A 59296-nucleotide genomic window follows, 5' to 3' on the forward strand; every position below is an offset into this window, starting at 1 on the left:
GTGAGGAAGGATTCTCAGAAAAATATGAATGTGACATATAACACACTCATTTACTCAGAAAAAACACCACTTTTTTTCTAAACAGGAGTGGATAAAAGTATCTAGGTTTATAATCTCACACTGGAAGGCATTGTACACGTCAGACAAAATTCTGGAACTTGAAACCATGGCCCTCACCTAGTTCCCAGAACACAGAGGTATTACAGCATCTGTAAGACCCATTGTTTGTACACTGGAGAAATGGGTACCTAGGCTACACTAAAGTGCATGGATTCTACCTGGTTGAACATGCTGGGCCACACAATGGCATCCTCACGAATGGTGAACAGGTTCTCTGTGTGGATGTCTGGGTCTATCCTTCCAACTTTGACTCTGACAAAGGACTGATTTGGGAATGTCACCCAGTTCAGAATATCAAACCCACTGATTAATTCCCTATTTTGGTCAAACGAAACTCGTTCCCCGGCACTGTTGTTAAAGGAGACAGCTCTCAGAAATCGATGAACCTACATTCCAAATAAAATAAAATAAAATAAATTTAGAACATTATTCCAAAGAGACCAATATGCATTTTGGGGGGTTTTGAATGCAAAATATTTGGTATCTGATTGTACTAAAAGACCCATGAAAAACTGTATGTTAGCTTGGAAAATGCCCTTTTATATTGAAAGCAAGAGGCAGAGCCATGCGATTTCAGAGAACTTGCCCAGTGAGCTATAATGAAACTCCAGGTTTGAAGGAAGAAAGTTTTCCAACTAGTCTACAGCAAATTGTTGCACCACAATTATGGTGAGCTCTTCTGAGACTACATCACCTCCCAAAACTGTTGATTCAGAAGCTGCCTTCTTCCTCCGTCAGCCACTGTTCTGGGTCTGAAGTGGAACGTGTGTAAGCCATGCAAGGCACGCGCCACAGAATAGACAGCATTGTAGATGCTATAGCTATGGCCAGTCATCCTTGTTTCAAAGACAGCTGCAGGAAGAGTCTCCAGCTTCTCCTCTCCAGTGCACATTTGCACATCTTTGCTTACTGCTGTGAAGCTGGGGAATGTACAGAGAAATGCATTTTGCCAGAAGGCCTTAATGAAACCATCTTCTTTCTGCAAGGTCGGATTTCTCATCTGAAGAAATCTGAAAAACCCAGACACCTCCTCCGAGTGAACTGCAAAGGATAAGGCTCCATGAATGATGATGTCCATGTCCCAATCTCTTTGGAAGGAAAGTGATGTGAACTCCATCTGGGCAGTCATAATCCAGACTTTGCCTTTTGTTTTAATTGGTGCAGTGTCATATTTTGCAACCTGGTACATTGTCCTCAAGTACATCATTGTCTGAATTTCACCATGAACGACCAATGAGGTGGCAGTGCTTCTCATAGCCATCTTGTATATCTCTAGCCTGTCTGCCACAAATTCAGTGATGCCATCCGAAAAACCTATATCTGGAAAAGCCTGTATGAAATCAAAGCAGACACCCCTTTGGGAGAAAGAGGGGATGATACTCTGTATGAATTGTTCTGTACTTTCAGTGTCCAGATAAAACAACCCTATCCACACCCATCTGAAGTACAGTAGTAAGCGGAGAATCCCGTTGTGTTGATGGGCCACATTTGGGAGCATCCAGTAGGAGAAAGGAGATTGGTTGTTCTCAGTCACCACTGAAGCAGATCCATAGGTCAGCTAAAGAGAAAAGAAAACATGTTCACTTTGTTAATGTATCGATATATATATTATTCTGACTGGATTGGGAATATATCAGGACATCTAAAGAACATCAGTGAAAATGAGGCTATTTACTACCAAACAAAACATTTAGTACCAAAGAAAACATTTAAAAGCAAAAAGAAGTGAAGATATCCTGTTTGCTTCCCACACTCCAGGAATACATCTCACCTGTGGGATCTTGTAGATGTTCAACACATTCACCATGTGGACATCAACATCAGAAGCTCCTATGACAGCTAGCAGATTTCTCTTTGCATCACACTTGTAGTTAGGCATTAATCTCTTCCTTGTAGATAGAAGATCCATTGATGCTTGATAAGTCCTGCTTGGGCTGAAATAGCTATTGTAGATGTGGAAACCCAGGGTGACATTGGGCAAGATCTGTGGATTGTCATTGATCTCCCTCACCGCAAATGCCAAGGCCAGGATGTGCTGGTAAATATGTGACATTAATCTGCAATGAAAATATGTACTTTAAGTGTCACAATAACACTCCTGCTTCCAAACATAGTGTTAACTACATTTCATTTTTACTTATTTTTCTTAAATATATTGCACTATAGTGGAAGGCCACAGAACAGTCAACCAACTTTGGCATGCAAATATGTACTTTTGACTTCTCTCAACATAAGCTCTGAACTGTGGGTATTATCAGATATCACACACACTCATGGCTATTTAAGTCAGGTTAAAATGTAATCTCTATCTTGCTTAGTATCATGGATTTGAAACTTTTCCTTCTTATGTATTTGAAAGATGAATAAGAATATTATTATATGGAAAGAGCTTCATTTCATCCATTCATGGCAATGTCAACACTGATAGGTTGTTTCTCTATGCTTTAGAAAAGTGAAGTTGGCTACTTACGTAACCAGCTTGGTGTAGTGGTTAAGAGTGCTGGTTTGGAGCAGTGGACTCTGATCTGGAGAACCGGGTTTGATTCCCCACTCCTCCACATGAGTGGTGGAGGCTAATCTGGAGAAAATAATTTGTTTCCCCACTCCTACGCATGAAGCCAGCTGGGTGACCTTGGGCTAGGCAGAGCTCTCTCAACCCCACCTTCTTCACAGGGTGTCTGTTGTGGGGAGGGGAAAGGAAGGTGATTTTAAGCCGGTTTGAATCTTCCCTAAGTGGTAGAGAAAGTCGGCATATAAAAAGCAACTCCTCCTCCTCCTCCTCCTCCTCCTCCTCCTCCTCCTCTTCTTCTTCTTCTTCTTCTTCTTCTTCTTCTTCTTCTTCTTCTTCTTCTTCTTCTTCTTCTTCTTCTTCTTCTTGTACAGGCATTCAGATGTTATTTCCTTCATGCAAGGACACCAGACACAATTAAATATGCTATGGCTGGATTATTGGGAGCCATCTGCCCTTTCACATATTCAAACCAGGCTTATGCTGGAAGCAGAAAGAGATATTTTTGAATATATTATCTAGAAAGCTCGATGAGGAGGCTCAAACCCAAAGTTCTTACATGATATCATCAAGGAGTTCCTGAGAAGGATGTTTTCCAAATGTTATGCAGTTAGAAAGGATATAAATATGAGAAATAATGCCAGCAATGATGAGGTCTCCTGACTGAAAGGACTTGTGAAAAATAGGGACAGGGTCACCTATGGAACACTTAAGAGCAGGATCCTTGCATTCCAGTTGAGATAGTGACACCAAAAGTATCACAATATGTGGAACCGTCATTCTTTAAAATCCTTTTCTGTGCTAATTCAACTCTTCCACGATTTAACATTTAAATAGCAGAGCATTAATGATGTGGCCAGTCATTGAAATCAAGACAGCACAACAGAAAACAGCACTAATCTCATGTATGATGTCTTTTCTACCTCTAGCACCATCTGTTAAGAACACAGGGGGAATTAATATTATCTGTCAGTTTCACTCTGTAATTTTGCTGGTGTCCACTGGCGATCCCAATGGACTTCCGAAGAAAACAGAAGTAATCTTGGTTAATTAAATAATTACAAGGGAGATAATCATCACTCAGAGTAATACCTCCTATACAAAATTATCAAATAAACTTTCTTTATCATAACCCTACAGAAGTTTGTATCCTGCACAGTGAGACAGTGATTTTTTTACTGACCCAAAGTTGGAAAAGGCCACCCAAAATATCAAATCTTTAAATAGAGGTCTACATTGTTTCACTATATTTTTTCCCTTGACTATTAAGAACAAATAACTTTACTTGAAGGTAGCAGACAGAGATTAAACTATTTGCTAGCTCATAGTTTCATTGAACTAACACACATTGAACTGCCAACTTTTTCACTCCATCTCACCCAGTTCCCTTCCTTACTGGAGCCCTTTCCCACATAACCTTTGCCATTGCAGGTCCTATGGTAATCAGCAGAGCCTTTGTGGTCAAGAGGACTCCTTCCTCCTCCCTTGTTCCCAGTGGAAAAGCTGATTGAATACACACATGAAGCTGCCTCATACTGAATTTGATCATTGGTCAACCAATGTCAGCACTGTCTACTCAGTATTTCAATGGCTGTCTCAGGAGGAGGTCTTTTGCATCACTTACCACCTGATCCTTTTAAGTGGAGATGCCAGGGACTGAAACTTGGACCTTCTGCACGCCAAACAAATGCTTTGCCACTGAGCTACTGCTCTTTGGATCAAACCTACAAACACTACAGAAAACATTGCATTGGGTAGAGCATTGTAGATTATAAATATAAACATGGTAGTGAAGAGAACTCCAAACATGTAGTTCAACACACACAGACACTCCTCTGTGTAAAGATCATGCTCATCTGGAGAGAAGTTGCATTGTGACTTAGCAAATCTAGGCAATACTTCAATAGTGATTGGACATGTGGCGCCTTAAAGAAGACCAAAGGTTTTTATTTAACTTCTTTAGGAAAAATTCAGGTCAGGACCAGTGGTCTATTAAGTCCAGCATTCTGTCTCACACAGTGGTCAACCAGTTCCTCTGGAGATCCCATAGCAGGGTATAAAGGCCCCTCACCATTGATGCCATCTCCCCATCTTTTTTATCCAGCTCCTCAAATTTATTGAGAGTCAGTTGCCAGCAGGCTAATGGCAAAGCTAGGCTGGAAGGAAAGCCATGCCACTGGAGCATCCCTTCCTCTTGGGCAGTGCAGGTTGAGGAGGAGATGCATGTCTGTAAATCCCCCTACTTGCTCTGGTCATGGTTCTTCGAGAAGTAGGTGAGCACCATAGGGGTACTAGCAGAGCTGGAGTTCACATTGGACCCTGCAGGGGAAGGGACAGGTCTGACAGGTAGCCATAAGTGTAAGCCATACCAATTTACTCTTCCTTCACCATGACCTTCCTTGAATTGTGGCACCCCAAGCGACTGTTAAATTGTGGATATGGTAAATAGGGCTGTCGAGTCGGTTAGTCCCGAACTGAAAAACAGCCGAATTTCCCCCGATTTGGCGGGTTTTAGTTCGGATGGAACCGAATTTAAAAAAAGGCAGGAAAATGACAAGCCAAATTCGGCGAGTTCAGGGCAATTGCCGATTAATTCAGCAAATTCAGGGGCTCTGAATCAGCAGTAAAACCGTCAGTTAGTAAGCAGCATTGTCCCGCGGCCAATCGGTGGCCAAGCTGGGTCTTCTTCTGGCAAATCAGTTGCAGTTGAGTGCATGAGCCCAACTGCTGCATGGCCCAGGAAGAGAAAGAGAGAGTGTCTGTTTGTGTGTGAGAGAGATCCCCTTGGGGGTGGGTGCATGTGCACATTCGTGGCTCCGGGAGGGCATTTTTGGAGGTAGAGGTCCAAAACTTTCCGTGTAGCTTAAGGGGACCCTTCTTGCAAGAACCCCCAAGTTTTGTAAAGATTGGGTCAGGTGGTCTCATAATATGGGACCCAGAAGGGATCCCCCCTCCAAATTGCCCAATGGAATAAAGCGAATAAGAACACATTCACAGCTTTCCACGGCTCCGGGGGGGGGGCATTTTTGGAGGTAGATGTCCCAGAATTTCAGTGTAGCTTCAGGGGACCCTTCTTGCAAGAACCCCCAAGTTTGGTGACAATTGAGGCAGGGGGTCCCGAGTTATGCGGTCCCCCTCCCCATCCACCCACTGGAATGATTGGGAGCAGGCGATCCTGTGCATCTAAAGAGCGGCAAATCCAAGGCAAAACCTCCTGTGCACAAATGGGATCGTATTGGATTACTCCTGAGTCCTGACTCCTAGTCCCTGCTCCTGATGGAAGAGAAGAGTCAGACATCCACAGTAACACCCATTTTGGGGCTTTTCTCTATAATTTTTTTCCTCTGTGTGTGTGTGGGGGGGAGCAGTTTCTGGGGGGGGGGGAAGCCAAAGGGGGTTTTCTCCCATTCTGTAGAGGGGTGTATGCCTAAAGATTTACTTCTCCTCCATGCTCCTGCTGGAAGACAGCCACACAGTTTGATTTTTGGGGGTTTTCTCTATACCTTTTCTCCTGTGTGTGTGTGTGTGGGGGGAAGCAGAGTCTGTGTGTGGGGGGAGCAATTTCTGTGGGTAGGGGGAAGCCAAAGGGGGCTTTCACCTGTTCTGCCGAGGGGGGGTGCCCGCTCGCCTCTGCAGGAGTGTGTGTTCTGCTTTTAAAGTTTTAAAGTATAAAGTTGAGTCTGTGCGGTGGCTAGCGAGTCTCTCTCTACTCAGCACCCGGGCTGCCTCTCCTCCTCCTTGGTTTTTTTCCTGTTTGGGGTTGAGCCGAGCCATACTGGTTTGAGGGGGGGCTTTGCCTGTTCTGCCGAGGGGTGTGTGTGACCGCTCTGTGAAAGTGTGTGCTGTGCTCTGCTTTTGTTTTTTGCCCCTAGCCCGGGTTTGAGTGCGACGGTGCAGCTTGCGTGAGTTTCTCCCCGGCACCGCTCAGCAACTGCACTTCCTTCTCCTTGGTTTTTTTCCCGTTTGGGGCTGAGACGTACTGGTTTGAGAGGGGGGGATTTTCGCCCATTCTTCCTGGGTGTGTGTGTGCCTGCTCGTGTCTCTCTCTCCCTGTTTTGAGGGGGGGGGGGCTTCAGTTGTGTGTCCTCAGGTTTTCCCTCATTCATAAGATCAGTTAGGTCTATTTTGATGCTCGCTCAAAACTGGTTTTCAATTTGTGACTTAAACAATGCATTTGCCCAGTCCCAAGACTCCCAACTCCCGAGTCCAATGCAAAAGGGGAAATTCCACCCCCACCTGCTCCTTATGCATAGCTAGCACGCCTCTGTCCCTTTCCATGGTTTACAAATTCCCAAGGTTGCGTCACGTGTTGCTTTGCATGGTTTTGCAAACTCTGAGTCTAAACAGTCTATTTATTTCTATTCTATTCCAATGGGCGGATGGGGGACCCCTTCCGGGTCTCATAACTCGGGACCCCCTGCCCCAATCATCACCAAACTTGGGGGTTCTTGCAAAAAGGGTCCCCTGAAGCTACGCTGAATGTTTGGGGCCTCTACCTCCAAAAAGGCCCCCCCGGAGCCACGGAAAGCCACAAATGGGTTCTTAATGGCTTTATTGCAATGGGCTGATCATGGGGGGACCCCTTCCGGGCCCCCTAACTCGGGACCCCCTGACCCAATCTTTACAAAACATGGGGGTTCTTGCGAGAAGGATCCCCTCAAGCTACACTGAAAGTTTGGGACCTCTTCCTCCAAACATGCCCCCCCAGAGTCACGGAAAGGCGCAAATGTGTTTTTAAAGGCTTTAAACAGCTGAATTTTTCCCCGAACTCCGAATCTCGTGCCGAATTGCACGGATACGAATCGGGGGAGTTCGAACTTTGGCATTTCCCAAATAAAAACAGGCCGAATTTTGCTGAATCTGAATTTTACTCAGATTGCACGTGGATTCACTGTAACTTGTGAATAGGACTAATGGATCGTTAGGTTAGGCCTTTAAACCCATTGAGGAATTTAACATATAATTTAGGTTAATATTTTCTACAATAACTGCAATGTCATTTCATCAGCCGTTCATATAAATAAATAGTTCTCCTTTTTTCACGTATTTTTATATGGTTCAGGATTTAGTGTGCTTCATTTCACTCAGTTGATTGAATGGACTATACAGTACAAAATGTCATTATGCAGAAGTACATAGCCCTGTATGCGCCTGTCAGCAAGTCAGAATGACACAAGAAATATTCATAGGATTATTCAGTCTTGGTTTGTTGCTTTGCTAGAAGTCACCGAAACACTCTAGGGACTTGCAGAAAAGGGCCAGCATACTCAAGGTTAATTTGGTAATTACAGGGGAGATAACCATCTGTGTGTATATGGTTCTCTGTGATATTTCAGACTCAAAAAAAGGATCTTTATGAGACAATAAGGAACAGAAAAAATTACACAAAATCACCACCAAAAATAAATAATGTAGCCATTGATAGGAGCAGCGTACAAATTTGGATATGTCAGTTGGGCCAGTTGTTCACAACAGGAATGCTTCAGAATCTAAATGGAAACTGCAGCTGTCATGGCATGATCAATGGCCTTTCTTGTACCACTTTGCACAAAATGCAGAGAATTCCTGCATTCCTGTCTGTTCCTGAAGCCCCTTCTGGCCTCTGGAAAGATCATTTCCCAGGGTCACAGGAGCTGTGTAGAGCAATATCTGTGTGTGTCAGTTGGGCTAGAGCAGTGGTTCCCAACGTGGGACACACGCCCCACAGGGGGGCAATTTGGTTTTTAAGGGGGGCAATTCGAGAATGAGTTATTAACAGTGAATCTTTTGCATTTCTTATGGTTCTAGGGGCCTCATAAACAATATATACATATATATTGTGACATACACATTTTTTAAATTAAAACCAGAATGTATACGGTGGTCAGCTGGTGACAATGTCACAGTGGGGGGGGGGAACATCAGGATTTTAGAGATGCTTAGGTGGGGCATGGCCAAAAAAAGGTTGGGAACCACTGGGCTAGAGTGAGGAAGGTCAAGTGGGGAAGGGCTGCTGGGGGGTAGACTATATGCTCTCCCCAGGCTCCACCCCTCAAATCTCCATGAATTTCCTAATCCAGAGCTGGTATAGGAAGCACCTAGGGTTGCCAGTTCCAGTTTGGGAAATACCTGAAGACTTTGGGGTGGGAGCCCCAAGGAGGGTGGGATTTAGGGAGGGGAGGGACTTCAGTGGGGTATAATGCCCTAGTGTCCACCTAGCAGCCATTTTCTCCAGGTGAACTGATTTCTGTCACTTGGAGATCAATTGTAATCCCAGGAGATCTCCAGCCACTGCCTGGAGGTTGGCAACCCTAGCTGTGGCTCAGTGGAAGGGCCTCTGCTTGGCATGCAGGAGGTCCCAGGTTCAATCCCTGGCATCTCCAGGCAAAAGAGGTTAGGTAATAGGTTATATGGAAGACCTCTGCTCGAGCCCCTGGCGAGCTGCTGCCAGTCTGAGTAGATGATAGTGACATTGATGGACCAATGGTCTGATTCAGAATAAGGCAGCTTCATTTGTGATCATGTGTGTGTGTTCCTCCTCCACAAGTTGGGCTCCATTGTGGGGAGAGGGCAATTTCAACCCCTTGTCCCTCCTCACCCGACCCCACAAACCTTCATGACTTTTGCTCTGCATGGATGACACAACCCCAGGAATCATCTTCCTGGGTTCACAAAGTGCTGCTGAAATAGAGAAGACTGTAGGAAGACATCTGTGTGCTGGTCATTGATCATCTGCTTAGAAACCCTACATGTTGAGAACATTTCCTCCCCAGTCCAACAATTCTGTCCCTAAGAGTTGAAGAAACGGAGATCATGGCAGGCACCCAAAGACAAGTTCAGCCAACCCAGGAGATTTACTATCTTTGCCAAGAAAAATCTCATTCACAATAAAACATACCCACTCTTCCTGACACTCCCTCTTGCCCAGAGAAGAAAGGGGTTCATTTACAAAGGAGGTGGCTGCAGCTTTGGTTAGAAAGGCCTCACCTTGAAACTCTGATACGTACATTGTAAGTGTTGATTTAACAAAGTAACCAGCAGTGTGATCCTCAGAACACTTTCCTGGGTGTAAGCCCCACTGAGTAGGACTGTGTGTAGACCTATTTTGAGTTGCTATCTAAAGGAGGAAGGTGCCATGCGAACGGGAGGATCAGAAAATATTCCTCCCTTCATTTCCCCCTCCCCCATTCATGGTTATCTGATTTTGATCCACTCTCTACTTGGATATTAATTTATTATCTAGCATCTTTCCCAACGAATCAATTGTTTCTCTACTTCTTTCCTGAAGTATTGATTTATTCTCTATACACTCTTTCCCAAAGCATAGAGTATGCAGTCTTTGGCATGACAACAGTCTGTGTAGTATAGTGCTTAGAATGACATACTAGGAATTAGGAGACCTGGGTGCAAATTTCCATTCAGCTATGTCATCTCACTAGATAATTTGAGGTGAGCCATTCTCTCTCATCTTAACTGACCTCAGAGAGGCACTGGGGAGGATAAAATGGAAGAGGGTCATATTGAAAATGAGTTTTCCCCTAAAGCACAATGTCACTTGAACACACATGAAGCTGCCATGTACTGAATCAGGTCTATCAAAGTCAGTATTGTCTACTAAGACTGGCAGCAGCTTTCCAGGGTCTCAGGCAGAGGTTTTTCACATTACCTGGTCCCTTTTAATTGGATATGTCGGGATTGAACCTGGGACCTTCTGCATGCCAAGCAGATGCTCAACCATTCAGCTAGAGGCCCTTCCCGCTTGCATGTACTTGCTGAGCTTAGCCTATTTGGTGAAGTCTGACATGCTTTTTCTTAATTAGGCATTTTTTTATCTGTGCTGGATTACACCTGTCACTGAACCAGACCAGATAATGCAACATATTTTTTTTATTATCAGCACACCTTTGTTGTTTACAACACACTTTATGGTTCTTTCAGATAATTCATATAACATCGTAAGCCAGATTATTGTTATAAATCCTATCAGCTACATCTAGAAATGACTGATTTTGGTTGGCCATATAAAAGGAAACGTTTACTGACTACTTGGATTGGTATCAACTTATTTCTCCATCAGCTGACAGAGATCTGATGTGGGTGTAATGTTGCCTATTTCTGTGGCAGTTATATGGCCCAGTATATCTTTTCACCAGACTCAAAGGTCCTGACTGTTTTATACCCAGCCCTTTGGTTCAGGTCCTACATTGGTGGTGAAAAGGGCCATAAAGTCACAGCCGACATGGCAACCCTGTAGGGTTTTCTAAGCAAGGGACTTTCAGAGATGGTTTACCACCTGTCCCTGCGTAGGCAATGTTAAACCATGTGTGGTGTAGTGGTTAAGAGTGGTGTTTTGGAGTGGTGGAGTCTGATCTCCACTCCTCCACATGAGCGGTGGAGGCTAATCTGGTGAACTGGATTTGTTTCCCCACTCCTACACACAAAGCCAGCTGGGTGACCTTGAGCTAGTCACACTCTCTCAGCCTCACCCACCTCACAGGGAGGGAAAGGGAAGGTGATTGTAAGCCGGTTTGAGTCTCCCTTAAGTGGTAGAGAAAGTCAGCATATAAAACCCAACTCTTCTTCTTCTTCCAACTAATGATACTAGGCAGTGCTGACCCAGCTTAGCTTTCAAAATGTCATGAGATCAGGTTAGCCCGGGCCATCCAGAGCAGGGCAGGTCCTATATAACATCTATCTAAAATGTAACTTATTTACTTCCCAGGTCCTACATTTTCTACATATCATTTAATAGACACTGGTTACCTTGCTAGCATATCTTGGCACACACTCAACACAGAAAAATGCAGCTCAACAAAGAATTTGTTTTTAATATAAATGTACAGGTATTGCTTTCAGAGGATTCCATTATTTGCATGATTCAGGGACTTTTCATACATTTTTGTTTTGAGGGATTTTTCAGACTGGTTTGGTCTCTGACTGTTCTCATGCCATGCTTCATGAGACTGAGACAGCAAGGTAGACTTCCTCTGAATGTGGAGGATCCACTTAAGTATTTTGATTTAATAGTTTTTGATAGCCTTTTCTCCTTCTCTGTGAATGTATTGAGACAGCAAGGGAACAAGTCTGCTGCAGTACAAGACAGCTCTGTGTGTTGAGTCAGTGGGGGAAAAGTCATGGTGAATGATAAAGGGAACTGGATAGAACTGCTATGCTCTTGTGCTCCCGACTATGTGAAGCTACCAGATAAGCACCAAATGGTGATGTGTTATGTCTTAGCCTGGAATTAGGATAAAAGTTCATTCCCCAGTACAACCGGGGCTCAGTCTTTTATGCTTGTTAAGGCGGCTGGGCCATAGCTGTAATAAAACTGTTTTCTTGACTAACGGTCTCGGGTCTCCTCCAAGAACCTCCATTTTGCCACAACAAGACATTTGCATCAGTTCAGTTAGCTTGTTTTTCCTGTTTTCATAAGATTTAAGTGTTTGAGTGTGTACCATGAGACATTCAGAGATAAATTAGCATGGAGTGGCGTATAAAGATGCCTTATGTATACCTGTACATTAATATGATATATATTGTTAGTATGTAAGCTATTTTACTTATGGATTAATTGTGTTCTTATTTATATTTTGGTCTATGACTGTTTTAAATAAATCTGATTTGATAAATTTGCATGGCCTGGATCTGTATTGATTTTACTTTTTAATATTTTTGTCTTACTATCTGCCCCCTTTTGTTCAGTTCAGGCCTCATCAAAATGATATAGCATTTGGGAGAGAAGATGAAGATCAGTAACCCAGCACTGGTCGCCAAGATGGAGAAGACCTCCACAGCCACCATGTATTTTCCCTTTGTGCTCAGGTAGCTCGGAACAAAAGATAACCAAACACTACAGAAGATCAACATGCTGAAGGTGATAAATTTGGCTTCATTAAAACTGTCAGGCAACTTTCTGGCTAGGAAAGCAACAGTGAAGCTGATAACAGCTAGGAAGCTCATAAAGCCCAGGACACAATAAAACATTATCACAGACCCTTCATTACATTGTAATACTGTTTCTCCCGGTGTTGAGTGCCTATCAAAATCTGGGAAGGGGGGAGAGGTTGCAAGCCACACAACACAAATAGTGGCTTGAATAAAGGAACTGGAGAGAACAATAGAGTTGGTCAACCGTTTTCCCACCCATTTCCTCATCTTGGAGCCTGGCTTGGTTGCCATGAAGGCTAGAACCACCATGATGGTTTTGGCCAGCACACAGGAAACCGCCAAAGAGAATACTGTGCCAAAAGCACTTTGCTGAAGGAGACACTTCAGTTTTTCTGGTTGGCCAATGAATAGGAAAATGCAAAGGAAGGAGAGCAGGAGGGAGACGAGAAGTGTGTAGGTGAGGTCTCGGTTGTTGGCTTTGACAATGGGAGTGTCTTGGTGTTTAATGAAGATCCCGAGTACTAGAACTGTAAGGAAAGAAAAGAGAAGAGCAAAAACAGCCAAAGTGATCCCCAAAGGTTCTTCATAAGACAGGAAGCTTATAATTCTGGGGATGCAAGAATCCTGGTTATTGTTTGGATATTGATCTTCAGGACACTGAAAACAGTAATCCATGTCTGAAAAAGAAAACAAGAGTTTCTGTACCAAGTCTTCCCAGTCTGTCACACACCTCAGGAACGATTCAGTGGAAACCCAGTTTTTAGGACTTGGGTGATCATGGGACTGTTAACCCGATCACTTATAGTGTCTTCTCTCTGTGAATCTCATTAACTGAGAGTCACCACTAACACCCTCTGATTTGGATATGGTGGAATCTTTTGTTTCAATCAATTAACATTTATTACAATCAAAAGATCAGTCAACATCTTGTGTGTTGAGGTGAGATGCTCTTCAGATGAACACACACTCATCAGTGGGAGGGTCAGGTGGTATCCTCTCTTCTGGTGTCATCGCCATAATTGAGTGATCATCTCTTTATGCATTAAAGCCATTAAGGATACAAGCCAAGATATATTGATAAGCATTATTCTCCTCATCACTTACCCTTTTGATCTGAAATCTTCCCTTCTGAACATTTAATGCAGTCATAGCAGCAAAATGGTTTCCCTTCTATCTTTGCCTTGGTCTTACTATAACCTGAATGACAGTTGTCGTTACATGCAGACAGGGGCCGTGACTGTCCATAAAGGAAAGAGAAAGATTGGTTGTACATTCAAACCTACATTGGTCCCCAACACCAAAAGGAAGATGCAGGCACCACATATGGATTAAATGAAGGTTTATTAATGTTAATGGCTCAGGCTGAACTAAAATTATTAAACTTATTATCACCCCTTTAGTGAGGGCACCCAATGATGCTACCCTCTGGCTCCACCAGTGTTCCGGCAGTCCCACCCTGGCTCCAAGATTAGGGCAATAAAACAGAGGTTCTTCTTTAGCCTTGCCTACACACCAACCAGTCACTGGAAAAGTCATGCTAGGAAAAGTGGAGGGCAGCAGGAAAACAGGAAGACCGAACAAGAAATGGGTTGACTCAATAAAGGAAGCCACAGCCTTCAATTTGCAAGATCTGAGCAAGGCTGTCAAAGATAGGACATTTTGGAGGACTTTCATTCATAGGGTCGCCATGAGTCGGAAACGACTTGATGGCACTTAACACACACACACACATACACAAATCTATACTGAGATAATTATCACCATTTTCCATATGATGGTGAGCATGAGGGTTCACATGCACACATCTAGCACTGGAAAAATTTCCTCCCCAGGTACTTGGATTTGTCTGCCCAAAGGGACTGGTTCGGTTACCTCTCTACATCCTAAGTTACATCAAGGTACATTCAGGTGGGTAGATGTGTTGGTGGTAGTAGAAGAGCAAGATGCAAATACAGTAGCACCTTAACGACCAACAAGGGTACAAGCTTTTGAGAGTCAAAAGATCATGCTGGAAGAATCCCATAGCTATAGAGAAGCCTGAAGATTACAGATCATTGCCTACAAATCAATGTCCCCAAAGTGCTGGAAGTGCAGACCAGAAGTAGGTTCATTTCATCATATGTGTTGGACTTGTGATAAAGCCAAAAACTTTTGGGACATGATCTATAATGAAATAAGATTGATTATACAGAATAATATACCTAAAACACCTGAGATGATGTTACTTAGTATGATACCAGACTCTATTTTAACTCAGAGATCATTTTTAATTTATGCCACCATCACTGCAAAATTGATTTATGCAGCCAAATGGAAATCAACGGACATTCCAGACAAAAAAGATTGGATACAAAAAATGTTGGAACTGGTGGAAATGGCTAAACTTACAGCACTGATAAATCAAAGAGACAATACGCAAATTATGGGTGAATGGGAGGCATGGAGAATCTATTGTGAAAATGAACTTCAAATGGGCGAATTTAAGGGTTATTCACCGATCTAATCCATTTTTTTTACTATTGTTAGGGATGTTTTTATATTAAATTATATAATTATATATAGTTATCATAACAAGATCCATTTTAAGATAGCCTGTAATTATATATGATTTGATATTATGAATTCATTTTATTTGATTTTGACAAAGAAATTCATTTGCATATATGTGACAATATTAGGATTAGAACTTTATACAAAAGCATATATGACTTTATAATGGGATAGAAAGAGATGGAGATCTTTGTATTTCATTTGATTACATTTGTATTCTCAACAATAATTCAAAGGGTTTTTTACCTTTTTGATGATTTTTATTAATTGTTTAATTGTTTGTTTATATCTTTTGAAAAAAATGTTTTTTTAAAAAAAAGATTACAGATCTTTGTGTTGGTGCTTGCTGGAATAAAGTTCAGAGTCAGTTTTCTGACATAGTTTGATTCGGGTCCTGTAACACTCTAGAGATCAAGATTTCCAGGGTATAAACCAGGGTAGTTTTGTGGTTAAGACCAGCAGACTCTAATCTGGAGAACCAGGTTTGATTCCCCACTCCTCTACATGAGCGGCGGACTCTAATCTGGTGAACCGGGATGATTTTCCCACTCCTACACATGAAGCCTGCTGGGTGACCTTGGGCTAGTCGCAGCTCTCTCCGAACTCTCTCAGCCTCACTTACCTCACAAGATGTATGTTGTGGGGAGCGGAATGGAAGGTAATTGCAAGCCACTTTGAGACTACTTAAAGGTAGAGAAAAGCAAGGTATAAAACCAACTCTTCGTCTTCTTCTGATTATGCAAACTCTAGGTGTTGCTTGATTAAAGTTTACTTGGGGTAATTAACTTGTTTTCTGCTTTGATTTTGGCAGTTGCTAAAATATTTGTTTCTAACTGTTACTCTTGTGATGTTAGATTTGTAATCTCATTGAATTAACACTGTTGGAAGGAATCAGGTACCTTCTTTGCAGTTTTTTGGGTAGAATTTAGAGACAAGGGATTCTATGACATTTTCCTCTTAGGCCATTGCCTCCCATACAGTAGTATTGTCTGCAAAGTATACTTACCACTTGCAGTTCACTTTGTGTAAAAAAAAACCCACTTAGGTAGAAAATAAAGATAATCTATGCATTTTGGCCATTGGGGTATTTTTCTACCCCATGAGTTTATTAAGAAAGCATTGATCTAAGCAACCATTTTTAAGTGCTCTGGAAAGATACATACCTTTGTGACAACCACAAATAAACAAGATATTTAAAAAAAAATGTTGTGGGACATTTTTATCCCTAGATACTATGGGGAAATCTCTAACAAGGTGTCTTATGGCATCTGAAATTTGAGACAGCTTAGCCTGCATGTTCCATCAGCTTCTGATCACTGGAGAAACTGAGATATATGTAGACCTACCTGGTTAAAACTACTGGGCCATACAATGGCTCCTTCACGGATGGTCAACCCATTGTCCATGGATTTCTTTGGTTCGAACTGTCCAACTTTGAATCTAAGGAAGGACTTATTTGGGAATGTGACCCAGTTGTGAATATCAAAGCCACCTCTTAATGCCTCATTTTGAGTGAAGGAAACTCTTTCTCCTGCACTATTGTTAAATGAAACCCTTCTCAGAAATTGGTGTAGCTAAATTCAAAACAAAAAAAGGAAATTTGAATGATTAGCAAAAATGCATTAATACAAGGAGAAGAATAATAGCTTATTCTAAACAGGTAAAATTAATTCATAAGGACATTTAAGGGAAGAATTGTTATATTAAAAGAATTACATGGAGTAAAAATAGTAATAATTGTAGCAGTGACTGTGGCAACAGTAGTAATTAAGCACATTTTAGGATACCATAGACCCTGACCTGGATAGCCTAGGCTAGCCTGATCTTGTCAGATCTCAGAAGCTAAGCAGGGTCAGTCCTGGCTAGTACTTGGATGGGAGACCACCAAGGAATACCAGGGTTGCTATGCAGAGGAAGGCAATAGCAAACCACCTCATTTAGTCTCTTGCCTTGAAAACCCTACTGAACTGCCATAAGTTGGCTGCAACTTGACGGCACTTTACACACAGAGAAGGATACCATGGCTGACCAAAAACAAACAAACAAATAAATGGGTTCTAGATCAAATCAAGCTTGAATTCTCCATAGAAGCTAAAATGACTAAACTGAGGCAATCATACTGTAAAGAGAAGACTGTATATACCATCTAGGTCCTATTTAGGCTTGTGCATATTGATAAACCAGAACCAAAAATAAACCTTAAAAAAGCCATTTTGGTAAAATTCAGGTTCAGGTTTACCAAATGCCAAAACCTGGGGAGAAAGCCAAAGCTGAATTGGCCATTCCCAAAAAAAAACGGGTATTTATTCGGCTTTTTTGGGTTCAGATTTCCCCAGGCTTTGTGAGGCTCCTGGGGGGCATTTTTTGAAGTAGAGGTCCCAAATTTGCAGTGTTGCTGCAGGGAACTCTCCTTCATGACCCCCCCAAGTTTGGTGAAGATTGGGTCTGGGGTCTGGTTTTATGGGTTCTGGAAGGGGTCATCCCCATCCTCCTCCATAGAGAAGAAATAGCAAGTGGCCACTATCAGATTCTCTATTGTGAACTTCGCTATGCTTCTCTATGGAGGAGCCTGGCAAACTTTCCCCCCATTGAAAGCAATAGGCCATTGAAAGCTCTCCTGCATTTTGTTTGCTTGGGACATTACCTGCCAAGGCTGTGGAATCAGGTTTGGTTTCACTCTGTCAGCTGTTGCTCTGGGTTGGAGTTGGGATGCATACATGGCATGCACAGCATGTGCCACAGCATAGACAGCATTATAGATGCTGTAACTGTGGCCAGTCATGCTCATTTCAAAAACAGATCCAGGGAGAGTCTCCAGCTTCTCCTCCCCAGTACAGATTTCCTCATCTGTTGCATCTGCCGCAGTGTTGGGTAATGTACACTGAAATGCCACCTTCCAGAAGTCCTTGATAAAGCCATCTTCTGTCTCTGAGGTAGGGATTCTCATCTGAAGAAACTTCCTGAATCCTAACATCTCCTTTGCATGAACTGAGAAGGAGAGAGCACCATGGACGAAGCCTAAGTCCCACTCTCTTTGGAAAGGATATGATGTGAAATCCATCTGTGCGGTCATGATCCAAATTTTGGGCTTCATGGGCTTGTCCTCAAATTCTGCCTGAAACAGCATCGTCCTTAGAAGTGCTACTGTGTGGATTTCACCATGCATGACCATCACATTGGCAGTGCTTGCATTGATGATATGCAGCGTTTCACCTCCCTTCACCACCAACTGATCAATGTTACTGGAAAAAGTCATCTTTGGGAAGATGTGTACAAACTCAAAGCAGATGCTGTGGTCGGTAAACACAGAAAGCTCATTCTCTACAAACTTCTCTGTGTTGTCATTGTCATCCGAGAGCACTCCTATCCATGTCCACTTGAAATGCCGCAATAACCTGGCAATGCCCATATACTGAAGGGTCCCACTTGGGAACATTGAGTGGAAAAAAACAGCATGAGTTTTGTTATTTAGCACAGGAGCCGAAGCATATATGACCTAAAGAAAAGAAAGGGGAAAGGCAGAGACATTTTCCAAATGTGTGAGTATGTAGTGATATTTCACTGGTTAGGACTGGGATGGGACACTACCAAGGAAGTCCAGGGTTGCTACACAGAGGTAGCCAATGGCAAAGCACCTCTGCTTCTTGCTTTCCTTGAAAACCATATGGGGTCACACATGAACACATGAAGCTGCCTTCTACTGAATCAGACTAGCCAGCTAAGTCAGATGCGGCTTGATGGGACTGTCCACCACCATAGCAATAGTTTGTCATAGAGTGAGGACTTCCGCCAGATATCAAATGAGTTCCAATCTAGAATTTGTGAGTCTTTCCCCCCTTTAAATATTCCAGGAGCCCACATCAAAGGAAGAGCTAGTGTCAATGGCCTGCTAAACTCCAACACGCCAGGAACAAATCTTACCTGGGGAATCTTGTAGTTGCACAGGACGGTGGCCATGTGGACACAGACATTCGAGCTGGGTCCGCCAATCACCGCTAATGGATTGTTCTGCCTCTCACACTTGTAGTTAGGGACATATTTGTCCCTTTTGGAGAGAAGTTCCAAGGAGGCACGGTACGTCCAGCTTGCACTGAAGTGGCTGTTGTAGATGCGGAAGCCGAGGGTGATGTTGGGTAAAATCTGAGGATTTTCGTTGATCTCCTTTGCAGCAAATGCCAAGGCCAGGACATGCTGGTAGGTATGAGTCAGCATCCTGTAGTGACAATTGTTTGCAACACAGTAGTGTATTTGCCTCAGAATATGGTATTATCTATGGTTCAACAGAGCAGCTATTTCATTAATATATTTCATTAGACTAGACCTAGTGATGTGGATCTGCCTGCTGACACCTCCTCAGATGAGGAAGAGATGGAGGAAGTCGGCCTAGGGTTGCCAGGTCCCTCTTCACCACTGGTGGGAGGTTTTTTGGGTAGAGCCTGAGGAGGCTGGGGTTTGGGGAGGGAAGGGACTTCAAGGCCATACAGTCCAATGGCCAAAGCAGCCATTTTCTCTATCGGCTGGAGATCAGTTGTAATAGCAGGAGAGCTCCAGCTAGTACCTGGCAACCCTAAGACAGCCTCAGCCCTTGGATACTGCAGGAAGACTCACTGGACAAAGAGGAGACTTCTCCAGATGCAGAGGGAGAGTCTTGGGCTGAAGCCAGCATGTTATGCCCTCAGTCCCACAGCCCAGGACTTGAAGCAGAAGGCCTGCAGCCACTAGCCTCACCCCTGAGGTCACCAGAACTCTTGCAATGCCAGAGAAAGTGGGCCCAGAGAGATGCACTGGATGGGCACCGTAGCACACAGTTGACAGCTCGGCACCTGTCAACCTCTGCTTGTGAGCCTGAGTCACCTCAGGATCAGGGCTGACATTCATGTCGGCTTCTCAGCCATTGATGAGTTGCCCCTGTCCCTTGATGACTCAGCCAGGTCTTCCAGATAAAAGCAGCCAGGAAGGGCAAGCTGGCATGGAAGCAACTCGTCCACAACCCTTGTTGAGTTCCATCATTCCTTGCCTTGTTCTGAATCTCAGTATATTGTACCTCCTGGACCTGGATTATGCCTTTTCGATTTGCTGTACTGGTTTTGACAACTGGACTAGTGAATATTTGTGCTTCGACGCACAAACTGTGTTTTGACTATGCTGGTTGCTGCTTGCCCCAGTTACCTACCGGAACCTGGTCGCCCAGCTGAGAGAAATGTCAAGAAACACTGGTTTTCACAGCTAATGCTCGATATCTTTGAACACCAGCCCAATGTGGGCACTGCTTAAGAAGATCTTACACAGTACATGTATGCACTGGACACATTATTACTATCTGTTTTATTTTATGGATTTGAAGCTAGTTTTTTTAACTATATAAGGTCAATAAGAACTTTATGTGTGTCTGCATATTATTCAAATATGTACAGGTACTTCCACGTGGCTTAGAATGTTGAAATGTGATGTTTACAATTGTCTGGAAGGGTACAGTTTTACATATAACAGTCAAAACTCAGGATGCAATATTTACTTCGCATGATGGGGGCAAAGAAGACTAACTGCTACAGGACCTCACTATGCTGTCCCCCAATATATTAGCTCATATTACTTAAGTTTAAGGGGCAAACAAGCAAACTGTAACAAAGACCACAGGTATTCATCAAAATTACAAAGATAAATTAGAAGCAACAATACCTGCATTGTTGCTTCTAATATGGGCTTCTCTGTTGTATGAGACGGAGAATAATAGTTTGCCACAGCCCATTTGTTGTCAAACAGTTATTCAGCTCTGAGTATACAGCACTGACTAATATGTTCAGAACCACCTCATTACAAGCTCAATGCAGGATCATTGCAATACCATTTGCACATAATGGTGCATCATGATGTTGCAATACAACTCATGCATAACATTGAGAACGCTCATTGTTCTTACAGTGATGGAGGCAGGGAAGTCTTCTTAATAGAAAAATGAAATGCTGTGTCAGTTATTACCCACATATTGTCCAAGGCTAAAGCCAATTCATGTCACCAGGCTGTTCAAAGAGTACTAGATTTGACCGTTAGTTTCCATCCCACCAAAGATGAAGGATTCTTCCAATACAAGGGTACTTCCACTGATACATGGAACCTTGCTCTGCAGAAGTGGAATGGTCCACTTGTGGAAGATCCTTTGCCTTGGAAGAAGTCCTCACTGTCACCAGATAGAATACTTTGGATCCAATTCAGAATCACTCACAGATTTACTAGAGGAATAGAAAACAAACAGCTTACATTTGTTCATCAAGGAATTCAGGAGACGGAGGTTTTTCGAAGGTTATGCTCTTAGAAAATATGTAGATCTGAGAAATAATGCCTGCGATGATGAGGTCTCCCGACTGATAGTACTTATGAAGGATAGGGACCGGCTCGCTGAGGGTGCATTTAGTAACCAAGACTTTGCATACCACCTGAGACAACAGCGCTAACACCAATGCCACAAATACAACCATCTTACAGGGAAATCATCCCATCCAGATGCTAATTCATCTGTTCCCCCAATGCAATTCAAGTGGCCCTTGGTAGTCCAGCTCACTTGAATGGATACTCACTCTGATGATTCCAAGCCAGAACTGTACATTTTAATGTGTTGGCAGTTGGTGCCCTGGCTGCGACAAGCCCCCAGCTCTGAATGGAAGAAGGGATATTAATACTATCTTTCAGTCATGGTTTACGGTTGCTGTAGTAGCCACTGTGATTCTCTTGAGACTATGGAAAAAAATAGAACTGATGATAGGTAATTTGATAATTATAGGGGAGAGTTACAAGTTAACTGTGACATTGTAGGGGTGGAAAAACACGTTGATCAAGCAGAAAGAAAGAAAACACACACAAATGAAGAACCAGTTTTCAAAGTTAATTTTTGTAGAGGCAGGAAGAAATGCTGAAGTTGCAGACAGGGGATTTTCCAAAGCAATACAAATAAAACTTTCAGTTGAGGATCGAGTGACCAACGAGTTGTTGTTGTTTTCCATTTTATATTGTCCGTTGAAGATTAGAACACTTTAAAAACTTTTTTTACAATAAAATAATTAGTTGGCATGCTTCCAGCCTGACAGTTAAATATATGAAAAAGTAAGCATCTCAGAACAGTGGAAAGCAATGGAAACCCAAACAAAAACGTATCTCATTTGATAAATTATTTGGGCCTACTACCATTGTCCATTTTCTTGGGTTGTTAAAAGCTATTAGATCAGTAGGCTGAAGTGGGAGGGGGGAAACAGGATGGTTCCATTCTACCCTGTGAAAATTTAGTTTGGATCCAGCCCAAGCCTTATGCTGAGAAATGGCTGGCTGAAGACGATGGTATGGCAGGACATTTGGCAGGACCAAAAAAAACAGTGAAAGGCCCATCTCCCTTAGAGCCCGAATTTGACCAGGACAACTCAGAAGGTCCGAAGCAACACGAGAGAATTCCCTGTTTGTATGTCCCATGTCTTTCAACTGAGGAGGCTCATTGAGGGTGCTTGCCTGTTAGGCCACTCAAATCAGGAAAGTGTCACTATGCTGAGATTGTCCTTGCGTGTTCCCTTTTACAAGCTACTATCTGTACCATGTGGTTGGCAACATCTCCCTTCTTCCCAGCTTTGGACATGAACTCAATGACTGAGAAAATTGTTCTGGAATGTAACGAAGGGTCCATCACCATGTTTTACTGTGTCCTGAGCTTCCTGGGCTTCCTGGCCACCATCAGCTTCACCGTGGCTTTCTTCGCCAGGAACTTACCTGACAGTTTCAACGAAGCCAAGTTCATCACTTTCAGCATGTTGGTCTTTTGCAGTGTTTGGGTCTCCTTTGTTCCCACCTACTTGAGCACCAAGGGGAAATCCATGGTGGCTGTGGAGATCTTCTCCATCTTGGCCTCCAGTGTTGGATTACTGGGCTGCATCTTTTCCCAAAAAAGTTATATCATTTTACTAAGACCTGACCTGAACAATAAAGGACAGCTAGGAAAAACAAAGAATTAAATCTTATGACTAGGATATACCAAGGATATACTTTTTGTAATCTGCAGTGTTTAGATAGTTGGTCTTCGTTGTGTTCTGAGGCATTTGTTTCCTAATTACAATGTGTACTAAAAGTGCATGAGGGAGCACATTCACACTGGGCTTGCAAGAATTTCATTTTTTGTGTGTGTGTTTAAAGTGCCCAAAATATTTCTGAAAAATCTGTGTTAGGTTATTGTGTTTCTGAAAAATCTGTGTTTGATGTGACCTCACCCAATGGGTCAGTAATGACCAGGTGCTTGCACTGGGGACTATCTTTACTTTTGAATATCACCAGATGTTTGGATTGTATGTATTATTGTATCATAAATGTCTAGACCCCATGGAAATAAATGTTTTTTTCAGTGCCAAACTGATTGCAAAGTGATTTCCTTTGAACTCAACATTTCCTAATGCACAATGGATACTCAAATTTAGAGCCCCCCATTACATTACAATTAAATTCTATCACACACACCATTTTGGCCATTAGCTGGATGTGATTCCCAGCTTGCTCTCTTGTGTTTTTTTTAAAACAAGTATCTGGGTCTTCTAAATCTGTAGATAGAAAGCAAAATGAGCAGAGAGTTTTCTGCAGAGGAAACAGACCTATCTTACATCCCATTAGTTCTAGCTAAAACCAGAGTCCACTTGGATGAATTGGGCAACCTCGGAATCATAGAATCATAGAGTTAGAAGGGACCACCATGGTCATCTAGTCCAACCCCCTGCACAATGCAGGAAATTCACAACTACCTCCCCACCACATCCCCAGTGACCCCCTACTCCATGCCCAGAAGATGGCCAAGATGCCTTCTCTCTCATAAACTGCCTAAGGTCATAGAATCAGCATTGCTGACAGATGGCCACCTAGCCTCTGCTTAAAACCTTCAGGGAAGGAGCGCTTACCACCTCCCGAGGAAGCCTGTTCCACTGAGGAACCGCTCTAACTGTTATAAAATTCTTCCTAATGTCTAGATGTAAACTCTTCTGATTTAATTTTAACCTGTTGGTTCTGGTCCAACCTTCTGGGGCAACAGAAAACAACTCGACACCCTCCTCTCTATGACAGCCCTTCAAGTACTTAAAGATGGTTATCATATCCCCTCTCAGTCTTCTCCTCTTCAGGCTAAACATACCCAGCTCCTTCAACCTTTCCTCATAGGACATGGTCTCCAGACCCCTCACCATCTTTGTTGTCCTCCTCTGGACACGTTCCAGCATGTCTACATCTTTCTTAAATTGCGGTGGCCAAAACTGAACACAATACTCTGCTTTGTCTTTGCTTAAATCCACACTGGAGGCAAGAAACTGTTGCCCTACTAGGGTTGCCAACTTCCAGGTACTAGCTGGAGATCTCCTGCTACTACAACTGATCTCCAGCCAACAGAGATCAGTTCACCTGTAGACTATGACCACACTGAGGGCATATCCTGTTGCACAGCACCACCTGTCAAAGAAGTTGGGATTGGGGAAAGGAAAAGCTCATCCTGGCATCCGTCATCCTATCCTCACCATCCTTTCAGGCTCCAGGGATGATAATCCTGGCCGCCGCCACCAACATGTTCATTCATGGGAGTGGGACACGAGATAGGGACTGACTTAGCCTTTTGCCTGCCGCTTAGGGTTGCCAGCTCTGGGTTGGGAAATACCTGCAGATTTTGGGGGCAGAGCCTGAGTAAAGCGGGGTTTGGGGAGGGACTTCAAACCAATTGCCAAAGCGGCCATTTTCTCCAGGTGACCTGATCTCTATCTGCTGGAGATCAGTTGTAATAGCGGGAAATCTCCAGCTACCACCTAGAGGTTGGCAACCCTACTGCAGTTTCTTGGACAACCTTGGGAAGAGTGAATCCTGCAGCAATCTGTTCAACAGGAAAGATTTGAGGAAAGGAGGACTCTTCCAGCTTCCTCTGGAAAATCTCAGAAATAAGTTGAACGACTTCAGAGACTTAGGAAACCTAAGTGAGGCAACTTCATGCACCTCTACAGATTTCAAGAGAAATCCGTCTCTGCACTGGAAAATGAAACAACCTTAGCCAACTTCACTAGGGGAATCACGGATGCCTTTTTATGAACAGAGGTTAATTTCTCAGTGAATGCAATCAGTCATTTTGGTCACCAGATATTATTTGAATTCCTGCAATGCAAATTGGCACATTGCCTTGTAAGATTTAACCTACAGAGACTGCTAGCTTTTTTCTCCAGAATTAGCTAGCCATCTCTTACTAAATACTTGTGTGTTTGCTAACACATTCCAGGGGTCTGGGGTGGTCAAGGACAAGGGGGTGGATGGAATAATGTCACCTTTTACATTTCATTTTCCTCTTGCTGCCACTCAGAGCAGGGAACGGGAGATCCCCTGCCCCAGAGGTAGGCTGGCAACAATACAGGGATCACTTGCTCCAAAACAGTGAATTTCACCATGATACTGTCCATTGCAAGTTCACCAGGCGAGGAGTTGCTTCCTTGAACTTTGTAAATTCCCAAGCATTTGGATGGCATCATACAAGAAAACAATATAATATTAATCCAAACAAATCCATATGAGGGAAATGATATCAGAATGCTTCCCACCCCCAACAATAGGTTGGGGTTGATGATTATCACCTCTGCAATTATCAAACTAACTACTATTACTTCTATCTCTATTCCAAGTCCATAGAGACAGCCAGCAGCCATTAGCAAAACTGTTATCCAAGACTGAAGGATGCTATTAATATTCCCTGAGTCATTCAGAGCAGGGGCAGTGGATAGAGAAGAATTCCTCAGTCCGATCCCCCACACTATGCAATACACGCTGACTTTCAAAATGCCTGATCATTCAAGTCAGGAGACTCACTTGAAGACATTGTCTGAGTGGCTGAACTGGTCTCCAGAAGGAAATTTTTCACTCAGGATGGTGGTGTTTGTGGTGGTGGAATTAGTACTAGTGCCTCTGGCAATGTGTAAGGTTACACTACTAAAATGCCCCATCAGAGATCCTCTTCCTATCCTTCACAAATACTACAAATCAGGGGACCTCCTCATTGCTGGCATTATGTCCCAAATCTACGTGGCTATCAATCCAATAACATTTGAAAATCCTCCCTCTGAAGAACTCTTCGATGACCTTTTGTAAGAAAATGCACTTTTCCATGCCATCCTGCACATGAGTGAGATTGAGTGAGCAGGAAATGGTTGGCACTGTGTTTTGTTCTCTCTTTTCATTCTTGATTTCCACGCCTAGATGCTGTTGGTATGCTTTGACATCTACTTCCATACTTTTCAGTGTTATTTTACAGTTATGCCTATTACATTAGTCACTTTTCAAGATTTGTTCAGTAGAATTGTCTGGTCTCTGTCATACTCGATTGTGCCAAGAGATATTCAGCATTCCTCCAATCTACTACTTAAGGATCAGATTTGTAGTTGGGGAAATATTTTAATCTGGCTGGCCTTAATGTGTACACTTCTCTTTCCTTTCTGTTTTTTGTTTGTTTGTTTGTTTTTGCATTCAGATGGTACCTGTCAAGGAATTTATTTATTATTTCAAGAACTTGTATGTCTTCTTTCCTAGGGAAAAGGATATTCTTTATCAAGTCAGAGCAGTAAGGTATTGCAAAGTCAATTTTTTCAAGTGTACCTCTTCATGTTCTGCAGCTGTCATCTTTTTGGCATCTTAGTTATAGTTAGTAATTGGTAGCAATTATGCTGGGCTAGAAACAGGAGAAGAAACCTTCACTTTCAGCTTGAAGTCATCTGCTTTCATTGTAGGTTACTGACTCAGAACTATCAGCACATCCTGGCCATGGACTTTGCTGTAAAGGAGATCAATGAAAACCCCCAAATCTTGCCCAACATCACTCTGGGCTTTGATATCTACAACAGCTATTTCGATCCAAGCAGGACCTATCTGGCATCAATGAAACTTCTCTCCACTCAGGGCAAATTCGTCCCCAACTACAAGTCTGGTACCCAGAATCATCCAGTTGCAATCTTCATAGGACCAAACTGGCACGTCTGTCTCTATGCAGCCCCCATTCTGTACTTCTACAAGATCCCACAGGTAAGGAGAATGAAAGAAGAATTAGCCTTTATCACTTTCTTGGTTGTTGAGATATGGTTTGCAGACAAGAACAGGCCTCTCTGTAAGGATAGGTAGAGCTCACGTGCAGCTTAAAGGTGAAAGATTGTACAAGGAAAATACTTCATTACATTCCTCGGTACTTATGAAATGAAATGATTAATTGTTAAAGTAGTGACAGTACATGGACAGCTTTAATGGAAAGAAATTGATTACACTCCTTGGTACTTAGAAATCGGATGATACATAATCCTTTTTTATTCTGTTCCAATGATATAAGGCATAGAGTCTCTATACCTCATCTTGGGACACATTACTGCAAATAGTGACTTTAGTTGACAAGCCAAGTTATGCATTCTGTAATATGATGTGGAAAAAAAACAGAGTCCAATTTTAGATTTGAAATGTCTTCCCCTCTACTCTCTCTTTAGATCTCTTATGGCTCTGCACCAAACATGGACAGCAAAACACAATCTGTTTTCTTTCACCATACGTTCCCAAATCAGGCCCATCAAACTATGGGGATTCTCCGCATGCTGCTGTATTTTAGGTGGACATGGATTGGGGTGCTTTCTCTGCAAGATGAGAATGGAGAAAGCTTTTTACAGGACATGGTTCCTCTGCTATCCCAGAATGGCATCTGCATTGATTTCATAGAAATGATGCCAGCAATAACATTTTCCACTGAACTTCTTCTAAAAATGTCTGAGGGGCTTGAAAGATTCAAATATGTCATGGGAAGCACTGCCAAAGCTCTGGTCCTAAATGGTGAAATTGAGACCATGATAATTTTAAGAGTGTTTTTCCAACTCCCGGAAATTGCGGATGATCCAGTTAAGCCAACAGCTAAAATCTGGATTATGTCCGCTCAGATGGACTTCACTTCCTTACCCTTGCAAAGAGATTGGGACATCAGTTTTCTGCATGGGTCCATATCCTTGGCAAGTCACTCAATGGAACTCTCAGGATTCCAGAAATTTCTTCAGGAGAAAAATCTTAACTCTGAAAAAGAAGATGGCTTCATCAGGGACTTCTGGCAGCAGGCGTTTCTCTGTTCATTCTCTGACTCCACAGTAGAGGAGAAAGATGGAGAAATATGCACTGGAGAGGAGAAGCTGGAGGCTCTTCCTGGATCTGTTTTTGAAACAACCACAACTGCCAACAGCTACAGCATCTATAATGGTGTTTATGCTGTGGTCCATGCTTTGCATGTCATGCAGGCCTCCAGATTGAAATCTACAGCAACTGGACATGGTGGCCGATGGCATCATCCAGATCAAGACTGGTGGCAGGTGACATTCTAAGCATACTCTTAAGCATTCTAAGAATTAGTGTGTTTATTGATTGAAATAGTTGCACCATGCCTTTTTTTAGGAACTTATGATGACTAACAAACTGCCACGGGAATAATTTACCACAAAATGAATTCTAGCAAGGATAGGTTCAAGAGCATCCCTCAAACCCTTTACTTGTTCACTCAGACATAAGGTCATCCTATCCAAAACTGGCCAATTCATCCCCACCAGGACATCAGCCTGTGCAGTCAGCCCATTCAGCTTGCCTGGATTCTGTTTCATCGTGATCACCCTCAGCCCATTCAAACACAGCCTCATAACGGGTTCAGAAATTCAGAACAGTCTCTAAGACTTTAGATAAAGGAATTATGGAAGTCGGTATATCATTCAGGTATTTATGACAGCCAATGCTACAGTTGATCTCTCCTAATGATTTAACCTAAATATTTAAGAGAAATGGAGGGTATCCATAAATGTTGACACTATCTGTTCATTGTTCCCTGAAATAATTGTTGGAAACCTATTCCAGAAAAGAGCAGAACCAACAGAAAGCTATAAGTTTGATGCCTACTGTATTTGCTTTCTGAAGATACTCCAATTGACTTGTCAAACACTCAGAATTGATGAGCCAGATATATAGACAGGAATGGTTAGTTTGCGTTGATACAGTGAATTTCCAAAGCAAGTAATAAATACCCATGGTTGTCAGTGTAGCGAACCTGAAACAATCTCAAGTTTTTTTTGTTTGTTTTTGCTTTGGTTTAGTCAGGGAAAGAGCATCCCTCCATTATTCCTCTGAGTCTACTGATTTCATGGGCCATGACATTTCTCTCTTTCAATCAGATCCTCGCAAGGGAAGAGCACTGAGTGCCCACAGCCAATCACCTTTCAAGACAAATTGCAGACTAGAGCTGTTGTTCTCCCTCACTTGCTTTTTTTTGGGGGGGGGGGTGGAAGAATAGGGACCTGGGGTCAGAGGCACATAGAATTCGGAGACTTGGTCTTATTTGCTTGAAATTTGGGGATCCTTTACAGGACAGACAGCACCCACTTCACTTCAGTTTTGGTGTCATTTGGTTAAATAATAGTCATTCCAGACTCCCCCACAATCCTTCATGCCTGAAGGCCCTTTGGATATAATGGGAGCCAGGAAACCCAATTGACTTGCATGGGTTCCATTACAGCAGCACGGAGGCGTTGCAATGAAAACGTAGAAAGGGGTTAGAGAAACCTGCCGAGGGCCTGAAATGGAATGACAATTCCAAGGCCCGGATAGACTGCTATGGGACTTTAGTTTGCCTTTACCCCTGTATTGGGGATGGGCCTACAGAGCTTGCTCTGACCTGGTTGGCCGAGGCTAGCCAGAACTCATCAAATCTTAAAAGCTCAGCTAAGTTGGCCTTTCTGAGTACTTGAATGAGAGACAACTAAGGAGGCTAAGTGATGCTACACAGAGGCAGGCAATGGCTAACCGCCTGTGTTCGTCTCTTGCCTTGAAACCATACAGGGTCACTATTGGTAAGCTATAACCTGACAGCACTTTCCACCACCATATGGGGCACCAATATGACCATTTTTGGACTGGCATTAGTGTTTTCTCATTTGTACCTGCTTTGAATGTGTCATGTTGATTTATTAATTTTGCTGACCATCCCAGTTGTGCGTCTGAACATATGGGCTCAATAATACAAGTTCTCTTTGTATTGTGGAAGACATCATTGCAAATGTAGAAGCTGCCATTCGTAATCTACCTGTAGAAGATGCTGAGGAAATAAGAGGAGAGACAGCAAGAATTCTACGAAAAGCAAAGCCCCCTGCTAGCAATATAACACGCAAGGAGAGAAACACCATCAAGGCCCTCAATGCAGATCCAGAAATCATTATTCTACCAGCTGACAAAGGCAATGCCACAGTGATCATGAAAACAGAAGAATACAAAAAGAAGATTGAGGAACTTCTGGACCCTGCCACAAACAAAAAACTAAAACGAGATCCAACTTGCAAAATTACCAGGAAAACTAGCATACTGATCAAGAATTCCACTCTTCATCCGGACACACACAGAAAACTATGCAAGACAGAAGCACAACCACCACAATTATATGGACTACCTAAAATTCATAAGGATGCCATCCCACTCCGACCCATCGTGAGCGCCATTGGTTCCCCAACATATGAATTAGCTAGATATTTGACCACCCTCCTACAGGACCACATTGGAAAAACTACTTCTTACATCAAAGATTCAACTCACTTCATCAACAAAATCAGTCCATTGAGACTCAATCCACAGGATATATTAGTCAGTTTTGATGTTGTATCCCTCTTTACCAAGGTTCCAGTAAAAGACACAATCTCATTGATTAACCAGATTTTTCCAGAAGATATAACAGCCTTATTTCACCATTGTTTGACAACAAGTTATTTCCTATGGGATAAAGAATTTTATGAACAGATTGATGGAGTAGCTATGGGAAGCCCACTCAGTCCAGTAATAGCAAACTTTTACATGGAATATTTTGAAAAGACAGCATTAGAATCGGCACCTTACAAACCTACAGTCTGGTTCAGGTTCGTAGATGATACATTTACTATTTGGAGCCATGGTGAAGAAAAATTAATGGACTTTCTAAACAATCTTAATAATATCCATCCAAACATTCAGTTTACCATGGAAAAGGAAATTGAGGGTAAACGCCCATTTCTTGATATCCTTGTCATCTGTAAAACAAACTTTCAGTTAGGTCACAAGGTCTACCGGAAAGCAACTCACACAGATTGCTACTTACACAAAAACTCCAACCACCACCCCCGACAGAAAAGAGGAATAATCAAAACATTAATGGACCGTGCAAGACGGATCTGTGAACCACAGTTTCTCAAGGAAGAAACTAATCATCTAAATCACGCACTGCTAGCAAACGGCTATTCCAGAAATGAAATCAGAAGGGCCATTAAACCAAACAAAATCAGAAAACACAGGAAAGACAGTCTCCCATAGGAAAGGTATTCTTGCCATTTATTAAAGGAGTCACTGATAGGATGGAGAAACTTTTGAAAAAAACATAACCTACAAAAAGTGTTTAAACCCACCAAGAAAATACAACAGATGCTACGATCAGCAAAAGACAAAAGAGACCCCCTCACCTCTGCAGGAGTATATCGTATACCTTGCAGCTGTGGACAAGTTTACATCGGGACAACAAAATGCAGCATACAAACAAGGATAAAAGAACATGAAAGATACTGCAGACTTGGCCAACCTGAGAAATCAGCAGTGGCTGAACATGGACTGACACAAACAGGACACAGGATCTTATTCTAAGACACTGAAAGACTGGACAATTCTACCAACTATTTTGTCAGATTGCACAGAGAAGCCATTGAAATTCATAAACATCAGCACAACTTTAACAGAAAAGAAGAAAGTTTACGAATGAATTAGGCTTGGCTTCCTGTCCTGAAAACCTCCAGACTAACAAAGACTACAGTCCACAATAGCCATGCAGATTAGCTTTGGATTCCACATGTTAACAGATCACTTCAGGATACAATGGTTCCATATTAACATACCACACCCTCATTAGCACATTATCTTGATACTTACAGGACAATGATTAGCACATTACCTTTGATACTTTTTGCGGGACAATGATTCAGCTCAACCCAACCCCTTTCTGATTATATATTACTCTTCCTACACACTTGACACTGAGAGACACTGTCCTTCAGTGTTACTCCTCTGAAGATGCCTGCCACAGCTGTTGGCGAAACGTCAGGAAAAAAATACCAAGACCACGGTTACACAGCTCGGATAACCCACAAGAACCAACAAGTTCTCTTGTTTGAAAATTTATCATCCTATTTCATATTAGCGTAAGTTACATATCCTTATGGGTTGGTGTTTCCCTTTCTGTCCCCATTTAGCTCCACCACTTTCTGAGACGTGTTTCCTTCAACAACAGCGCTGGGGAAAGCATTTCCTTTGACCAAAATGGAGAAATAGTAACTGAATTTGATATTATCAACTGGGTCATGTTCCCAAACCAGTCGTTTCTTAGAGTCAAAGTTGGAAAGATAGACTCCAAGGCTCCCCCAGACAAAATGATCGCCATTCACGACAACGCCATTGTATGGCCTACTATGTTCAATAAGGTAGGATTTGTTTATGCTCTTAGATATGACGAGTAAGTTTCTCCAGTGTTGAAAGAACAGTAAAATATTCATATGTAGAAATGGACCTCTTTGTTCCTTCTGTTGACTATGTGATGATCATTGAAGCAATCATTTTATCTTTACATTTTTTTTTGGTAAAGCTTCTAATTTTGTATTTGGTAGTTATGCAATCAAGATCATTTGTGTGTCTTCAAGGAGAAAGTGATTACATATTAGTATATTTGGGTATATAGAAGATGCAGAGAAAAAATATTATCAAGGCTATCAATATCCTGATGAAGGAGCACAATTTTACCAACCAACACCTGGCAATTTTCATCAAAGGGCAGCATAATACGGTATCATCTGTTTGAATGTTTCCATGGAATAGGACACTGGGGAAAAGCCTTGAGATGGAAGATGTAATTGGTCAAGTGAGGGTTGGGGTTTTTTTTTTTTTATTTAAACCACCATGTTTTGTCCCACATTTCTAAGTATTCACAGTGGCTTAGAAAATAACAGCAACAACAAGATAATATATACAGAGATCACAAATAATCAAATTAGTTACCACTAATGTAAATGCTTCTATAGCAAGTTCTAATTGTCACAATGGACACTGTAACTCTGCAACCCCCCAAAGAAAACTACCCAGATAGCATTTTGGAAATCTATAAGAAACACCAGTATCGAGTGGTGACTCATCTTAAGGGGTCAAGCACTTGTGTAGCATGGTACATGTACCTACGCACAGGTGTTCAGTATATGATGATATATCCACAAGAAAAGGTATAATTTGCAGCTTTCTACAAGATCATCAGTTTGCCACCCAATGCAATGGAGTAAATCTAACAGATGTCCCATTTCTTTTGTGAAGCTTATTGCAAACCTGGGTCAGTCCTCTACATGCTGGGAACGCCATGGATTTCTGAGCACAGCCAAACAAGGGAGAGTTACCAAAAATATTGAAATCCCCCAGCACAATGACACTGGCAGTATCCAGTACAAAATTCAGATCACAAAAACTGCCTCACTCAGAGAGCATATTGGTTAGCTAGGAGAATGGTCATGCTAGGAAAGGTTGAGGGAAGCAGGAAAAGCGGAAGGCCCAACAAGAGATGGATTGACTAAATAAAAGAAGCCACAGCTTCAATTTGCAAGATCTGAGCAAGGCTGTCAAAGATAGGACAATTTGGAGGACTTTCATTCATAGGGTACCCATGAGTCGGAAGCGACTTGACGGCACTTAACACACACACACAGGAGAATGGTAGAACTGGAAGGTCTCTTAACTGTCCTTCAAACCCATCTCTAGAAACATACAATCAAAGACGAGCATGGACTTACACTGTGAAAAGAGAAAAACTTTCACTAAATCCACCCATCACATCACATTGCTAGAAGTACTGTACAACTGTCAACCATCCATTGCATTCCAAATATTCTTTAGAAGGCATGCCATCATGCCATGCCAAATCCATTTATCTTCCATTTGGGCTAGGTGCAGCCTCTTTCAGTTTGCAATGAGAATTGCCCTGCTGGGTACAGCAAGAGAAAGAAGGAGGGGAAGCCTTTTTGCTGCTATGATTGCCTTGCATGTCCACCAGGGAAGATTTCAAATGAAAAAGGTAAGAGACCCAACTATCTCATATAATGTTAGTAATTCACTATGTAAGCATGCATATTGACCCCTGGAGCAATCCAAAATAGGTCTATCTAGAAGAAAGTCCTATTTAATTCAACTTAGCTTCCTTCCAGGAAAGTGTTCTTTAGATGGAAGCCTCAGCTCTCTAAAGCTGAATGCATTTCCTTTTGATTCAGAGGTTATTCATGCAAAGGAAAAGAATATTCAATATGCACAGATATGCAACTTTGTTTACAAAAAGTAACTCAGTTGAATGAAAATGAAAAAAAAGGAAATAAGTGCAGCATATGTAGAAATATTGGAGGCTACAATCAAGTTTGTGATATCTAGAGTGGAACAAAAAACAATTTGGCATAATCCAAGAAAACCTTGTGTGTTTTGGGGCCACCAGTGAGACTAAATTTCATCTTGTATTTTTAAAGGTTAAGTCAGTAAGCAGAGCTCTCTGATTTCAGCTGAGCAGCACCATTTGGCCTCTCTGCTGTACTGCAAAAAACTGTGCATAAGATTTCTGTGTACCAAAAAGGAACCTTTTCCCCCCCAGACAAGAATGAATGTTCTCTGTGTCCTGAAGGACAGTATCCCAACAAGGACCAGACTTTATGCCTGCCAAAAGAGATAAGCTTCTTGTCTTATGGAGAACCTTTGGGGATCAGCTTGGCCATTGTTGCTCTTTCCTTCGCTTTCATCACAGCTTTGGTGCTTTGGATCGTCATCAAGCACCGGGACACCCCCTTAGTCAAAGCCAACAACCGGGACCTCACCTACGCTCTCCTCATCTCCCTCCTGCTCTCCTTCCTTTCTGCTTTGCTGTTCATTGGAGAACCTAAGAAGGTGACCTGTCTCCTTCGACAAACGGCTTTTGGCATCATCTTCTCAGTGGCTGTTTCGTGTGTGTTAGCCAAAACTGTGATTGTGGTTCTGGCTTTCATGGCTACGAAGCCAGGATCCAGAGTGAGGAGATGGGTAGGGAAAAAGATGTCCAATTCCATTGTCCTTGCATGTTCCCTTGTACAAGCTGCTATCTGTACTGTGTGGTTGGTCACATCTCCCCCCTTCCCAGCTTTGGACATGAACTCAATGACTGATAAAATTCTTATTGAGTGTAACGAAGGTTCAGTCACCATGTTTTACTGTGTCCTGAGTTTCCTGGCCTTCCTAGCTACCATCAGCTTCACCGTGGCTTTCTTTGCCAGGAAGTTACCTGACAGTTTCAACGAAGCCAAGTTCATCACCTTCAGCATGTTGGTCTTTTGCAGTGTTTGGGTGTCCTTCGTTCCCACTTACTTGAGCACCAAGGGCAAATCCATGGTGGCTGTGGAGATCTTCTCCATCTTAGCCTCCAGTGCTGGCTTACTGGGCTGCATCTTTTCCCCAAAATGTTACATCATTTTGCTAAGACCTGAGCTGAACAGAAGAGGACATCTATTAAAGACAAAGAATTAAATCTTATGCTACATCCCAAGAGTATATCCCATTGTAATCAGTAGTATTTAGGGCACAGGGTCTATGTTTTCTTCTGGGGCATTTCTTTCTTCATTAGAATATATATTTAGTGTAAGCAGACCTGAGATGAACAAATGAGGACAGCTAATAAAAAGGCAGCATTAAATCTTATTTATTTATTTTTTATTCTTAACCATAGATGGCACTACCTTCCCTTTTATAGCTTATTGTTTTACTTAAATTGACTTTAACTTAATAGTGTTAATTACGTTAACATGTCATTAATACCCTTAATCTAACTTTAATTTCATTACTTTTTACTTATATATGGAGCTGATTCTGTATCGAAATAAATATTATTTGATCATATTGGGGTTTTTTGTAGGTACTGTGTATATTTTAACTTGTTGGAAGTCGCTCTGAGCTCCACTTTGGTGGTGGGAGAGCAGGATATAAAAAGAAAACATAAATAAAATAAATTACATATTGTAGTCAGTGGTATTCATTGTGATGGGCCGAGATGTTCTACTGTGTTCTACTGTGGCATTTGTTTTCTCATTACCATATATACATCTGGGAATGAAGGACATTCACAGTAGGGTTTGCAAAATCTTTTCAATTATCTGTTCAGCATGAGTTCAAGGCAGGCTAAACCTTTCCTCCTTTCTCAACTGGAGTGGACAGATTGATGGGGGATGGGCTTATCCATGGCTACTAGTCATCAGGGATATGTACTCCCTCCAGGACTAGAGGCAATATGCCTCTTTGTATCCGTTTCTTGAGAGCATGGCTGGGAGGAGGTTGTTGCAGTCAGCCTGGTTGTGGTCTTTCGAGAGACAGCTGGTTGGCCACTGCGTCAACAGAATGTTCCCATTTGATGACTTTTGTCTCATCCTGCATGGCTATTCCACAACAACCACAAACAACACCTTTTATTGCCATATGTTCGCAATAAGTACAAAGACTATAGAGTGCTAAACTATGACTAAACAAAGTCAAATGTTCAGTTCAGAGCCTTATAGCCAGTTTAAAAATTTTGCAACCATGTCTATCATGGCAGGATTTTATCCAGAAATGAAAAGTTTTATCCAGAAAGAAAATCTGGGGAAACATGGCAGTGACACCAGTTCTCTGTAGGAATAATCAGAAACCCGATAGTTTCACAATACTTTCCAGGGTTTCCTAGACAGGTGGGATGTCACTTCTGGGTTCTCGCAAGAAGTGCCATCACACCAAAGGCCAGGAAGCCATTTTTCATTTCATTTTTCTCCTGCTGCCACTCAGAGCAGGGAACAGGAGATGCCCTGCCCCAGTGGTCAATGGGATCACTCACTCCAAATCAATGTATTTGACCATGATGCAAGTTCACCAGGGCAAGGAACAGCTTCCTTGTACTTTGTAAAATCCCAAGCATTTGGATGGCATCATACAAGAAAACAATATAATATTAATCCAAACAAATCCATATCAGGGACATGACATCAGAATACATTTTTTCTAGAAATAGGTTGCAGTTGATTGTTATCATCTTTGCAATTATCAAATTAACTACAATTACTTCTACCTCTAATCCAAATCCCTGGAGAGAGCCAACAGCCATTAGCAAAACTGTTATCCAAGCATGAATGATGCTATTAATATTCCCTGAATCAATCAGAGCAGGGGTGGGGGACAGAGAGGAATCTGTCAGTCTGAGCGCCGACATTACACAATACAAGCCGTCAAAATGCCTGATCATCCAAGTCAGGAGACTCGGGGTCACTTGAAGACATGGTCTGAGCGACTGAACTGGTGTCCTGAAAGAAATTTTTCACTCAAGATGGTGGTGTTTGTGGTGGCGGAATTAGTGCTAGTGCCTCTAGCAATGTGTAAGGTTACACTACAAAAATGCCCCATCAGAGATCCTCTTCCTATCCTTCACAAATACTACAAATCAGGGGACCTCCTCATTGCTGGCATTATGTCCCAAATCTACCTGGCTATCAATCCAATGACATTTGAAAATCCTCCCTCTGAGGAACTGTTCGATGACCTTTTGTAAGAAAATTTACTTTTCCATGCCATCCTGCACATAGGTTTGAGTGAGATTGAGTGAGCTGGAAATGGTTGGCCCAGTGTTTTGTTCTCTCTTTTCATTCTTGATATCCACGCCTAGATGCTGCTGGTATGCTTTGACTTCTTCTTTCATAATTTTCAGTGTTACTTTTCAGTTATGCCTATTACATTAGCCACTTTTCTGATTTGTTCAGTAGAATTATGTCTGGTCTGTCATTCTCAATTGTGTCCAGAGATATTCAGCATTCCATTCTACTAGTTAAGGATCATATTTGTAGCCTCTTTCCTTTCTGTTTGTTTATTTTTTACATTCTGATGGCACCTGGCAAGGGTTTTATTTATTCTTTCAAGAATTTGTATGCCTTCTTTCCTATGGGAAAGGATATTCTTTACCAAATCAGAGTAGTAAGGTATTACAAGGTCGTTTTTTTTTTCAAATATAACTGTACACGTTCTGCAGGTGTCATCTTTCTGGTCTCTTAGTTATAGTTAGTAATCGGTAGCAATTCTGCTGGGCTGGAAACAGAGAGAAGAAACCTTCACTTTCAGCTTGAAGTCCTCTGCTTTCACTGCAGGTTACTGACTCACAACTACCAGCACATCCTGGCCATGGACTTTGCTGTAAAGGAGATCAATGAAAACCCCAAAATCTTACCCAACATCACTCTGGGCTTTGACATCTACAACAGCTATTTCGATCCAAGTAGGACCTATCTGGCCTCAATGAAACTTCTCTCCACTCAGGGCAGACTCATCCCCAACTACAAGTCTGGTACGCAGAACCATCCAGTCTCAGTCATCATAGGCCCAAACTGGTATGTCTGTCTCTATGCGGCAGCCATTCTGTACTTCCACAAGATCCCGCAGGTAAGGAGAATGAAACATGAATTAGCCCTTAACACTTTTTTGGTCGTTAAGATATGGTTTGCAGACAAGAACAGGCCTCTCTGTAAGGATAGGTAGAGCTCACATGCAGCTTAAAGGTGAAAGATTGTACAAGAAAAATACTTCATTACATTCCTTGGTACTTATGAAATGAAATGATTAATTGTTAAAGTAGTGACAGTAGGGCTGTCAATTCGGTTCGGCCCGAACTGAAAATCAGCCGAATTTCCCTTGATTAGGCGGTTTTTAGTTCGGGAGGAACCGAACTCAAAACTGGCTGGCAACCGAGGGGGCCGAATTCAGCGAGTTCGGGAGTTCGCGAATAAATTCGGCCAATTCGGGGCCGTCAGTAAGCGGCATAACCTTCAGTAAGCAGCATTCTCCTCCCCCGGCCAATCGGTGGCCAAGCGGGTCTTCTTCTGGCCAATCAGTCAGGATTGAGTACTGGAGGAATCAGCTGATGTGCGGCCGGCCGGGGAAAGAGAGAGAGAGAGGGAAATCCTCATGTGTGTGTGAGGGGGTGCTTGTGCACATTCGCTCCTTTCCGTGGTTGCAGGGGGCGCATTTTTTGGGGTACCGACCCCAAACTTTCAGGGGATATTCAGACAGGTTTTCTTAAGAGACCACCCAAGTTTTGTAAACATTGGGTCAGGGGGTCCCGAGATATGGGCTCCCCCCCTTTTTCTTTCTATGGCTGCAGAGGGCGCATTTTTGGGTGTGCCGACCCCAAACTTTCAGCGGAGCATCAAACAAGGCTTCTTAAGATACCCCCCAAGTTTTGTAAACATTGGGTCAGGGGGTTCCGAGATATGGGCTCCACCCCTTTTTCCTCTCCCCCTTTTCCATTTTCGGGGCTGCAGGGGGCGCTTTTTTTGGGGTTCAGCCCCCAAACTTTTATCATAGCTTCAGAGAATCCCTCTTAAGAGACCACCCAAGTTTTGTAAAGATGGGTTCAGTGGGGGCTGAAATATCGGCTCCCCCCCCTTTTCTCTTTCCGTGGCTGCAAGGGGCGCATTTTTGGGTGTGCCGACCCCAGACTTTCAGCGGAGCTTCAGTCAAGGCTTTTTAAGAGACCACCCAAGTTTTGTAAACATTGGGTCAGGGCCCCCGAGATATGGGCTTTCCCCTTTTCCTTATTGGGATGAATTGATCACCCTCGAGAGGTGCATACATATGGATCTTATATTGGATACAAATGGAATCATATTGGATTACCCAGCCTCCCAGCCCCTCCTGCTGGAACAGAAGACAGCCACAGTAAGACCCCTTTGGGGGCTTTAATCTATAATTTTTCTTTTCTGTGTGCGTGTGGGGGGGAAAGCAGAGTCTGTGTGTGTGTGTGGGGAGGGAGCAGTTTCTGTGGGGGGGGAGCCAAAGGGGGCTTTTGCCGGTTCTGCCTAGGGTGTGTGTTCCCCCTCCAGTCTCTCTCTCCCTGGTTTGAGGGGGGGCTTCATTTTTATTCTTCAGGTTTTTCCTCATTCATAAGATCAGTTAGGTTATTTTGATGCTTGCTCAAAACTGGTTTTCAAATGGTGACTTAAAGAATGCATCTGCCTGGTCCCAAGTCCAATGCAAAAGGAGAAATTCTACCCCGTCCTGCTCATTATGCATAGCTAGCTGCCTCTGTCCCTTTCCATGGCATGCAAACTCCCAGGTGTCAGGTGTTGCTTTGCACTGTTGCAAAGGTGTTGCATTGCGTGCTTGTGTTGCTTTGCAGTTGTATTGTTTTGCAAAATTCTTCACACCTGCCCCGCCCTTTGCATGTTTGCAAAGGTGTTGCTTTTCAGTTGTGTTGCTTTGCAAAGTTCTTAGCACCTGCCCCGCCCTTGCTCTCATCAGCTGTTTGTCGGGGCCGGGAGCTTTGTGCGTGGGCGCAAGCTCTGCTGAGATACACATTAAGGGTGGGGGGGACCCCTTTCAGGGCCCATATCTCAGCCCCCCCTGACCCAATCTTTACAAAACTCGGGGAGTCTTTCAATATACGTCCTTTGAAGCTCTGCTGAAAGTTTGGGACCTCTAAGCCCAAAAATGCCCCCCCCCAGAGCCGTGGAAAGGCACGGTTGTGTTTTTAATGGCTTTATTCGGCCGAATTTTTTTCCGAACTTTGAATTCCCGCCGAATTGAATGGATCCGAAGTGGGGGAGTTTGGACTTCAGCACGTACCAAACCCACAAGGGCCAAATTCGGCCGAATCCGAACTGTACCGAATTTTTTTTTTTTTGACAGCCCTAAGTGACAGTACATGGACAGCTTTAAGGGAAAGAAATTGATTACACTCCTTGATACTTAGAAATCGGATGATACATAATCCTTTTTTATTCTGTTCCAATGATATAAGGCATAGAGTCTCTATACCTCATCTTGGGACACATTACTGCAAATAGTGACTTTAGTTGACAAGCCAAGTTATACATTCTGTAACATGATGTAGAAACTGAACTGTCTCTAATTTTAATTTTGAAATGTCTTTCCCTCTACTCTTTCTTTAGATCTCTTATGGCTCTGCACCAAACATGGACAATAAAAAACAATCAGTTTTCTTTCACCATACATTCCCAAATCAGGCCCATCAAACTATGGGGATTCTCCGCATGCTGCTGCATTTCAGGTGGACATGGATCGGAGTGATTTTGCTGAGTGATGAGATTGGAGAAAGCTTTTTACAGGACATGCTTCCTCTGCTATCCCAGAATGGTATCTGCATTGACTTCATAGAAATGATGCCAGCAATAACATTTTCCAACGAACTTGATAATACAATGGCTGAGGGGGTTGAAACGTACAAAGTTATCATGGGAAGCACCGCCAAAGTTTTGGTCCTACATGGTGAAATTCAAACCATGCTAATTTTAAGAGTGTTTCTCCAACTCCCAGAACTTGAGGATATACCAATAAATGCAACAGGTAAAATATGGATTTTGACAGCTCAGATGGACTTCACCTCACTTCCCAGTCACAGAAATTGGGACATCAGTTTTATCCACGGGGCCATATCTTTGGCAAGTCACTCAGTGGAACTCTCAGGATTCCAGAAATTTCTTCAGGAGAAAAATCTTAACTCTGAAAAAGAAGATGGCTTCATCAGGGACTTCTGGCAGCAGGCGTTTCTCTGTTCATTTTCCGACTCCACAGTAGAGGAGAAAGATGGAGAAATATGCACTGGAGAGGAGAAGTTGGAGGATCTTCCTCCATCTGTTTTTGAAACAACAACTACTGCCAACAGCTACAGCATCTATAATGGTGTTTATGCTGTGGCCCATGCTTTGCAGGCCATGCAGTCCTCCAGATTGAAATCTACAGCAACAGGACATGGTGGCCAATGGAATCATCCAGATCAAGAGTGGTGGCAGGTGACGTTCTAAGCATACCCATTTGTTAAGGGTGTTGATTGATTGAAATAGTTGTAGCCTGCTTTTTCTGTAGGAACTTAATGATGGCTAACAAACTACCATGTGAATAACTTCACAAAATGAATTCCAGCAAGGATGGGTTCAATAGCATCCCACAAGGACTTTAATTTTTCACTCAGACATAAGGCCATCCCATCCAAAATTGGCTGATTCATCCCCACCAGGACACCAGCCTCTGCAATCAGCCTCACTTTCATCTTGTCTGGATTCTGTTTCATCTTGAACACTCTCAACCCATTCAAACACAGCCTTAGGATAACTGGTTCAGAACATTCAGAGCTTTAGATAAAGAACATTCTAAAGCTTTAGATAAAGGAATTAGGGAAGTGGAGCTATCATTCAGGTATTCATGACAGCCAACTCCAGTGCTACAGTTGATCTCTCCCAATGATTTAACCTAAATATTAAAGAGTAATGGAGGGTATCCATACATTTTGACACTGTCAGTTCATTGTCCTGAGAAAGAATTGTTGGAGACTTATTCAGAAAAGAACAGAACCAACAGAAAGCTAAGTCTGGTGCCTACTGTGTTTGCTTTGAAGATACTACAATTGACTTGTCAAACACTCAGAATCGATGAGCCAGATATATAGACAGAAATGGTTAGTTTGTGTTGATACTGTGATTTTTCAGAGGAAGTAATACAAAGTGGAGGGGCTGTGGCTCAGTGGTGGAGCATCTGCTTGGCATGCAGAAGGTCCCAGGCTCAATCCCCGGCATCTCCAGTTAAAGAGACTAGGCAAGTAGGTGATGTGAAAGACCCCTGCCTGAGACCCTGGAGAGCCGCTGCTGGTCTGAGTAGACAATACTGACTTTGATGGACCAAGGGTTAATTCAGTATAAGGCAGCTTCATGTGTTCATGTGTTCAAATCCAGGGTTGTCAGTATAGCAAACCTGAAACAATCTCAGGTTTTTTGTTTGTTTTTGTTTTGGACTTACTAGGGAAGGAGCATCTCTCTGCTTTTCTTCCGAGTCTACTGATTTCTTGGGCAATGGTATTTCTCCCAATCAGATGTTCGCAAGGGAAGAGCACAGAGTGCCCCAGCCAATCATCTTTCCACACAAATTCCAGACCTGAACTGTTGTTCTCCCTTACTTGTTGCTTAGGGTTGGGGTAGAGGACTGGAAAAATCAGGACTTGGGGTCACCTTTCTCAGAGACACATTGAATTCTAAAAATTGGTCTAATTTACTTGAAACTTGGGGATCCTTTACAGGACAGACAGCACCCACTCCACTGCAGTTTTTGTGTCATTTAGTTGAAAACCAGTCATTCCAGCCTCCCCAAAAATCTTTCAGGCCTGAAGGTCCTTTGGATGTAATGGGAGCCAGGAAAGCCAATTCACTTGCATGGGGTCCATTACAACAGCACAGAAAAGTTGCAATGAAAATGTGGAAAGGGGTTAGAGAAACCCAGCGAAGGCCAGACATGACAGCCCCCACAATGGAAAGACAATTCCCCGGCCTGTATAGACTGCTATGTAGGGTTTCTAGGTCCCTTTTTGCAACTGGTGGGAGGTTTTTGGGGTGGAGCCTGAGGAGGGCAGGGTTTGGGGAGGGGAGGGACTTCAGTGCCATAGAGTCCAATTGTAAAGGGGGCCATTTTCTCCAGGGGAACTGTTCTGTATCAGCTGCAGATCAATTGTAAAAGCAGGAGATCTCCAGCTACAAATGCACAATTTACTTAACGTGACAACAACCAACATAAACTGTGAAAAGTGCAAAAACATCAATGATCTAAATACATAAACAAACAGGAGGGACGAAACACAAGGTCCAAGAGGAGATGCTGAATAACTGTAAGTATTTTTTGCAAATATTTCTTTCTACTAATGTTCCTTACTTCTTCTCATTACAGGTATCTCCAGGTAATCACAATATCATATAGTAACATCAATTTCAGTCCAAAAGGACTCTATGACATGGAAACGTTATCCGGATCAACAATCATACTTTCACCACTATAAAGTGGCTTCTTCAGCCAAAGTTCAGCTTGGATTTTCAAACTTCAAGCCGTTAGATTCAATATTAAATTTGCCAGAGTTAAATATTTAAAGATCTCAGAGCGCCTCTACCGCTGTTTGTTCCTTCATTGCTTCTCTCTTTATAGTGGTGAAAGCATGATTGTTAATCTGGACAATGTTTCCATGTCATAGAGTCCTTTTGGACTGAAATTGATGTTACAATATGATATTGTGATTACTTGGAGATACCTGTAATGAGAAGAAATAAGGAACATTAGTAGAAAGAAATATTTGCAAAAAAATACTTACAGTTATTCAGCATCTCCTTTTGGACCTTGTGTTTCGTCCTTCCCATTTGTTTATGTATTTATATCATTGATGTTTTTGCACTTTTCACAGTTTATGTTGGTTGTTGTCATGTGAAGTAAATTGTGCATTTAAGTTATTTTGAATTTGTGTCATTCTATCAGAGCCTCGTACTACTACCTGGAGGTTGGTAACCCTACTGCTATGGGACTTCAATTTGCCTTTACGACTGTATTGGGGATGAGCCTACAGACCTTGCTCTGACCTGGTTGGCCGAGGCTAGCCAGAACTCATCAAATCTTGGAAGCTCAGCTGAGTTGGCCTTTCTGAGTATTTGGATGGGAGACAACTAAGGAACTTCAGTGATGCTACACAGAGGCAGGCAATGACAAACCACCTCTTGCCTTGAACACCATACAGGGTCACCATAAGCGGGCTATGACTTGATAGCACTTTTCACCACCATATGGGGCACCAATATGACCATTTTTGGGCTGACATTAGTGTTTTCTGGTTTGTATCTAGTTTGAATTTGGCATGTTGATGTATTAAATATTGTGTCTCCCAGTTGTGCGTCTGAACAAAGGGACACAATAACACAAGTTCTCTTGTTTGGACATGTATCATCCTATTCATTGGCATATGCTACTTATCCTTATGGATTGGTGTTTCCCTTTTTGTCCCCATTTAGCTCCACCACTTTCTGAGAAATGTTTCCTTCAACAACAGCGCTGGGGAAAGCATTTCTTTTGACCAAAATGGGGAAATAGTAACTGAATTTGATATTGTCAACTGGGTGACGTTCCCAAACCAATCCTTTCTTAGAGTCAAAGTTGGAAAGACAGACTCAAAGGCTCCCCGAGACAAAATGATCACCATTCATGACAACACCATTGTATGGCCAACTATGTTCAATCAGGTAGGATTTGTTTATGCTCTGGGATATGTTGAGTAATTTTCTTCAGTGTTGAAAGAACAGTAAAATATTCATACGTAGAAATGAATCCCTTTGTTCCTTCTGTTGACCATGTGACGATCATTGAAGCAATCATTTTATCTTTACATTTTGTTTTGTAAAGCTTCTTATTGTGTATTTGGTTGTTACAAAATCAAGATATAGAAGGCACAGAGAAAAAATATTATCAAGGGTAGCAGTATCCTGATGAAGGAGAACAATTTCACCAACACCTGAAAACTTCCATCAAAGGGCAGGATAATATGGTATCTGTTTGAATGTTCCCATAGAATAGGACACTGGAAAAAAGCCTTGAGATGGCAGATATAATTGGTCAAGAGAGAATTTTTTATTTTAAAAACAGCTTGTTTTGTCCCACATTTATAAGTATTCACATTGGCTTAGAAAATAACCACAACAAGTTAAAGTATACAGAAACCACAAATGAGCAAATGAAAATAATAAACACTAATGTAAAAGTCTCTATAGCTAGTTACAGTCATCAGAATGGACACTGAAAGTTGCCACACCAAAAAAAAAAAAAAAAAAAAAAAAACCACAACACCCAGCTAGCATTTTGGAAATCTATAGGAAACACATGTCTCTGGGGGTGAACAATCTTAAGGGGTCAAACACCTGTGTAGCATGGTGGCTACATCCAGGTAGATCATTCAGTTGATGATGATGTAGCCACAATAAAAGGTATAATTTGCAGCTTTCTACAAGATCATCAGTCTGCCACCCAATGCGGTGGAGTAAGTCTAAAAGATATCCCATTTCTTTTGTGTAGCTTAGTGCAAACCTGGGTCAGTCCTCTACATGCTGGGAAGGCTATGGATTTCTGAGCACAGCCACATGAAACACATGGAACACATGAAGCTGCCTTCTACTGAATCAAACCCTCAGTCCATCAAAGTCAGTATTGTCTACTCAGACCGGCAGCGGCTCTCCAGGGTCTCAGGCAGGGGTCTTTCACACCACCTACTTGCCTAGTCCCTTTAGGTGGAGATGCCGGGGATTAAACCTGGGACCTTCTGCATGCCAAGCAGATGCTCTACAAACTGAGCCACAGCCCCTCCCGTCCCCTCCCCACACAAGGGAGAGTTACCGTAAATACTGACATTCCCCAGCATAATGACACTGGCATTATCCAGTACAAAATTCAGATGACATAAAATGCCTCACCCAGCTCGCATATTGGTTAGTTAGGAGAATGGTAGAACTGGAAGATCCCTTAACTGTCCTTCAAACCCACCTCTAGAAACATACTAGCAATCACAAGCATGGTCTTGTAGTGTAAAAAGAGAAAAACATCCAATGAATCCACCCATTGCATCATATTGCTAGAAGTACTGTAGCATCATCAACCATACATTGCACCCCAAATGTTATCTAGAAGCCATGCCATCATTTCATGCCAAATCCAATTCCATTTGGGCTAGGTGCAGCCTCTTTCTGTTTGCAATGAGAAATGTCCTGCTGGTTATAGCAAGAGAAAGAAGGAGGGAAAGCCTTTTTGCTGCTATGATTGCTTTGCATGTCCACCAGGGAAGATTTCAAATGAATTAGGTAAGAGATCGAATTATTGCATATAATGGTTGTAATTCAGTATGTAAGCCTGCATATTGACCTCTGGAGCAATCCAAAATCTATCTAGAAGAAAGTCATACATTATTCAACTTACAGTAGCTTCCTTCTAGGAAAGTGTTCTTTAGATGGAAGCCTCAGCTCTGTAAAGCTGAATGTATTTCTTCTTCATTCAGAGGTTATTTAGGCAAAGGAAAAGAATATTCAGTATGCCCAGGTATGAAAGTTTGCTTACAAAAGAGTATCTCAGTTGAATAAAAATGAAAAAAAGAGAAAAGAAATAAGTTATCTAGTTTGTGATACCTAGAGTGGAACAAAAAACAATTTGGCACAATCCATGAAAATCTTGTGTGCTTCGAGGGCACGACTGAGCCTAAAGTTATCCTTGAATTTTTAAAGGTAAAATCAGAAAGCATAGCCCTCTGATTTAAACTAAGAAGTGCCCTTTGGCCTCCTTGTTGTTTTGCAAAAACTCTGCATAGGATTTTTGTATACCAAAATTATTCCTTTCCCCCCCCCCAGACATGAATAAATGTTCTCAGTGTCCTGAAGGACAGTATCCCAACAAGGACCAGACTTTATGCCTGCCAAAAGAGATAAGCTTCTTGTCTTATGGAGAACCTTTGGGGATGAGCTTGGCCACTGTTGCTCTTTCCTTCTCTTTCATCACAGCTTTGGTGCTCAGGATCTTTGTTAAGCACCAGGACACTCCCATAGTCAAAGCCAACAACCGGGACCTCACCTACACACTCCTCATCTCCCTCCTGCTCTCCTTCCTTTCTGCTTTGCTGTTCATTGGCCAGCCTGAGAAGGTGACCTGTCTCCTTCGACAAACGGCTTTTGGCATAATCTTCTCAGAGGCTGTTTCTTGTGTATTAGCCAAAACTGTGATTGTGGTTCTGGCTTTCATGGCCACAAAGCCAGGATCCAGAATGAGGACATGGGTAGGGAAAAAGATGTCCATTTCTATTGTCCTTTCATGTTCTCTTTTACAAGCTACTATCTGTACTGTGTGGTTGGCAACATCTCCCCCCTTCCCAGCTTTCGACATGCACTCAATGACTGATAAAATCCTTATTGAGTGTAATGAAGGGTCAGTCACCATGTTTTACTGTGTCCTGAGCTTTCTAGGCTTCCTGGCCATCATCAGCTTCACCATGGCTTTCTTCGCCAGGAAGCTACCCGACAGTTTCAATGAAGCCAAGTTCATTACCTTCAGCATGTTGGTCTTTTGCAGTGTTTGGGTGTCCTTTGTTCCCACCTACTTGAGCACCAAGGGCAAATCCATGGTGGCTGTGGAGATCTTCTCCATCTTAGCCTCCAGTGCCGGATTACTAGGCTGCATCTTTTCCCCAAAATGTTACATCATTTTGCTAAGACCTGAGCTGAATAAAAGAGGGCATCTAATAAAAACAAAGAATTAATTCTTATGGCTATATCCCAAGAGTATATCCTATTGTAATGAGTAGTATTTAGGGTACAGGTCGATGTTTTCTTCTGGGGCATTTGTTTCTTCATTACAATATATACTTAGTGTAAGCAGACCTGAGGTGAACAAAAGACGACAGCTAATAAAAACACAGAATTAAATCTTATTTATTTATTATTTATTTGATTCTTAACCATAGATGATTCTTGGTTCTTGTAGGCTATCCGGGCTGTGTGACCGTGGTCTTGGTATTTTCTTTCCTGATGTTTCGCCAGCAGCTGTGGCAGGCATCTTCAGAGGAGTAACACTGAAGGACAGTGTCTCTCAGTGTCAAGTGTGTAGGAAGAGTAATAGATAGTCAGAAGGGGGTTGGGTTTGAGCTGAATCATTGTCCCGCAAAGTATTAAAGGTAATGTGCTAATATTGTCCTGTAAGTATCAAGGTAATGTGCTAATGAGAGTGTGGTATGTTAATGTGGAACCATTGTATCCTGAAGTGATCTGTTAACATGTGGAATCCAAAGCTAATCCGCATGGCTATTGTGGACTGTAGTCTTTGTTAGTCTGGAGGTTTTCAGGACAGGAACATTCTTAAACTCTCTTCTTTTCTGTTAAAGTTGTGCTGATGTTTATGAATTTCAATGGCTTCTCTGTGCAATCTGACAAAATAGTTGGTAGAATTGTCCAGTCTTTCAGTGTCTTGGAATAAGACCCTGTGTCCTGTTTGTGTCAGTCCATGTTCAGCCACTGCTGATTTCTCAGGTTGGCCAAGACTGCAGTATCTTTTATGTTCTTTTATCCTTGTTTGTATGCTGCATTTTGTTGTCCCAATGTAAACTTGTCCACAACTGCAAGGTATACGATATACTCCTTCAGAGGTGAGGGGGTCTCTTTTGTCTTTTGCTGATCGTAACATCTGTCCACAAGACTACAGTCCACAATAGCCATGTGGATTAGCTTGGATTCCACATGTTAACAGATCACTTCAGGATACAATGGTTCCACATTAACATACCACACCCTCATTAGCACATTATCTTGATACAGGGCAATATTAGCACATTACCTTTAATACTTTGCAGGACAATGACTCAGCTCAAACCCACCCTCCTTCTGAATATATATTACTCTTCCTACACACTTGACACTGAGAGATACTGTGTTCAGTGTTATTCCTTTGAAGATACCTGCCACAGCTGCTGGCGAAACGTCAGGAAAGAAAATACCAAGACCACGGTCACACAGCCCAGATAGCCTACAAGAACCGATGAACTCTGACCGTGAAAGCCTTCGACAATATATACAGTAGATGACACTACCTCCCCTTTTATACCTTATTTTTATTTTAATTTACTTTAAGTTATTATTATTAATATTGTCAATATATAATTAATACTCTTAATCTAACTTTAATTTCGTTGTCTTTCACTTATATGTGGATTTGACTGTATCATAATAAATATTGATTGAATGATTGTATTGTCTTTATTTTTCATGTTCTTTGTATATTTTAACTTGTTGGAAGTTGCTTTGAGCCCCGCTTTGGTGGTGGGAGAGCAGGATACCAAAAGAAAACATAAGTAAAATAAATAAAATATCATAATCAATGGTATTTAGTGTAATAAGCCTAGATGTTCTACTGTGTTCCACTGTGGCATTTGTTTCCTCATTACCATGTATACAAAGCATAAGCAGTCTATTTCATCTGGGAATAAAGGACATTGACAGAAGGGTTTGCAAAATCTTTTCAATTATCTATTCAGCATGAGTTCAAGGCACACTAATCCTTCCGTCCTTTCCCAACTGGAGTGGACAAATTCACGGGCGATGGGGCTATCCATGGCTACTAGTCATCATGGATATGTACTCTCTCCAGGACTTGAGGCAATATGCCTCTTCATATCCGTTTCTTAAGGGCATGGCTGGGAGGGGGTTGTTGCACTCAGCCTGATTGTGGTCTTCCGAGAGACTGCTGGTTGGTCACTGCGTCAACAGAATGCCCTCATTTGATGAGCCTGTTGTCTCATCCTGCATGTCAATTACACAACAAAAACAACAACAAAAACAAAGAACATTTATTGGCATATGTTTCCAATAAGTACGAAGACTACAGAGTGCTAAACTATGACTAAACAAAGTCAAATGTTTAGTTCGGAGCCTCATAGCTGGTTTCAAAAATTTTGCAACCATGTCTATCATGGCAGGATTTTATCCAGAAAGAAAAAGTTGTACCCCGTACTTTATTTCATTTTTCTCTTGCTGCCACTCAGAGCAGGGAACAGGAGATGGCCTGCCCCAGTGATCAACTGGATCACTCACTCCAAATCAGTGTATTTGACCATGGTGCTGTCCATTGCAAGTTCACCAGGGAAGGGAGTGGCTTCCTTGTATTTTATAAATTCCCAAGCATTTGGATGGCATCATACAAGAAAACAATATAATATTAATCCAAACAAATCCATATCAGGGACATGACATCAGAATACTTTTCCCCCCAGAAATAGGTTGGGGTAGATTATTATCACCTCTGCAATTATCAAATTAACTACAATTACTTCTACCTCTATTCCAAGTCCCTGGAGTGAGACATCAGACATTAGCAATACTGTTATCCAAGCATGATTGAGCTATTAATATTCCCTGAATCAACCAGAGCAGGGGTGGGGGACAAAGAGGAATCTGTCAGTCTAAGCCCCAACACTACACAATACAAGCTGACTGTCAAAATGCCTGATCGTTCAAGTCAGGAGACTCGGGGTTACTTGAATTCATGGTCTGAGCGGCTGAACTGGTCTCCAGAAGGAAATTTTTCACTCAGGATGGTGGTGTTTGTGGTGGTGGAGTTGGTGTTAGTGCCTCTGGCAAGGTGTAAGGGCCCTCTTTTTAAATGCCCCATCAGAGATCCTCTTCCTATCCTTCACAAATACTATAAATCAGGGGACCTCCTCATTGCTGGCATTATGTCCCAAATCTACTTGGGTATCAATCCAATGACATTTGAAAATCCTCCCTCTGAGGAACTGTTCGAAGACCTTTTGTAAGAAAATGCACTTTTTCATGCCATCCTGCACGTAGGTTTGAGTGAGATTGAGTGAGCTGGAAATGGTTGGCACTGTTTTGTTCTCTCTTTTCATTCTTGATTTCCATGCTTAGATGCTGTTGGTATGCTTTGATTTCTTCTTTCATAATTTTCAGTGTTATTTTACAGTTATGCCTACTGCATTAGCCACTTTTCAAGATTTGTTCAGTAGAATTATGTCTGGTCTGTCATTCTCAATTGTGTCAAGAGAGATTCAGCATTCCAATCTACTAGTTAAGGATCATATTTGTAGTCTCTTTCCTTTCTGTTTATTTTATTTTTTATTTTTTTTGCATTCTGATGGCACCTGGCAAGGAGTTCATTTATTATTTCAAGAATTTGTATGCCTTCTTTCCAAGGGGAAAGGATATTCTTTAATTAGTCAGAGCAGTAAGGTATTACAAGGTCTATTTTTTTCAAATACACCTCTTCATTGGTTCTTGTAGGTTATCCGGGCTGTGTGACCATGGTCTTGGTATTTTCTTTCCTGACATTTCGCCAGCAGCTGTGGCAGTCATCTTCAGAGGAGTAACACTGTTCAGTGTTACTCCTCTGTAGATGCCTGCCACGGCTACTGGCGAAAAGTCAGGAAAGAAAATACCAAGACCATGGTCACACAGCCCGGATAACCTACAAGAACCAATGAACTCTGACCGTGAAAGCCTTCGACAACACTTCTTCATGTTCTGCAGGTGTAATCTTTCTATTGTCTTAGTTATAGTTAGTAATTGGTAGCAATTCTGCTGGGCTGGAAACAGAGAGAAGAAACCTTCACTTTCAGCTTGGAGTCATCTGCTTTCATTGTAGGTTACTGACTCAGAACTACCAGCACATCCTGGCTATGGATTTTGCTGTAAAGGAGATCAATGAAAACCCCCAAATCTTACCCAACATCACTCTGGGCTTTGACATCTACAACAGTTATTTCGATCCAAGTAGGACCTATCTGGCTTCAATGAAACTTCTCTCCACACAGGGCAAATTTGTTCCCAACTACAAGTCTGGTATCCAGAACCATCCAGTTGCAGTCTTCATAGGACCAAACTGGCATGTCTGTCTCTATGCGGCACCCATTCTGTACTTCTACAAGATACCACAGGTAAGGAGAATGAAACATGAATTAGCCCTTATCACATTTTTGGTCATTTAGATATGGTTTGCAGACAAGAACCGGCATCGGTTCTTGTAGGTTATCCGGGCTATGTGACCGTGGTCTTGGTATTTTCTTTCCTGACGTTTTGCCAGCAGCTGTGGCAGGCATCTTCAGAGAAGTAACACTGAGGGACAGTGTCTCACAGTGTCAAGTGTGTAGGAAGAGTAATATAATGAACTCTTACAGTGAAAGCCTTTGACAATATTTTGAACGCCTCTACGCGGAGGAAAGCTTTCGACAATATTAAGAACCAGCATGACTGTAAGGATAGGTAGAGCTCATATGCAGCTTGAAGGTGAAAGATTGTACATGGAAAATACTTCATTACATTTCTCAGTACTTATGAAATGAAATGATTCTTTGTTAGGCAGCTTCAAGGGACAGAAATTCATTACATTTTTTAGTACTTACAAAATGGAACGATACATAACTAGTCCATTTTTTATTGTGTACCAATAATATAAGACATAGAGCCTCTATACCTCATCTTGGGACACATTACTGCAAACAGTAACTTTAGTTGACAAGCCAAGTTATACATTCTGTAATATGATGTGGAAACTAAACAGACTCTACTGTTAGTTTTGAAATGTCTTTCTCTCTTCTCTTTCTTTAGATTTCTTATGGCTCTGCACCAAACATGGACAGCAAAAAACAATCGGTTTTCTTTCACCATACGTTCCCAAATCCTGCCCATCAAACGATGGGGATTCTCCACATACTGCTGTATTTTGGGTGGACATGGATCGGAGTGATTTCTCTGAGTGATGAGACTGGAGAAAGCTTTTTACAGGACATGGTTCCTCTGCTACCCCAGAATGGCATCTGCATTGACTTCATAAAAATGATGCCAGCAATAGCATTTTCTACTGAACTTCTTCGAAAAATGTCTGAGGGGCTTAAAATGTTCAAATTTGTCATGGGAAGCACTGCCAAAGCGCTGGTCTTATATGGTGAAATTGAGACCATGGTGTTTTTAAGATGGTTCTTCCAACTCCCAGAAATTGCAGATGATCCAGTTAAGGCAACAGCTAAAATCTGGATTATGTCAGCTCAGATGGACTTCACTTCCGTACCCTTGCAAAGAGATTGGGACTTCAGTTTTCTCCATGGGTCCATATCTTTGGCAATCCACTCAATAGAACTCTCAGGATTCCAGAAATTTCTTCAGGAGAAAAATCTTAACTCTGAAAAAGAAGATGGCTTCATCAGGGACTTTTGGCAGCAGGCATTCCTCTGCTCACTCTTTGACTCCACTGTAGAGGAGAAAGATGGAGAAATATGCACTGGAGAGGAGAGGTTGGAGGCTCTTCCTGGATCTGTTTTTGAAACTGCCACAACTGCCAACAGCTACAGCATCTATAATGGTGTTTATGCTGTGGTCCATGCTTTGCAGGCCATGCAGTCCTCCAGATTGAAATCTACAGCAACAGGACATGGTGGCCGATGGAATCATCCAGATCAAGAGTGGTGGCAGGTGATATTCTAAGCATACTCATTTGTTAAGTGTGTTGATTGATTGAAATAGCTGCACCTTGCTTTTTCTCTAGGAACCTATGATGGCTAACAAACCGACACAGGAATAACTTACTACAAAATGAATTCCACCGAGGATGGGCTCAAGAGCATCCCTCAAAGACTTTAATTGTTCACTCAGTCATAAGGCCATCCCATCCAAAAATGGCTGATTCATGTCCGCCTCTGCAGTCAGCCTCGCTTTCATCTTGTCTGGATTCTGTTTCATCTTGATCACCCTCCACCCATTCAAACACAGCCTTAGGATAACTGGTTGAGAACATTCAGAGCAGTCTCTAAAGCTTTAGATAAAGGAATTATGGAAGTGGGTATATCATTCAGGTATACATGACAGCCAACTCCAGTGCTACAGCTCCCAATGATTTAACCTAAATATTAAAGAGCAACGAAGGGTATTCATAAATGTCACCTCATTGTTCCCTGAAATAATTGTTGGAGAGAGACCTAGTAAGAAAAGAGAAGAACCAACAGAAAGCTAAATGTTTGATGCTCTCATCCATTTGGTGACAGGCCATTGTAGCTTTTGTGGATATCTAAGTTGGAAGCACAGTTCGAGAAGTGACGAGCCATTCAGGGAACCCCTTAAGCTGCTTTGCCAAAATCCACTTTATTGTCTGACCCAGAATTTGGTTCTTGACTATGATTGTCCATATTCTCCTTAGCTAAACAGAACAATATATCTGATCCCTTCCGTAACAGAGCTGTTTTATATTTGTTATCTTCTCGAGACTCACTGGCTCTATTATTTGAAGGCTTTATTGGTTAGATTTTTATGTTTTTACAATTGTATTCATTCAAATAAACTCTCTTGCCAACTGTGATGGTTCAAAGCAGCTTAAAGGATAATTTGCCTTTACCACTGTATTGAGGATGGGCCTGCAGAGCTTGCTCTGACCTGGTTGGCAGAGGCTGGCCAGATATCAGATTGTGGAAGCTCTGCAGAGTTGGCCTTTCTTAGTACTTGGATGGGAGACAACTAAGGAACTTAAGTGATGCTACACAAAGGCAAACCACCTCTGTCCGTCTCTTGCCTTGAGAATGGTACAGGATTGTCATAAGTGGGCTATGACTTAACAGCACTATTCACCACCATATGGGGCACCGATATAACCATTTTGGGGCTGACATTAGTGTTTTCTGGTTTGTATCTGGTTTAAATTTGGCATGTTTATGAATTAAATGTTCTATGTCTCCCAGTTGTGCGTCTGTGCACAGGGGAACAATAACCCAAGTTCTCTTGTTTAAAAATATATCATCCTATTCCATATTAGCATATGTTACTTATCCTTATGGATTGGTGTTTCCCTTTTTGTCCCCATTTAGCTCCACCACTTTCTGAGAAGTGTTTCCTTCAACAACAGCGCCGGGGAAAGCATTTCCTTTGACCAAAATGGGGAACTAGTAACTGAATTTGATATTATCAACTGGGTCACATTCCCAAACCAATCCTTTCTTAGAGTCAAAGTTGGAAATATAGACTCAAAGGCTCCTCCAGACAAAATTATCGCCATTCATGACAACACCATTGTATGGCCTACTATGTTCAATCAGGTAGGATTTGTTTATGCTCTGAGATATGTCGAAAAGTTTCTCCAGTGTTGAAAGAACAATAAAATACTCATACATTGAAATGGATCTCTTTGTTCCTCCTGTTGATTATGTGAGGATCCTTGAAGCAATCATTTTGTCTTTACATTTTGTTTGGTAAAGCTTATTATTGTGTGTTTGGTTGATTGGTAATCAAGATCCTTTGTGGGACTTCAGGGGGAAATAGATTACAAATTAGTATACTCAGGTATATAGAAGATGTAGAGAAAAATATTAACAAGGCTAGCAGTATCCTGATGAAGGAGCACAACTTCACCCACCAACGCCTGACAACTTCCATCAAAGGACAGCATAATATGGTATCCTCTGTATGAACGTTCCTATGGAATACGACACTGGGAAAAAGCCTTGAGGTGGCAGAAATAATTGTTCAAAAGAGTTTTTTTTAATTTTAAAAACATTCTGTTTTGTCCCACATTTCTAAGTATTCACAGTTGCTTAGAAAATAACAGCAACAACAAGATAAGTTATACAGAAATCACAAATAATCAAATTAAAATAAATTACCATTAATGTGAAAGCTTCTATAGCTAGTTACAATCATCACAATGGACACTGAAAGTCTGAAACCCACCCCCGCAAACATCCAGATAGCATTTAAGAAATCTATAAGAAACCAGTCTCTGGGAGTGAACCATCTTAAGGGGTCAAGCACTTGTGTAGCACAGTACAAGTACCTGCACGCAGGTGTTCAGTAAATGATTATCTATCCACAATAAAAGGTATAATTTGCAGCTTTCTACAAAATCATCCATCTGCCACACAATGCAGTGGAGTAAATCTAACAGATGTCCCCTTTTTTTGTGTGGCTTTGTGAAAACCTGGGACAGTCCTCTAGATGCTGTGAAGGCCATGGATTTCTGAGCATGGCCACACAAGGGAAAATTACCATAAATACTGAAATCCTCCAGCAAAATGACACTGTCAGTATCCAGAAAAAAATTCAGATCACATAAACTGCCTCACCCAGAGAGCATATTGGATAGTTAGGAGAATGGTAGAACTGGAAGATCCCTTAACTGACCTTCAAACCCACCTCTAGAAACATACTATCAAAGGCGAGCATGGCTGTTGGAAAAAAAAATTCAGGAAAATTTGGGTTCGGGTTTAATTGGCCTTTTTTTATTCGGGAAAATCCGAATGCCGAATTCCCCTATACAGGTATAGGTGGGAATTCGGCTTTAAATTCAGGATTCCTTAATAATTCAGCCATTTAAACCCATTTAAACCCATGGAGGAAAAGGGTGAACTTTGCAAAGATACATTGCTAAGATCACACTAAAGATTCTGAACACAGCCACTTTGCCAATCCATTTCAATGGAGGATGGGGTGACCCCTTCCAAACCCCATAATTCCAGACCCCCTGACTCAATCTTCACCAATCCTGAGGATTCTTGCAAGGAGAGTCCTTTCTAGCTACCCTGAAAATTTGGGACCTCTACCTGCAAAAATACTTCTGCAGGAGCTGCAGAAAGACATTCCTGATAAAGTCAGATATTCGGGAATGGCAAATTCGGCTTTGCCAACCTCCCTGTTTTTGCTGATTCGGTAAACCAGAACCAGAAATTTACCGAAATGGCATTTATTTGGTATTTTTTCGGTTCGGTTTTTACTGAATCAACAGCCCTAGAAAAACTTCCACAGAATCCACCCATCACATCACATTGCTAGAAGTACCATAGAACCGTCAACCATCCATTGCACTCCAAATGTTATCTAGAAGCCATGCCATCATGCCATGCCAAATCCATTTATCTCCCATTTGGGCTAGGTGCAGCCTCTTTCAGTTTGCAATGAGAATTGCCCTGCTGGTTACAGCAAGAGAAAGAAGGAGGGGAAGCCTTTTTGCTGCTATGATTGCCTTGCATGTCCACCAGGCAAGATTTCAAATGAAAAAGGTAAGAGATCCAAATATCACATATAATGTTAGTAATTCACTATGCAAGCTTGCACATTGTCCCCTGGAGCAATCCAAAATAGGTCTATCTAGGAAAAAAAAGTCCTATGTTATTCAACTTAGTTTGGCTCCAGGAAAGTGTTCTTAAGATGGAAGCCTCAGCTCCATAAAGCTGAATGCATTTCTTTTTGATTCAGAAGGTTATTCATGCAAAGGGAAAGAATATTCAATATGCAAAGATATGCAAGTTTGCTTACAAAAGAGTATCTCAGTTGAATGAAAATGAAAAAAAAACGAAATATGAACAGCATATCTAGAAATACTGGAGGCAACAATCTAGTTTGTGATGCCTAGAGTGGAACAAAAAACAATTTGACACAATCCAGCAAAATCCTGTGTGCTCTGGGGGCACCTCTGAGCCTCAATTTATCCTTGAATTATTAAAGGTAAGGTCAGTAAGAATAGCTCTTTGATTTCAACTGAGCAGCACCCATTGGCCTCTTTGTTGTATTGCAACGGCCTCTGCATAGGATTTCTGTGTACCAAAAAGAATCTTTTTTTTTCCAGACATGAATGAATGTTCTCAGTGTCCTGAAGGACAGTATCCCAGCAAAGACCAGACTTTATGCCTACCCAAATATATAAGCTTCTTGTCTTACGGAGAACCTTTGGGGATCAGCTTGGCCACTGTTGCACTTTCCTTCTCTTTCATCACAGCTTTGGTGCTCGGGATCTTCATCAAACACCGGGACACTCCCATAGTCAAAGCCAACAACCGGGACCTCACCTACACTCTCCTCATCTCTCTCATGCTCTCCTTCTTTTCTGCTTTGCTGTTCATTGGCCAGCCTGAAAAGGTGACCTGTCTCCTTCGACAAACAGCTTTTGGCATCGTCTTCTCAGTGGCTGTTTCTTGTGTATTGGCCAAAACAGTTCTTGTGGTTCTGGCTTTCATGGCAACAAAGCCAGGATCCAGAATGAGGAGATTTGTAGGGAAAAAGATGTCCAGTTCTATTGTCCTTTCATGTTCCCTTTTACAAGCTACTATCTGTACTGTGTGGTTGGTCACATCTCCCCCATTCCCAGCTTTTGACATGAACTCAATGACTGAGAAAATTGTTCTGGAATGTAACGAAGGGTCCGTCACCATGTTTTACTGTGCCCTGAGCTTCCTGGGCTTCCTGGCCACCATCAGCTTCACCATGGCTTTCTTTGCCAGGAAGTTACCCGACAGTTTCAATGAAGCCAAGTTCATCACCTTCAGCATGTTGGTCTTTTGCAGTGTTTGGGTCTCCTTTGTTCCCACCTACTTGAGCACCAAGGGTAAATCCATGGTGGCCGTGGAGATCTTCTCCATCTTAGCCTCCAGTGCTGGCTTACTGGGCTGCATCTTTTCCCCAAAATGCTACATCATTTTGCTAAGACCTGAGCTGAACAAAAGAGGACATCTAATAAAAACAAAGAATTAAATTTTATGGCTGTATCCCAAGAGTATATCCTATTGTAATCATTACTATTTAGGGTACATGCCTATGTTTTCTTCTGGGGCATTTGTTTCTTCCTTACAATATGTGTTTAGTGTCAGCAGACCTGTGATGAACAAAAGAGGACAGTTAATAAAAAGAAAAAATGGAATCATATTTATTTATTGTTTGATTCTTAGCCATAGGTGGCACAACCGCTTCTTTCATAGCTTATTTTTTATTTTAATTGACTTTAATTTATTATTGTTAATATTGTGAATCTGTCATTAATACTCTTAATCTATCTTTA

General features: G+C 42.1%; 5 protein-coding genes across 5 annotated transcripts in view; 3 read left to right on the forward strand and 2 right to left on the reverse strand.

The window, feature by feature from the left end:
- The window catches only part of LOC130490299 (vomeronasal type-2 receptor 26-like), a 6297-nt gene extending 2888 nt beyond the window's left edge, over window positions 1-3409 (reverse strand). Inside the window, exons 1-4 of the mRNA XM_056864126.1 lie at window positions 3189-3409; window positions 1892-2063; window positions 815-1678; window positions 279-506 (exon numbers count right to left, since the gene is read on the reverse strand). Coding sequence (XP_056720104.1) covers window positions 279-506; window positions 815-1678; window positions 1892-2063; window positions 3189-3409 — 1485 coding nt within the window. The remainder of the gene's footprint in view (window positions 1-278; window positions 507-814; window positions 1679-1891; window positions 2064-3188) is intronic.
- An 8862-nt stretch (window positions 3410-12271) lies between these two features.
- On the reverse strand, window positions 12272-21522 carry LOC130490300 (vomeronasal type-2 receptor 26-like). The gene is made up of 6 exons (XM_056864127.1): window positions 21305-21522; window positions 18968-19145; window positions 17691-18542; window positions 16393-16620; window positions 13601-13733; window positions 12272-13173 (listed from the first exon to the last, which is right to left on the reverse strand). The coding sequence occupies exons 1-6, from the start codon at window positions 21520-21522 to the stop codon at window positions 12272-12274; spliced, it is 2511 nt and encodes an 836-aa protein (XP_056720105.1).
- Window positions 21523-25951: 4429 nt separating this feature from the next.
- Window positions 25952-35659, forward strand: LOC130490301 (vomeronasal type-2 receptor 26-like). Its single transcript, XM_056864130.1, has 6 exons — window positions 25952-26169; window positions 26923-27100; window positions 27550-28410; window positions 32341-32568; window positions 34070-34196; window positions 34758-35659. Exons 1-6 carry the CDS (start codon window positions 25952-25954, stop codon window positions 35657-35659), a joined length of 2514 nt encoding a protein of 837 aa, XP_056720108.1.
- Window positions 35660-37385: 1726 nt separating this feature from the next.
- Window positions 37386-48245, forward strand: LOC130490303 (vomeronasal type-2 receptor 26-like). Its single transcript, XM_056864131.1, has 6 exons — window positions 37386-37696; window positions 38404-38581; window positions 41089-41949; window positions 44971-45198; window positions 46677-46803; window positions 47344-48245. Exons 1-6 carry the CDS (start codon window positions 37386-37388, stop codon window positions 48243-48245), a joined length of 2607 nt encoding a protein of 868 aa, XP_056720109.1.
- A 2622-nt stretch (window positions 48246-50867) lies between these two features.
- Window positions 50868-58992, forward strand: LOC130490304 (vomeronasal type-2 receptor 26-like). The gene is made up of 6 exons (XM_056864132.1): window positions 50868-51286; window positions 52250-52427; window positions 53098-53958; window positions 55341-55568; window positions 57398-57524; window positions 58091-58992. The coding sequence occupies exons 1-6, from the start codon at window positions 50868-50870 to the stop codon at window positions 58990-58992; spliced, it is 2715 nt and encodes a 904-aa protein (XP_056720110.1).
- The last annotated feature ends 304 nt before the right edge of the window (window positions 58993-59296 follow it).

Source organism: Euleptes europaea, chromosome 18, assembly GCF_029931775.1.
Source record: "Euleptes europaea isolate rEulEur1 chromosome 18, rEulEur1.hap1, whole genome shotgun sequence".
Classification (NCBI taxonomy): Eukaryota; Metazoa; Chordata; class Lepidosauria; order Squamata; family Sphaerodactylidae; genus Euleptes; species Euleptes europaea.

Bases quoted from the DNA above. Each gene is read 5' to 3' on its own strand.
- LOC130490300 (XM_056864127.1), bottom strand. From the start codon at position 21,522: ATGGTTGTATTTGTGGCATTGGTGTTAGCGCTGTTGTCTCAGGTGGTA. The intron at 18,543-18,967 runs GTAAGATTTGTT...TCTTTTCTTTAG, and splicing joins GCAACTACAAGATTCCCCAG to GTCATATATGCTTCGGCTCC. The intron at 16,621-17,690 runs GTAATGTCCCAA...TTTTGAATTTAG, and splicing joins TGATTCCACAGCCTTGGCAG to CTACACCAATTTCTGAGAAG.
- LOC130490301 (XM_056864130.1), top strand. From the start codon at position 25,952: ATGGTGGTGTTTGTGGTGGTGGAATTAGTACTAGTGCCTCTGGCAATG. The intron at 28,411-32,340 runs GTGACATTCTAA...GTCCCCATTTAG, and splicing joins CAGATCAAGACTGGTGGCAG to CTCCACCACTTTCTGAGACG. The intron at 32,569-34,069 runs GTAGGATTTGTT...CATTTGGGCTAG, and splicing joins GGCCTACTATGTTCAATAAG to GTGCAGCCTCTTTCAGTTTG.
- LOC130490303 (XM_056864131.1), top strand. From the start codon at position 37,386: ATGCCTGATCATCCAAGTCAGGAGACTCGGGGTCACTTGAAGACATGG. The intron at 37,697-38,403 runs GTAAGAAAATTT...CATCTACAACAG, and splicing joins GAACTGTTCGATGACCTTTT to CTATTTCGATCCAAGTAGGA. The intron at 45,199-46,676 runs GTAGGATTTGTT...CATTTGGGCTAG, and splicing joins GGCCAACTATGTTCAATCAG to GTGCAGCCTCTTTCTGTTTG.
- LOC130490304 (XM_056864132.1), top strand. From the start codon at position 50,868: ATGATTGAGCTATTAATATTCCCTGAATCAACCAGAGCAGGGGTGGGG. The intron at 52,428-53,097 runs GTAAGGAGAATG...CTCTTTCTTTAG, and splicing joins ACTTCTACAAGATACCACAG to ATTTCTTATGGCTCTGCACC. The intron at 57,525-58,090 runs GTAAGAGATCCA...TTTTTTTTCCAG, and splicing joins CAAGATTTCAAATGAAAAAG to ACATGAATGAATGTTCTCAG.